Here is a 72,089-nt window from a genome sequence, read left to right on the forward strand (position 1 = left end):
GATTGTCTCCCAGATGCGTTATAATGACATGTCAAATATCAAAGCCAAAGACAGAATCTTAAAAGCAGAAAGAGAAAAGATCATAACTCCAAGGGAGCCCCAATAAAGCTATCAGCAGATTTCTCAGCAGAAATCTTACATGCCAGAGAAAACGAAGTGATATAGTCAAAGTGCTAAAAGGAAAAAAAGTGCCAACCAAGATTCCTCTACTGGGAAAAGTTGTCCTTCTGAAATGAAAGAGAAATAGACTTTCCCAGGCAGACAAAAGGTGATGGAGCTCACCACTAATAGATCTGCCTTATGGAAAAGCTGAAATGAGTTCTTCAAGATGAAACAATGTTATGTTTATTAGTAACATGAAAATATCCAATACACTGTAAAGGTAAATTTACAAATTCAGAATACCCTAAAACTGTAATGCATATGTTAATCACTTAAATCCACTGTAAAGGTTAAAGGACAAGATTACCATAAGCTATAACAACAATAATTTGTTAATGAATATATGACATAAAAAGAGGTAAATAGTAGTATCAAAACATAAAAGGCAGGGGGATAAAACGGCAGAGTTTTTGTATGCAAAGTTAAGTTGTTATTAGCATAAAATAGACTGATATATATAAGGTGATTCATATAAGCCTAGCCACAAGCAAAAACTTATAATACATTCACAGAAGATAAAAAGAAGGGAATCAAAGCATACCACTAGGCAAAATCATCAATTCATAAAGGAAGGAAGCAAGAGAGAAAGAAAGGAACAAGGAAACTACAAAACAGTGAGAAAATAGTAAGATGACATAAGTCAGTCCCTACCTATCAATAACCACTCCAAATGTAAGTGGATTGCATTCTCCATTAAAAGACATGGAGTAGCTAGATGAATTTTTTAAATATTATTTTATTGATTATAGTATTACAGTTGTCCCATTTTTTCCTTCCCTTTATTCCCCTCTGCCCTGCACCACCCCTCCCACCAGCCACCTTATTTCATGTCCATGGGTTGTACATATAAGTTCTTTGGCTTCTCCATTTCCCATACTGTTCTTAATCTCCCCCTGTCTATTTTGTATCTAGCATTTATGCTTCTTATTCCCTGTACCTTTTCCCCTAGTTTCCCCCCTCCCCCTCCCCACTGATAACCTCCATGTGATCTCCATTTCTGTGATTCTGTTCCTGTTCTAGTTGTTTGCTTAGTTTGTTTTTGTTTTTGGATCAGTTGTTGATAGTTGTGAGTTTGTTGTCATTTTACTGTTCATATTTTTGATCATCTTCTTTTTCTCAGATAAGTCCCTTTAACATTTCACATAATAAAGGCTTGGTGATGACGATGAACTCCTTTAAGTTGACCTTATCTGGGAAGCATTTTATCTGCCCTTCCATTCTAAATGATAGCTTTGCTGGATACAGTAATCTCGGATGTAGGTCCTTGACTTTCATGACTTGGAATACTTCTTTCCAGCCCCTTCTTGCCTGCAAGGTTTCTTTTGAGAAATCAGCTAATAGTCTTATAGGAACTCCTTTGTAGGTAACTCTCTCCTTTTCTCTTGCTGCTTTTAAGATTCTCTCCTTATCTTTAATCTGGGTAATGTAATTATGATGAGCCTTGGTGTGTGCTGCCTTGGGTCCCATGTCTTTGGGACTCTTGGGCTTCCTGGACTTCTTGGAAGTTTATTTCCTTTGCCAGATTGGGGAACTTCTCCTTCATTATGTTTTCAAATAGTTTCCATTTCTTGCTCTTCCTCTTCTCCTTCTGGCATCCCTATGGTTCGAATGTCAGAACGTTTGAAGTTAGTTGTCCTGGAGGTTCCTAAGCCTCTCATTTTTCTGCTTTCTTGTTTCTTCACTCTGTTCAGGCTGAATGTTTACTTCTTCCTTCTGGTCCAAATCATTGATTTGTGTCCTGGTTTCCTTCCCTTCACTGTTGGCTCCCTGTACATTTTCCTTTATTTCACTTTGCATAGCCTTCACTTCTTCCTCTATTTTGTGACCATACTCAACCATTTCTGTAAGTATCCAGATTACAGTGTTTTGAACTCTGCATATGATAGGTTGGCTATCTCCTCATCACTTAGTTCTATTTTTGAAGCTTTGATCTGTTCTTCCATTTGGGCCATAGTTTTTGTCTTGGCACACCCGTTATGTAGTAAGAAGTGGAGCCTTAGATGTTCACCAGGGTGGAGCAACCCATGTCGCTGTGTTGTGGCACTGTATGTGGTGGAGAGGTCTGAGAGGGAACAATGCTGCTTGCTCACCTCTTGGCTGCCTTTCAGTCACTTTCTCTGCTACCCACAAGCAAATTGGGCCTTTCTGGTGCTGATTCACCAGTGGGTGGTTTTGTGTATGTTCTAGGACCCTGTGGTTCTCTCCAATGGACCCTCATGTGAGACTGGGAGTTTCTCCCACCACCTCAACCCCCACAAGTTTTAACAGCCAGAGGTTTTGAGGCTTTATTTCCCTACACTAGAACCCTGGGTTGTGCCATCTGTCTCGCTCCCCAGTTGTTCCTCCTGGTTTACCCACACGCAAATGTGGGACCACCTGGTCTGACAGCCACAGCCTCCCCTGCCCCAGTCCTCCAGCTACCACCTTGATTCGAGTCCTCTCTGCCCCAGCTGCCCATCTCTACCCCTCCTACCAGTCTGGGTGAATGTTACTTCTTTACCTCCTTAGTTGTGAAACTTCCATACAGTTTGATTTTCTGGCAGTTCTGGTTACTTTTTGTTTTTAAAACTTGTTTCCTTATTTTGGTTGTGCAAGGAGGCAAAGTATATCTATCTATACCTCCATCTTGGCCAGAAGTTTGATGAATTTTTTTTTTTTTTTGACAAGCCTTATGCATGCTGTCTACAAGAGACTCACTTCAGCCTTAAGGATATACATAGGTTCAAAGGGAGGGGATCAAAGGGGGATATTCCATGCAAGTGCAAACCAAAAGAGAGCTGGGGCAACTAGCTACACTTAATACCAGAGAGAGTAGGCTTTAATTCAAACACTGTAACAAGAGACAAAGAAGGGCATTATATAATGATATAATGACAAAGGAGTTAATTCTTCAAGAATATGTAACAATTCTAAATATATATGCAACCAACACTGGAGTATCTAAATATAGTAAGCAAATACTAACAATTCTGAAGGGAGAAGCAGACAATACAATAACGGTAGAGAACTTCAAAACACTACTTTCAACATAATAGGTAGGTCTTCCAGATAGAAAATCCACAAGGTAGTGTTGGATTTGAACATACTTTGTGACCAACAGACCTAACAGACATATACAAAACATTTCACCCCACAGCACAAGAATACACACTTTTTAAAAAAGATTTTATTTATGTATTTTTAGAGGGGAAGGGAGGGAGACAGGGAAACATCAATATGTGGTTGCCTCTCTCATGCCCCCTACTGGGGACCTGGCCTGCAACCCAGGCATGTGCCCTGACTGGGAATAGAACCAGCAACCCTTTTGGTTTGCAGGCCAGCACTCAATCCACTGAGCCACACCAGCCAGGGCAGAATACTCAATCCTTTTAAAGCTCTTAGAACATTGTCCAGGATAGACCATGATAGGTCACAAAACAAATCTTAGCAGTTTAAGGAGAATGAAATTTTACCAAGTATCTTTTCAGACCACAGTAGAATGAAACTAGAATCCAACAGGAAGCTAGAAAATTCACAAAGATTTATAAATAAACAACACACTCCTAAAAAAACAAGGGTGAAATAAAACAAAAGGGCTATTTTAAAATATCTTAACATCATCAAAAATGGAATCAGTTCTAAAAGGGAATTTTATAGTGATAAACACATATATTAAGAGAATAGAAAGACTCCAAATAAACAACCTGACTTTACAGCTAAAGGAACCACAAAAAGAGGAACAAACTAAGCCCAAAGTTAATAGAAGGAAGGAAATAACAAAGATCAGACCAGAAGCCCTGACCAGTGTGGCTCAGTTGGTTGGGCATCATCCCACAAAGCAATAAAGGTTGCCAGTTTGGTTCGTGGTCAAGGCACATGCCTGGGTTACCCGTTTGGTCCCTGGCTGGGGCATGTGCAAGAGGCAACCGATCGAGGTTTCTCTCCCTCTCTGTGTCCCTCCCTTACCCTCTCTCTAAAAATAAAGTATTGACAAAAAAGAGGTCACACCAGAAAAATGAAATACAGCCCTGATTTTTTTTTAAATCAATGAAACTAAGAGCTGATTTTTAAAAAGAGATTCAAAACTGAAAAACTTTAAGCTAGACTAAGAAAAAAAGAAGACACAAATAAGAAAAATCAGATATGGAAAAGGAGCTATAACTGAAACCACAGAACTGCAAAGGACCACGAGACTACTGTTCAATTATAAACCAACAAATTGGATAACCTAGAAGAAATGGATGATCTAGAAACATAGAGCCTGAAGAAATAGAAAATTAAAACTAACCAATAGTAAGAAGATTGAATAAGTAATCAAAACTCCCCCACCAAAGAAAAGCTCAGGACCAGATGGTTTCCCTGGTGAATTCTACCAAACATTTAAAGAATTAATAGCAATCCTTCTCAAACTTCCAAAAAAACTGAAGAATATGGAACACTCTGAAACTCATTTTATGAAACTAACGTTACCCTGATACCAAAGCCAAATAAGGAAACTGTGAAAGAAAACTACAGGACAATATCCCTGATGAATATAAATGCAAAAATCCTGAACAAAATATTAGCAAACTGAATTCAACAGCACATTTTACAGATCACACACCATGATCAAGTGAGATTTATCCCTGGGATGCAAGGGTGGTTCAAATACACAAGTCAATAATTGTGATAAGCCACATTAATAGAATGAAAGATAAAACTCATGATCATCTCAACTGATGCAGAAAAAACATTTGAAAAAAATACATCCTTTTAGGATAAAGTCTATCAGCAAATTGAATATAGAAGGGACATTCCTTAACATAATAAAGGCCATACATGACAAGCCCTCAACTAACATCATACTCAACAGTGAAAGTTTGAAAGCTTTTCCTTTTAGATCAAGAATAAGACACTCCTGTTCAACACAGTAGTCCTAGCCAAATCAATCAGGCAATGAAAAAATAAAAGGGAAAGAATGGAAAGGAAGATGTAAATTATTCTTAGTTTGCAGATGATATGATCTTATACACAGAAAAACCCTAAGGACTCCACCAAAACACTGGTAGACTAATCAACAAATTCAGTAAAGTTGCAGGATATAAAATCAACATGCGGACATCAGTTGCATTTCTACACACTAATAACAAGATATCTGAAAAAGAAATAAAACAATCCCATTCACAACAGCACCTAAAACAACACAGGGGTGAGCAAAAACAGGTTTACAATTGTGAGTACAAGAAACACAGAGCTTATTCTTGTATTCTTATTTATTATTGTATTATTGTCCAAACAAACAACTACTCTTGCCCACCCCTGTCAAATACTTAAGAATAAGTTTAACCAAAGTGGTGAAAGGTCTGTGAACTAAAATCTGTAAGACTTTGAAGAGACTGGAGAAGACACAAATAAATGGAAAGCTGTCTATGGTCATGGATCAGAAGTATATTGTTAAAATGTTCATACACCCATAGCCATCTATACACATTGAGATCAATCTCTTTCAAAATTCCAATGTCGTTTTTCACAGAAACAGGAAAAAAAATCATATGGAACAACAGAAGACCCTTAATAGTCAAAGCAACCCTGAAAAAGAACAAAGCTGGACGCATCCTACTCCCTAATTTCAAACTATACTGCAAAATTATATTAGTCAACAGTATGGTATGGCATAACAATAGACATAAACCAATGGAAAAGATCAAGAGCCTATAAATGAACCTTTGCATATGTGATCAACTAAAATTTGACAAGGGAGCCAAGAGTGCTCAGGGGGGACAATATCTTCAATGAATGGTACTGGGAAAACTGGATAATCTTAAGCAGAGGAATTAAATTGGACCCTATCTTATACCACTCACAGCAATTAACTTAAAATGGATTAAAGGCTTGAAAGCATGACTTGAAACTGTTAAACTCCTAGAGATCTAAACCTAGAGAAAAACCTCCTTGACACTGTTCATGAGGAAAGGTTGGTCAAAAGGTACAAACTTCCAGTGATATGATGAGTAAGTTCTGGGGATCTAATTGTAACATGGTTACATAGTTAACAATACCATATTGTAAACTTCAAATTGCTGAGAGTAGATCTTAAATATTCTCATGACAAAGAACAAATGGTAATTAAGTGAGGTAATGAAAGTGTTAACTAACACTACAGTGGTCATAATTTCACAATACATACATGTACCAAATCAACGCATTGTACACCTTAGTTACACAATGTTGTATATAGCTTGTATCTCATTAAAGCTGCGGGGGGGGGGGGGTGAGGGGGAGATGCATACTTAGTGTTATGGCAGTACCCAATGAAGAATACTTATTTCCTCAACAGTTAAGGAAAAAGAAACAGGAAACTAGATTTTTTAATGGATTGGAGAAGAGCGCGTTTTAGGCAGAATGAACAGTCTGACTGAAGTCGGAGAATGAGAAGCACGGGGCTCTGTACTGGAAGTGGAAGAGGATGGGAGCCAACGGGAACTGCAGGAAGTTCGGTGAGGGGCAGCGAGTGGAAGATGAGTCTGGAGACGCAATCCAGGTCAAATCAGCAGAATTGTACATAATTAGTACTTTACTCTGCTGGTTGATGATTTAAACAAAAGGAACAAACTGGAAAACCCACAGGACCCTGATATATAAATCTGATTTTGGGTCCTAAAATAGAAGTCTAGGATCCAAAGGCATTAGCATCTCTCTTCTTTCTTTCCTAGACCTCTCTGCAAAACCACTGCTGAGGCTCTGGGAGCTGCTAAAAAAATTTATAGCTGATAGCCCACAAGATCAGATTCGAATTAGATGGAATACTCTGACATTTCATGGATGATGAATTTCAGGGCAGCCTGATGGTGGAGAAGAAGATAGGAGGTTGTAGTAGCACTGCATTCAAACAATGAAGAGGTAAAGGATTTCTGTTTTCAGACACACGGTCCTACTGAGAATCAAAACTGGAAGAAATAGAAAAATTGCAATTGAAACGGTATGAGATTGCTTCAGAAGCCATGAGACTCCCAGAGGTAATCTGAGTACTTCCACTTATTTATCTGCTGGAGTACAGGCTAGAGGCTGAGAATTTTGACTTAGCACAGGCAGTAGGCCATTATTGTGGTTACACAGTACTGGAGTGACAAAACTGGAGACCTACTGACTTTCAACATACAACTAGTTTTCTCCTCAAGATATGTGCCAGGGACTTAAGCTTTGTTGGTCAGGAAGCTAAAGAACAAAACTTTGCAAACATAGTATTATTTTCCTGATGTCTCATAATGTTGAGAAGACAAAGGCCTGTTTATTAGAGATAAACATTTTTTTAAAGATTGTATTTATTTTTTAGAGAGAGGGGAAAGGAGGAAGAAAGGGGGGGAGAGAGGGAGAGAAACATCGATCGATGTGCAAGACAAATGCCAATCAGGTGCCTCTTCCAAACCCCCAACCAGGGGCCTGGCTGGCAACCCAGGCATGTGCCCTGAGGGTAATCAAACCTGTGACCTTTTGGTTTGCAGAACAATGCCCAATCCACTGAGCTGCACCAGTCAGAGCACGGAAAATTTCTAAATGGGCAAGCTGGTCACTGTGCCAATAAGACATCATCATTTCACGTGTGGGTATACTGTGTGTGTGTGTGCCCAGTTTGGACCTCAAAATCTTTAAAGCAAAAATAAATTAATAAATAGACCATTTCACAATCATGAAGGAGAAATGTAAACATATCACCCTTGAATGACTGTGAGAATAAATATTGTGAACACAATAAACTAGATCTAATTGACACATATATAAACACTACACTTAATAGTAACAGATTTATATTCAAGCACAAATGAAACATTAACAAAATTTACCATATGCTAGGTCATAAAGTAGGCTTCAACAAATTTCAAACAACTGAAGTATAATTCAGATTATTTTTTTTGGCCATAGAGAAATTAAGCTAGAAATCAATAGCAAAAAATAAAATTTAAAAAATCCAATTGTCTAAGAATTAAACAATACATTTCTATTACTCAAGGGTAAATAGAAAAGTCAAAACAGGGATTAGAAAATATTTTTAACTGAATGATAAAGAAGATTTATCTCAAAACTTGTAGGACACCACTAAAGTGGTGCTTAGAGAAAAAGATGTAGTCTAAACACATAGGCTAAAATTATGTTTAATCTCAAGATGCTAAAAAATAAATGAAACACACAAAATTAAAGAAAATTGTGTATAGAAATGAATGAATTGGAAAACAAATGTGTAGTAGAAAAATCTAAAACTCAAATGTTGATCCTTTGAAAGATTAATAAAATTTACAGTCCCCTAACAATCAAGAAAAAGACATGAGAGGTATGACTATATATGAGGGTATCAACTCTACACCAACTAGATAAAATACACAAATTGCTTGAGACCCAAATCAAAATCGAGAGTAACAAATAAAAAAACGTGTCTAATTCTATATATATTACAGAGATAGAATTTGTTATTAAAATCCTCCCACAAAGAAAACTCTAGGCACGATGGCTTCAGGATATTTTTCAAAAAATTGGGAAAACAAATCTTAACACAAATTCTTCAAGAGAATAAAGAGGGAATGTAGCCCAAGTCTTTTTACGAGGCCAGCATACCCTGAGCTATCAAATGTGACAGAAATTCAAGAAAGGAAATTACTGACCGACTTCTCTCAAGAACACAGATGCAAAAATTCTCAACAAAATACTAGCAAATAGAATCGAGAGATATCCAGAAATGTAAGGATAATTTAACATTTGAACATTAGGTAATACTATGTATACTACATTTAATAATGGAGAAAGGATAAAAATCACAATAATGTCAATATATGTAGAAAAAGCATTCAATAAAATTCAAAATGTAACTCAACAACAATAAAAATGCTCAATAACCTAAAAATAGAAGGGAACTTAGTAATATGAAGCAGACATATTTGAAATCATGAAATCATACTGAAACAATGAAAGTTCTCCCTCATAAATCAGGAGAGGATGTCAGCGATCACTCTTTGTGTGCACCGACACGGGAGGTCACAGCTAATGGAAGAAGAAAAAGAAACGAGGCGTATAGATTGAAGATGAAGATATTATCACTATTTTGCAGGTAACGTAATTATAACTGCAGGAAACTTTAAAATTCTACAAAGGTTTAAAAAGAATTTAGCAAGGTTGCAGGATATAAGGTGAATATTATATACATTGTTTTTCAGTATAGTAAGCACACACAACTAGGAAACTAGATGAAAATGACTTTTATAATACGTTTAAAAAATTAGATGCCTAAGAATAAAGCCAGTGGACAACGTGCAAGACCTCTCACCACAGAAAACCACAAAACAATCAGAAATTAAAAACAACTTAAGTACAGTAAAATGTGGTGATGGTCTCAAATTCTTTTCCACGGAAAAGTGGAGATCCACGTCACCTTCCCTTGAATTTGAGAGGACTTGTGACTGCTTCAATGACACTGAAGTGCCACCGTGTTACCTCAAAGGCTAGATCCTAAAAGGTCATGCGGCTTTCTCCTCATTCTCTTGGAACATTTGCCCTCGAGATGCTCCTTCTTGGAGCTGCCCTGCTGTGAGAAGCTCAAGCCCATGCAGAAAGGCTTTTACCTCGTGCTCTACTAGCTGACAGTTGTCTAGGTGCCAACACTGGCACAAAGCAGCCTGCAAATGATTTCAGCTGCCAGCCATGTGGATCACCCCCGGCAGAGGCCCTCGGTTTCACGGAATGGACAAGCCACCCTTATGTACTCTATTCCTAACGCTTGACCCAACAGAACCCATGAACATATGAGTGTTCTTTTACACCTCTCAGTTAAAGGTGGTTTATGATTCAGCAACATATAACCAGAACAAAAGATGTCAACTGTACCAAAATTGCTCTATAGATTTAATACAATCCCCAATGGAAATCTCAGCAGAAGTGGAAAAGCTGATCCTAAAATACATTTGGAATCCCAAGAGATGTAAATAATCAAAACAATATTGTAAAAGAAGAACAAAGTTGGAGGACCCATGCTTTCCAATTTCTAAAGTTAGTACAAAGCTACAGTAATCAATAGAGTTTGGTCTAGCATGAGGCATAGAGATCAACAGACGGGAACTGAGAGCCCAGAAATCAACCTCCACAGTTAGCTGATTTCGACGGGGGTACCAAGACCATTCAAAGGGAAAGATTAGTCTTTTCAACAAATGGTGCAGACCCATCTTAGAAGGCCTTGCTTAGCCAGCTGGCCCTCAGCTGGCATCCAGGAGCTTGGCTTTTCCGACGTTCACTATGTGGTATTTTTTGTGTCTGCTGTGCTGACTAGACTTTTTAAATAATGTGATTTATGAGGAACACCTGCTTTTCTTCTGGGAGACTAGAATTTTGAAGGGCAATAGGTACCTCCGTGACTTGGCCCCCAATAAAAATCCTGCACTTTGCACTTCAAACAGACTTTCCTAGGCAAACACTGTGCCCATGTTACTGCATGTCACTGTTGCAGGGAGAGCACACTCTGTGTGGCCTCTCCAGAAAGAACACAGAAGCCTGCACACGGACTCCTACAGACCCTGCCTCACCTCTATTCCCGTCACTGATCCATCCAGCTGTGTATCTTTGCCATGTGACTATAAATCTTAGCTGTATGACCCTGTGCTTAGTCTTGTGAATTCTTCTACAGACACACTGAATGTACGGGTGGTCGTGGGACTGCCAGAACAAGTGTATCGGAAGTGATAACACAACTGGTATTATCTGTTCCCATATGTATATTTACATTTATCCACATTAAGAGTTAGCAATAAAATATATATACACAACTCACAGTGACCTTTTGCACTGAGATCTTAACACAATCAGTAAATTATTTGGGGAAAGCATAGCTCAGAACTTGTACCAGTTTAATAAAAGCATGGTCCTCCTGAAGAAAGGCACATAACTCCCTGTACAACAGCGGAACATAACAAGGGTGTTAAAATAAATTTTTAAGAAATGTAACTAAATGTGTCTTATTATACACAAATGCCCCCAAATGCTAGTCCTTTTAGGTGAATATTCCCTCTTCCTATTAGTTCAGTTCATTTCTAATTGCAAACCACACTCTTAGTATAACAGGACACCTGGAGCAGGAGTATCTGGGTGACATATACAGATAATAACCGATACAGCACTGTTAGGTTGTCACCAACACTGATGCATTACCACTCATTTCTACAACCAAAAACATCAGCTGTCACGAGCTTTCAGTTACCACCACTACCGACAAAATTCCTGGTGAAAGCTTATCCATTATACAGTTTAATAAGAGTTTGCAGCTGTCACTCAGTCCCCCCCACCCCAAAAAGGTAGAAATGACTGCACAGGATTTTTCACATGTGAAATTAGATGAATCTCTACCTGCTGCCTTGTCTGTACCATGCAGCTGTTGTCACGGTAAAAAAGATACACTATAAAAAATTAGAACTTTCACAAATAATCTGCATTACATTTTAGGGGTTTAAAATTACAATTACACTTCTTTAAAGAAAAAAAAATTTAAGAAATATTTATTTATCTATTTTTAGAGGGGAAGGGAGGGAGAAAGAGAGGGAGAGAAACATCAATGTGTGGTTGCCTCTCACGTGGCCCCCACTGGAGACCTGGCCTGCAACCCAGGCATGTGCCCTGACTGGGAATCGAACTGGTGACCCTTTGGTTTGCAGCCTGCGCTCAATTAAAGAAAAAATTTTTGAAAGTTCTAGTTTACAGTCGAAAGAGTGATAGAACTGAACTCTAACAATTCATATGTCGTTTTAGTAACAATCATTTAAAAGTTGTAAATAAACTTTTTAAAAAAGCAGTACTGTTGTATCTTAACGGACCAACCTCCACAATGAGAATACACTGAAGCTCTGTTTATGTGGCCATGGCTGAAGCATTAATCACATTTTCCATGGCTGGTCCTAATAAGAATGAGTAACAACACTGGTGATTCTACTGCAGAAATCAAACTCTAAATCACTCACTGGACTGGACTTTGAGTCCACATCAAATTGACTACCAATAAATAAACATGATATAAATAGTCTCATGACCAAGAATTTGCCCAGTGTTTCCATTTTAAAATGGTGTCAGGTAAGTACTAGATTCATTTGGGTGATCACTTCGTAAGTTATATAAATGTCTAACCACTGGGTACTACACCTGAAAATAATATAATACTGTATGTCAACTGCACTTAAAAAATTTTAAAAATTATTCAAAACATAAATAAAAATACTGAACTGTGAGAGAACAGGATCCTGTGATTGCACACAGTGCCTCCATTGTGTGCAAAGATAAGCAGACCATTGCAATAGAGTAAGAGTAATGACAAACTACACGTGGTATTGTTTCTATCAAAAAGTCACTCTTTTAAATATTAACTCTTAGGGTTGCCCTTGTGTGCTGTGTTGGTGTTTATCTCACTTAATATCTTTTGATCCTTTGAAATTGGTAAGCAGTGATTTACAAAAAAATTTTCTTAATTTTTCTTACCAAAGTTCATGGAAGGGTGGGGGGTGAGAGATGGGGGAAAATAAAGCAAAAATCAATACTGTATTATTTACGTAGGCATGTGTAAGACCTAGTTCAGGAATCCTGTACTTTTGAGACAGTTGGGGCGTGAGGGTGAGGTTGCCCTTATAACCTGTATTACTGATTGACTGTATGTGGCAATTACAAGAATCCAATTTTAGCACAGTTTCCAACTACATCTTGAAGCATCTGTGGCTTCAGTAGGGTCCTAAATCTCCAAAGACTAACCATTTCCCTCCCTCCAAGGAGGTCCTTAAATTAATGGTTAAACTATGCAGGAAGGCCCCTGGCTTGGGATGTACAGTTATAAAAGTTAACTAATGTACTCTTTGTAAGAATTAAGCAAAAACATACCCAAATGGCAATCTGACTGATCATTACGCCACCAATGAGCTCTGAAGATCTGAGGTAAGAACTTGTGCTTACTCCTCAGGAGACTGGGTGTATAATTCAGATGTAAGCAACGGCAAACAAGAGTTAGGCAAGTTTCAAAAACTTTAATGAAGAAAAAAGGACACTTCCAAAAATAAATGCCACACAAATGAAAGTTTATAAAAAAGTGAAAGATATTCATGAACCAAAACCCTTCACTATCAAAATATACTAAATGCTAAAATCTAATGTTGAGTGTTCAGATTCTGGGCGAATGTAGCTTATAATAACACAGCTAGTAAAGTAGTGTTTTTCATGATATGGCTGTTTGAAGACATCGCTTAATATAATTACTTTTTAAACCTATATTTTCATAAACATCCATTTCACAATTCATGTAATTATTTTACATTCATTTATAAAAAAACACATTTTCTAACAATTGGTTATTCTGCAATTGAATGATAATGAGCCACGGTAACATACTTCGGCGATCTAGATGCGTTGCTATGACGACACCCATCGCGGACTCTTGCACACTTGTACAACTACCGCAACGATCAGAAGAACGACAGCGCTTCTTGGAAATGGCACTCACTCAAGTCTGGTAAGCATGCTAACACTTAGAGATGTATTTTTCCAACGTTAAACATTAGAACTTTCAAGCTTTCTTTAAAATCTGTAGAGATAACCTGCTTATTTAAACTACTTTTAACTGGCAATATATAAAAACAGGAAGCATCATTTTAGAATTTTCTCTATAACTTCTATAGTAAAAAAAAAGAATGTACTTTTTCAAACTGTGATGGCATTAAAATTCTATTTTAGAAATTCTAAATTTTAAAATGTGAAGAAATACAATGTCAGCTACATCTAGACTGCTATTTTAATGAATTAACCTAATTATTCTTCAGGTCTGTAAAGACTTTTCTTCAGTATGGGTAACACTACCTCACACACACGTATCTTAGTACTTCAGTAAATAATCCATTTTAGATATGATCCAAACACCCCCCTGAACTCTAATTTTTCTTCTATAACAAGGGCCCAGTGTATATCATCCTTTAGACTGACAATGAGTAAACAGACACAAACCTAAAGCAATAAAATATATAATTAATGGTGATTAATTAGCCAATCAACAGACCTTAGTCTCACAATTTGGAATTAATTTGCATGCAAAATTTTACATAGAATTACGATCCTTACTTATTTTTTTTATCTTTTTAAGTAATCAAGACAAATAGTAGAAAAAGCATTTTATTTATATGGAAAAGCTACATTAAGATCTGTAAAAGGTGTCATGGAAATATGGCCTATACAGAAAAAAATTCAAACGTGAATAGCAACAAATAAAAGTTACATATCTTCCTACTTAGCAGTGCAATTAATTCACATTGCAATAAAGTTAAGTCAAGTATAACAAAATCAAAACGAGTGTTTCTCCATAATCAGTATAATGAGAATTACAGTGTAAAGATCATTCAGGTTTAAGAAATCTGCAACTGATCTACAGAATACCCTAAGACAAGGGAGACAGACAGTTAATTCATTTAATTATCAGCCATTCGGTTTTTTCAATACTGTTCACAGGAAAAAAAGTAATGACTTGACATACATGTAAATAGAATACATTTAGTCTATACAGTAAAAAAATACAAATTATAAAGTGAGCTAACAAAAATGAAATCTGAATAAAGATTTATAAAACTGACGACAGACAGCACATACAGTATTTCTCATGTAAAAACATCTACTTTCAGCAAAAAAATAATTTGGTTGCTTTTCAGATGCATTGTAGATCTTGTAAGATGAAGACGCAGATGTCCGAGTATCTTAAAAACCATAATAAATGTCTTTCTCAATGCATACAAAATGATAAATGCTCTCATCACAGTCTTAAGGGTATTTTTTGGAAGTTTGTTTTGTCTTGCTTCAGAAATACATTTAAAATGGATAAAAATCAAAGGACTTCATGGTACAATGAAACAGTAAACAGTGCTCAATTTACTGCTGATATTGAAAAAAACCTAGATTTTACAGTACTCTGGTATATATGAAATTTTTTTTGATTTTACATTGCATATTTCTGAGTCCATTCTCTTGCGTGTCTGTTGTATCTGTAGGCATACAAAAGGAACAGAGTAAAAACATACAAATCGAATCTTTAAGAAGATCTATCTACATAAAAAAGGATACTTTACCTTCCTATGCTTAATTGCAATTATCATGTATATGTCAATTATTGGGTCACTGTGACTTAGCCTTATGCATAAATAAAACACAAAATTTAAGTTATTTTTAAAGTGACAAGTCTCTCTATAACCTATATGAAAACATACCTAAATTATAAACAACAAAATGAAAAAAAATTCTGAATAAGTATCTATAAAAATGCAATGAGCATTATTTATAAACTGCAAATGAACCAGTGATGCCAAAATGAAGCAGCTTGAAAAGCAGGTCAGTTTGGGGGTTTAGAGATAACTTCTCTCCCTGGGAAAAGATAAGGAATATAATATCCAATACTTCCCAATTCTCAAACTTTTTCATTGACACTTACTCCCTACAACTATATATAGTTATTTCCTACCAAAACCATGACCAACTGGGTAAATGCAAAGCATGCAATACTAACAAGTAAAAAATTAAACAGCATGAGAAAAGGAATAAGATTTTTTTGTAAAAAGACTAATAGAATTTAAAAAGAAAGGTTTACTCCACTGGAAAGAAAAACAAACTTCATGTTAAGTGTAGCAAGCATAACTAAATGTACTGATTAAATATACTGGTAATACTTATATTTTGGTAGACTACAAAGAAATGTACCCAAGCAGAAATAAATAAAACACTTACTTTTCTTTGTCTGATTTATAGATTTGTGCAATATCTGGTACTAAGGGGTCATCTGGATTAGGGTCACAAAGTAGAGAACATATGGACAATAAAACTAGATTTAAAAGAGAACATCATATTAGACAATGACCTTTCTTGTTTATATGATTACATATGTGAAAATAATCATTGAATATAGGCAATAAAGTTATAAAGAAAGCAAAATGAACACATTAAATTACACTTTAGACTATAGCTGGTAGCAAGTGTTTTTAATTTTTTAAATTATAAAATTACCATACAATGCATATAATACAAAATTATTATAACATTTAAAGCTTTAAATTCTAATTGAATTTTTATTTATTTAAAAAATGTGGCCCTGGCTGGTGTGGCTCAGTGGGCTGAGCGTAGTCCTGCAGGCCAAAAGGTCACCAGTTTGGTTCCCAGTCAGGGCACAGGCCTGGGTTGTGGGCCAGGTCCCTGTTTGGGGGCATGCGAGAGGCAACTGATGGATGTTCCTCTTGCACATCTATGTTTCTCTCCTTCTCTTTCCCCCTCCCTCCCTTCTCTCTAAAAATAAATAAATAAAGTCTTTGGGGAAAAATAAAATGTGAACCTCACGCTCTGACCAGCGTGGCTCGGTTGGCTGGGCACCGTCCCTCAAAACGAAAGGTTGCTGGTTCAATTCCAGGTCACAGCACATGCCTGGGTGGTCCCATCGGGGTGTGTGCGAGAGGCGACTGATTGATGTTTCTCTCACACAATGATGTTTCCCACCTCTCTCCCTCCCTCCCCCTTTCTCTAAAAATAATTAAATAAAATCTTTCTTTAAAAAAATGTGAAACTCCACAGTAGCTATTACAACCTTTCAACTCAAGAATCCTCTACAAAATATTTTTGGTAACACATGCACACATCCCAAATGGTACATAATCAAAAATTTTTTAGAACAGCATCCTAACTTTAGATGTCTCTTAGAGATATACTTTTGTACTTTAATGAGAAAACTATCCATTTTTTATTTTACAGGGTCCAGCAGAAGTAAGGCCTACCTGAGTGTGGTTGGTAGGGTAATGATATGGGTGTAATAATTTAGTTTTAATTTGAACATTTCACCTAAAACGTCACATGATGTGCTTGAGTGTGATATTGTTATATTACAGAATTACATGCTTATGATTTTGTAATAAAAGATTTTTTAATAAAATAGGGGCATTATTTGCGCTGGACCCTGTATTTAAATGCAGAAAATTTGTGTTTTAATCAATTCAAAGTAAAGCAATCAAATTATAGTTAATAATCCAAAACATTTGGGCACTGCGTTCATGTACTTTTTTACTTTGGCTTAGTGATGTAGATTGTCTACAAAGAAGGAAGATTTGTAAGATTGTTTTCAATGGCTCTTTTATTCCATGTACGTTATGTATAGCGCATGCATGTAAAAATAATGTGAATAGTTACTATATAACTTGAATACTTTAAAATATAGACGAAAATTTTAAAAGTAATTGTTTTTTGCCACATTACGTCAAAATACTAATGCAAATAGCTACACACACACACACACAAATCCAAGTGAAAAGGAGAGAACAAGGACTCCGCTTTAATTCCTGCCCGCACTTCTGAGGGGTCTGTGGAATTTCTGGAACAACCTTCCATCTTCAGCCTCATCTACTATGCTCCTTTATCTTTTCCTATTCTCAAAGAGCCACAGGTGAATGTATAAAGCAAAGTTGATTCTTAGATGACACGGAAAGGGGATATGAAGGGCACTGATGTTCAAACTAATTCTTAATTCCTCTTCCTTATCTTCTATTGTACATTAAACCACAATTATCTGGCTCAAGTCTCCAGAAAGATTCCCAATTAAACTCACAAAAAAATCAAAATAAGGCATTTAAAAATACCTTTATTTTAGGTAGCAAGTATAAGCAACCTTACAAAATAAGAAAGAGGCAAATTTCCTCATCTCCCCAGTGCTGATGCTCAGAGACATCAGCCCCGATTTCGCCATTACACACAGTTCAACTGTTCTAAGATAAGGAAAGAGGAATGCTGACGTTCATTTGAGTGCTGCCCATGCGGCAGGTGCACTGAACCCCTATGTGGCAATACTGTTCTAACCCCCACTTTACATATGAGGAAACTGAGGCTATGCGAATCCGGTCTTAAAGGACAGTTACCAGAAGGCAACGATACCCAATGTTAAAAGATAAGAGCCCAACATCTGGCAGTCTGCCATTTCTTTTGCATGTGTAAGTACTTAGCTGCTTATGCCAAATGAATTCTATTTTGTGATGCCACTCCATGAAAAACAGATTAATTTGAATAACCCTTTGACACAGAATCTTTCCTACTTGTGCTGGGTAGCAGCTAGGAATGAATGGCCAGAGAGGAAATGAAGGCAGGGCCCTCACCGTTACAATCTAACAAAGAACTTAATACAAGAGACTAGAAACAATAGAAAGACATGTTTCATTGAGTAACTCAGCTGGTTTGAAAAGTTTATCAGGTATCCTGAGCATCACAAGCAAAAATAGCATAGGAGAAAGTGGCATCCTTGAGACTGGGCTGGGAAAGGGAACTTCTGTAACAATTTCACTAAGATCGCTAGGTGTCCTGACCATCGCAAGCAGGAATAGTACAGGAAGGCGGGGTAGTCCTTGAGAGTCTATGCTGGGAAAGGGAAGTTGTGTAACAATTTCACTAACTAAGACAAAGAGCCTTTACTAACTGAAAAAGAAAGCCTTTGTAGTTGTATAGTACTCCCAGGGACGGGGAGGAGGGGTACCCGGAAGCTAGCCAAGGTGTATAACTTCCATCCCTGGCAGTCAGGGTGCTTTGAGCAGCTAAGTACTCACTGGTATCCTCAGCTCAAGTGTATACTGTACTCACTAAACTCACTAAAAACTCACTAAACTCACTAAAATACTGACAAACTTACTAACAATTTTCTTTTCTCTATACACGGGGAATTTAGACTAGCTGGGTGCCTGCCTACAGCTTTGTGCTCGTATGTATTTCATAAATAAACTTACTGTTTCATTTCCACTAGACACGTCTGTCTCTTGCCTGAATTCGTTTCTTGTGAGCGAGACAAGACCTGAGGCAGGGGAGAGAGACTCTTAACTCAGGTCTCTCTCCCCATCCGTAACACATGTAGTGCCTAACAGTTACACTATGTGAAAGATTTTTAAAAAGACACTAGAATCTGCATGAACACTTTATGCAAACATTTTAGGTCAGAAAAACTGTCATTCACAAATAACTGACCTAAAGGGCTATTACTTACCTAACCCTTGAATTATGGCTATAGACTCTGTTTCCTATACCTTATCACTTAAAAAAAATTTATTTGTTTATTTTTAGAGAAAAGGAAAGGGAGGGAAAAAGAAGGGGAGAGAAACATTGATGTAAGAGAGAAACATCGACTGGTTGCCTCTCACACCCCAACTGGGGACGGAACCCACAACCCAGGCAGGTGCCCTGGCAGGGAATAAAACTGGTGACCTTTTGCTTTGCTGGACAATGCCCAGCCAACTGAGCCTCACCAATCAGGGTTAAACCTCATCACTTTTAACAAACTATAGAAACGATCCCTGAAAGTAGTCTTTAAACTTCATCACTTAAAAAACAAGTTATATGTACACATCGCATTTATTGAAAAAAAATTTTTTTTAAATGTCCATGGATCCCTCCCTGAAATCTTCAAGAGAAACAATTTTCTTAAATTTTTATAAAAAGGAAAAACTACCAAGTTACTTCAGGGGCAGATGCTTCTAACTCAAAACAATTTTTTCCAACTGTCAGGTTCTCTTCTGTTAGAGAAACAAGACACAAATCAGAGGGCTGGCACAGCAAATAGTTCTGGCCAAAAAAACCAAAAATGGCTTCAGATGTACACATCTGATAATTTACCAAAGAACAATGTTACAGTTTATTGGAAGTTAAGAATCCACATGGAGTACGTTTCAATCATTATGACAATACTACCGATTATTCAAAGTTTAGAGCAGCAATTTTTCAACCGATGTGCCAGCAAGAGGCACGCTGATGTGTTGCAAGAATTTTTAAAACATGCAGTACCTGACTATTCAGTTGGGAGCACCGACCTTTCCCTCAGACTGTCAAATAAAAAAATACCAAGAGCCAACACAACAATAGGCATCTGGTGTGAATGATCAAAATCATGAAAGCGGACCCCCCCCAAAAAATGCAATTTATTTGTAAAAAAAAGTGTGTCTTTATCCTTACATGTTTAAATTTCAGTCACCTTCAAAGTATTCTCCACTTGATGCAATATACCTAGTGAGACTTTTTTCCACTGCTCAAAACAGATTTTGAGCTCTTTGATTTTGGTGCCTTTTAGTGCTTCTGCTGGTTTTTGTTTCACCTCTTCCAAAATGTTTCCCTTTGAGGACTTTTTTCATCAGGAAACAAAAAAGCTGCTTGGGGCAAGACTGATTGGGTAAATAGGGAAGGTAGGCACAAAGGTCATTGCAGTTTCAGTCAAAAACTGCTCAACACTCAGCACAGTGTGGGCAGGTGTGCTCCTACATCACCCATCATGAAATGCGCAAACGCACTGAAAGAGTCTTCAAAAAATAAATTCACTGAAGCTGAACACAGCCTCTCACAACAACTCCAGCTGGTACACTGATACAGATGGGTTCCTAGAACACTCACCTAGTGGGGGAAGCCTGTACTACAAGGGGATGGCCCTCCAGAATATAATTCTCGATTTTGGGGGGTTCCCCCTTGTATACCTGTTTTTTGGGTCAGATTGGCAAAAAATATATTTTTTGGTGTGCCGCAGAATTTAGCAATTAGTTTATGTGTGTGATAATATGAAAAGGGTTGAAAATTGCTGGTTTAGAGTAATATGTTACATGTACTATATTATTCTAAAGTCTATTTCACATATAAAATGAAATATGTCTATCATTTTAAATCATTAATTTTATCAGCCTAATCTGATCTATTTCTTCCTAAATGAAGTAAAACAGATGTAAAGCTTTAATCATTATGTTAATAATTCCATTTAATAAATGGGACAACTGGCCTTAAAATCATATACAGTGGCACCTTGGTACTCGTCATTAATTCGTTCCAGAACTTGTGACAAGTGCCAAAGCCGATGAGTATTGGGCAAGTGACGAGTGATAAAGCTTTTCCTCTTGTGGGGTGGCACTGTGACTCACACAGTCCCCAGCAAGCGCAGAGAGCTGAAACATTTTTTTCTCGTCAAAATGAGATGAGTACAGGGTTTGACGAGTTCTGAAGCCGGTGAGCACGGGAGAATGACTGTATTTACTTGCCTCTTTTTCTCCCTCTTTTAAATACAAAGCCAAAACTAAATGGTAAAATGTCCAGAGGCTTATCCCCAAATTTCTAGTCTAACTCTTATTTCAGCATTTAGATTTGCCCACCAACACCCCACAACCAAGCTAACTACTAAAAGCTCCAGAGAATGCATGTCAGAGTGACGAAAGCAAAACAAAATCAAAGGAGGAAAAAACATAGCAGATTGGTTTTTTAAAACTTTGGACCTTAATATACTTCTGCCGTATTTTTCCTGTCTCACTATTATCAACTATCATATATCTGATAAATGAAATTACCTTTTGATACAGTCAGAGCTGGTGACCATTGTGACCTCAGGATATCAAGGCAAATACTTCCATTACTGTTTATGTTTGGATGGTAAATTTTTGTTGTGAAAGCAATCTAAAACGAAACGAAACAAAATAAAAATATGACAATCCATGAACGACGAACAAAGCAGAACCAATCTACTTCAGGGTGAAATGTCTTCAGTTTTACATGAGCCTGGTAGAGAAACGTATTCGAGGCACATTGAGCACCTTCTTTGTGCGCACACAGTTTTAGCGACTGGGAGTGGGAAAGCAGATGGTCCGTTCTGCCACTCCCCATCTCCCACCTGCCCCAGCAATAAGCTGAGAAATATTTTTGGAGAGTGAAATCAGTAAGTCTGTAATAGCTGGTATGACTGGCTGAGTAGCACCTGAAGTAATTAATATGGCTTTGATGATCCTTCAAAGTAATCCTTTTGTTCATTTGATTATCAGTGATACCTGGTAGTGACTCCAGGCTCTAAAAATAGGGGCCGATCCTGTCCTAGGGTAAGTTGAGGGCCTTCAGCTTATGACCTGTCCTAAGAAATCCAAAAAGAATCCTAATCGTCCACAAGAGTTGTGGTTATATTATTTCGTATATAACATCATCAAGGTGTTTTTAAATCTAAAATGATTATTTCCTGTATGCTGTCCCTCTGGGGGGCATGCCCACACCTTTGGATCCCCGCCCCCCGGCCAGTTACCTTTGCCTCTCCCTCCCTCAAGCTCCAAGGGCCCTTTTACTTCTGTAACCTGTTTCCCGAGCCTACTCAGCCCAGCTGGTTCACTTCTACTACCTCCATAACTTTCTAAATAAACTTTCTCTTATAATTTGAAGAAAATAAAAAGTAAAATAAATTAAACAATTATTTCCTCAATGGCCAAATTTGTTTGCGATTTTCTCCCTCCTGCTATCTCCATCATTTGTTTCTTCTTTATATCTAATCTACATTGAGTTGAATAAGAACATGGTTTTATATACTGCACCACGCTAATGAAGGGATTCTGTCATATTTTCTTTGTATTCCCCAATGTAACAGAACATGGTAGGTATTCAATAAATGCTTGTTGAATACAAAACTGAAAAAAAAGAATCAACTTTGGGGAGATAATCCCTTATATGGAAAAGTCATATTCTTGATCATAAAACCCAAACTACAGAAATCTAATGAAGAGGAAATGAAAGTAATGAACCTAGTTTATAGCATAACAGATACTGCCTTCTGTTTTGCAATATAATACAATATTTAAGTAAGAAAACATATCTTAGACTTAGTAGTTTTACACCACAGTTGAACATTCTAACCGGTCTTACACATCCTAAAAATATCTCTGGATATATCCCTGACATAGGAGTCACATCAATCATAAAAATAAAAATACCTTTGGTGGTTTAAAAGGATAGTCTGTCGGAAAATGTACAGTGAGAAAGAAGACTCCACCTTGATATGCGCTATCAGGCTGAAATTACAAAATAGGTGCATCAGTGTTTGATTACTACATTTATTTGGTAACCTAAAATGACCCCCCTTCCCCCCCCAAAATACAGCAGTTGGAGAAACATGCCATCATGGTGTCATAAGTTCAAATCATGTTGACATCACAGAATTTACAACAGGGAAAAAAAACAGGAAACACGCAGTGGTGTGACTTGCCCAAACAAATCTGTTTACGAGTGCTGGTTCTTAAACATCAGTATACACACGGCTGCTGTGAGAAGAGGTAACTTTCTGCAGCAGTAATCTGGATTTAAAAAGGCTGGGGCTAGTGTTTACCTTCTTCTTACTTATGAATCTTAAGTTCTGATGGTCCTTTCAGGGGAAAGAATGGAGATGAACTAAAGAGAACACATTATGAAGAGGAAAGGCTGAGGGACACTATTATGCAATTTAGACCTCAAATCTTCACTTAGTAACAGTTTATAAAATAATGTGAGAAATGCAAAAATGCCCCAAACAAAACTAATAAATTCAATATTCACAGAATTATCAAATTAGGAATCAACAAGAGGAACTTGAATGTGACCAGGTGTCTTCATGGCAACCAGAAAATATAATGTTTGCAAGGCAGGAAAAAAAGGTAATTTTTAAAATTATCTTTTAGGTAGCAAAATTACCTAAAGTTATATTTTAATTTCTTTACATTTCATTAAATTTACCATGTTATATCAACATTTTGGTTTTAATAGCAAGACTGTCATTACTTCCTTTTAATTTTCTGCATATATAGTAGGGGACTGCACCATGTAATTTTTCTTGCTATATGTATTGCTTAATTCTAGTTCACACTAGAATGTAGAAAACAAGTAAATTACAACTGACAGTCATGGTCTGTTTAGATCTTCAAACGATACTACAGAGTGACATATTTACATTATTAAAATAAAGGCGGTATGAGTAACATAATTGTAACCACTTGCTACAAGTAATTCACCTATGAGATATTTTTGAAGGGATATAATTCAAGTGGTAAGGATGGGCCTTTAAATGACAGTATTTTCAAAGTTCTTAGTAAGTAAGCATGAAAAACAAATACCTAGAATCTTATTAAACATTGCTATTTAAATAAATATGCTGCATTTTACACTTTACAAGGTTAACTTAACAATTTAGTAATTGAGATACTTGCCCAGGACTCCATCTCTGAAAATTCAGTAATTGTTTTGTTTTATAAGTGAAACACAAGGCAATATGATTACGAACTCTGTGGATTACTAGATGAAGCTCTTCTGGGATGGGGAGAGGACGATGTCTATGGAGACATTTACTATGTTTCCCAGAAAGTAGATGTGAGCTGTCAGTGCTCACCTTATACAATCGGATTTTTGCTCGTAGGAAAGAAAGCTGCATTCTAGTGGTAACTGCCTCTTGGGTGTAGAAGGAAATGATCTTAAAGATAGTAAGTGCTGAGAGAAGCCACTCATAGCAGGTAATTTTGAGTTCCGGACAATCCAACAAAACTAAAGGCAGCAAGGCCAAGAGGTTGCAAAGACAGACCCACTGAAATCTTTTACCAGCTCTCTCTCACACATAGGAAGAGATGAAACTTACTGCAAACTGGTACTTGTTACTTGCAGAAATTCCATTATTGGGTTAATTAGACTTATTTCCGACTACTAAAACTCTTGATGTGAGAATAATGGTGCTTAGTTCTGAACAACTGGCTTTTTGTGTTTAAGAAACACACAGCCTGGTCGCAAATTGTAGGTGATCCATTCCTATGAGTAATGATCAAGGGTTTGGCAAAGGACAACACATCACAATGACCCCAGCAAATATTTGCCATCAGTGGTGTAGAAAATTATCATAAACCAAAGGGTCATTGGTTTATGACCCTTTGGAATCACACTTTGCTTCCTGAGTGACTCAGATATAAGAAAACTCAACCTTAGCCACGAACATCCGATCAAAGGTGAAATGGCAAAAATGAAGTATGGCTGAGGGGTTAGTTGCATATATATGAATCATACTTACAGGCCCCATAATAGTTGCTTGCCAGTGGAACACTGAAACAAACAAAGGAGTTTGGAGTCGTTAGCAAATGTTCAAACCTACACTATTTACGGCAGCCAAATGCTAGCAGTAAAGCAAAGCTTACAGTCATCTCCCACAGGGCCAGCTGAACAGTGAGCAGGTGGGTCGCGCTGCAGATCACTTAATTCCTAAAGCAAAACAAAAATACCTAAGGTTAACTCTTTTTCCAGGGAAACAAGCACAGGAATCCACGAAGACACAAACTATCTACTTCACTCTGAAACCAGCTTAGGCAGTTCAGTTCAAAACATAAAAACGAAATGTGGTCTGCACTCCACATCCCGCCCAGTTTTTCCTCACACCCCCTGGGCTCCTGGCCGCCATTACAGAAAGAGCAATTTGGGGCTTTGTTCTTTTCTTAAGCTCCCAATTTGGCTTCATGATATAGTTCACGTGGGTTTTTATTCCTGAACCTTGGCTGAATGCTTTAGGCTTAACCTTTTGGCCTCAGAAGTATTGGCCGGTTGCAGTGCCACTGTACCGCCTCATTACTATAGGAATCGGGTGTGTAGTCTTATTCGGAGTAAACATGGTGAGTACCTCCCCACTCGACTCCATTCAAAAATCACAGCTAACCACGCTAAATATCCCCAGCAGAAGAAATACGAAGAGATGGCCATCCCAGCATTAAGAGACATTTCTATTAGTGAAGTAAACCAAACATTCTTCCTTATAGGCAAAGAATTTTACATCAAAAAATTAATTATATGTAGACTAACATCAAGCATTTATTATAATTTTTGACATAATTTTGACATAATTATCGCTCTTATTAATATTCAGTTTGAAATATTTTGAAAATTGTAAGTTTAAGTTGTCTTAGATTAAGTTCCATTAATATGGTGAATGCTCTCAAATATTAGCTTTTAATGGGCAGAATAGTGAAACACTGCACTACCATGAAAAGAAAGAAAACAAAATGCACTCCGTCGCTGACTGGAAGAAGAGCAGGGAACACAGTATTAAATTCCCCCATGAGACAGCTCCAAACCTTGAAAAAATTAAATGGGTTAAAGTATTTTTTTTCTTTAACATCTCTAAGACAAAAATAATTAATGAGCATCTACTATAGGGAAGGTAATTTATACAAGAACTAGATACATAATATATAAGAAACAGGTGTTACTTCAACGGGTTTATAATCTAATTTGGAAGACTGATAGCTCACAGAGGGATGGTTATTTAAGGAACAACCGAAAGGTTAAATGAAAAGAAAGGAGAACAGTCAGGCCCCATGTTGAAGCTTAGAACATTGATTCATATGCCCTTTTCTGCTCTCAGGGAAGCGAAGGAAGGCTCATGCAAATGACACAGCTTTAGAGTTGGCCAGAGCTGGGTTGGTGTTCTGGTTTTACCGTAACTAGCTCCATGACCTTGGATAAATTACTGGGTTGGCCAAAAAGTCTATATGGTTTTTTCCATAAAAATAAAAGACACATTTTTCATTTTTACCAGTAACTTTACTGATTTGGATATTCTGAGTATGTCGGCTATCTCCTGCTATTGGCTTCTAGTGGGTGGAGGCCAGGGGTGCTGCTCAGCATCTTCCAATGTGTAAGACAGCCTCACAGCACAGATCTTCAGTTGTGAAGAAACTGATCACCTCTGAGCATAAAAGGTATAAATTCAATATAAAGAACTATATAGTAGGACTGAAGAACCTAATTTAGTCTTGGAAGATCAGGGAATGTCTCTGAGGAAGAGGGATTTAAGCTAAAATCTGAATGCAAGTTAGTCTTGGGAGCAATGAGTGACATTGTAAGGTAGGGTGGCATGAAATGTGATCAAAAAAGTAGAGGCCAGGCAGAAAACTGAAAAAGACATATCCATGGAAGATTTGGGGGCTTTATACCAGTGCACTGGGAAGGGTTTTAAGAAGTGGCATGATGACTTAAAAGATGGCTCTACTGGTCTAAGTACTGAAGGGATTAGAGATGGGAAAGAGGAGCAACTACAAGATTAATTACTACAGGCAAAAAATTAAAAAAAAAAAATAGGGGCCTGGCCCGGAGAAGTGACAATAAGATAGAAGTAGACGTATCCGAGTTACTAGGAAAAGTCTGCCTATCACATGATGTGATGACAATTACATGTGCAGAGTGAGGGGAGAGCTCACAGATGTGTACACAGGTGTTAGTGGCAGCTAACACTTACTGGATATTTTACTGCCCTAACAATCCTCAGACATAGGTGTGATTATGCCCCGCATGTTACAGATGAAGAACAGAGATGACACGCTTCACTGTGTGCTCACAATACTAGCATGTTAAATGTGGAACTGGAATTCAAACCCTAGCAGTCAAACTTTTTTAGCTTCAAAAATGTACAAATGTAGATGTCATTTACTGAGACGAGGGTACACTAGAAGACGAGTTGATTTGGAAAGCAGACGTATAAAATCTGTGATCCCTGTAATGGCAAGGGAAGATTCAGTTGAACATACAGGGCTGTAGCTTAAGAGAGGACTGGACTAGAAATCAGAAAATCATTGTATACACCTGGTATTTAAAACTGTGGGAATGATGTAAACATTTCATACGAATGCATGTAAACAAATACTCTATCAAATCTAAGATGCCACCCACTTTAAGTCACATCCTTATTTTACGTACCAATAATTAAGGAGGGATGCTGCCAATTAATTTTAAGACACCATCAATTATAAGATGCATCTACATTATGCTAAGTGAAACAAGCCAGTCAGAGAAAAACAAATGCCACATGATTGTACTCATATATGGAATCTAATGAACAAACTGAACTAACAATCAAAATAGAGACAGACTCACGGAGAGCAGGGTAAATGTCTATTGGGAGGGTGGCGCTTAGATGATCGAGCAAAAAGGAAAAAGAACTCGAGAGCACGGACAACACTGTGGTGATTAGGAGCGGGGGAGAGGTCGGTGCAGGTAGAAGAGGGTATAAAGGGATTAATGGTAATGGAAAAAAATACAATAAAAATAAACTTTACAAAAATAAAAATAAAATAAAGTAGAAAACAATAATAATCCCTAAAAAAAGTAAAATAAAATAAAGGTGACGTCCGCCTCAGACTTCCTGCAATACAGCAATTATAGCAATGAGTTCAGTGTTCTGACAGCGATAAACAAGCCGAGGACACGGCAGGGAAATGCTGTACTGAGAAAGTGATACGAGCTGAGTAACTGAGCCAAGTGCAGACTCAGGTCTGTCTCCCTCCTCCAAGTTTTCCAGTCTACCCTGGTACTTTCATTTTGGGTTTTGTTGCTGTTTTTACCACAACTGGTGCAATGCTTCTCTTCCAGACAAGAATTAACTAACAGAGTTGGCAGCTCCTTTGGTTCAGGTATAGTTAAGCAATAAAGAGAAAGATTTCAGTCTTTGACGTAGCAAGTGGGTAAAAAGCAAGGCTTTGAGGTTCAGGTCCAGATGCCATCACACTCTTGCCACACGACCTTGGGCAAAACATGTTTTTTCTAAAAAGATTTCCTAATCTTAGTTTTCTTTCGTGTAAAGGTATTCCTACTTTCATCCATAGTTTCTATGACAAGTGAAATGATACATGTAAAGTATATAGCAGTGTCCGGCAGACAAGCAGGCATTCACATAAATGTTAGGATAACATAAAATTGGTAACAACCACCCAATTCTCTACTAACAGAGTATTTAACTACTTAACTAGTTTAAATGATCAGGGAAGGAGCAGTTCCCAAGTCACCGACAGCCCCATTTTAGAAGAACTGTGCTTTATTTAAGTCTTCTAATTTGGTTTTCAGGAGACGGCTTCTGAAAATAGTCATCATGTGGAGTTCTCTAAACATGAGTGTAAATGGGTAAATGAGTTTTGCCCTTATTTTAACTAGAAAAGTAGTTAATTAGAAAATACTGTCTACGTGGTTTAAAAAACTGTTAATAATTCATATGTACATTTATTTTACATAGGTAATGTACATGTGAATAAATCATACATACAAATACATATTTATTTTGTTTATTAACAAAAAACCCCAACTCAATTTTACTTAGCATAGCCTCACGTCATGTTCAAATTTCAAATGTCAGTTACTCAAATCCCATTAATATATTACAGAAAAGTAAAAGTTATCTTGTTCTTATATTTTTGTGCCCTGATTCTACCACCTCAGTAAAGAGAAGTCAGAGCTAAGGGCGAGTGAAAACAGCGAACCATGGGACTCCTGCAAAGGCCAGGTTCTCAAGTTGTCTACTGAGAGCTCACTTGTTATAGGAAAGAAGCAGCTGATGGTACATCAGACATCAAACATTCTTCATAGTCACACTGACCATTACTACTAATAATGAGACTAATGCTTTGTTGAGGAACTTACACATCCTAGGCTTTTTAGGAGGGTCTAAATTCCTAATGTTCTGTCCCTTTGTCAAACTATGTCTCAACATATGCCATTATATTGTTCGGAAATTAACTGAAACTACAGTGCATAGGTACAGATAGAATGACCAACCAACAACAGGCACAATATATACCCACTCTTAAAAATACTTATCTTGCCCTGCTTGGTGTGGCTCAGTGGATTGGGTGCTGCCCTGAGAATCAAAGCATCGCTGGTTCAATATCCAGGCAGGGCACATGCCTGGGTTGCGGGCCAGGTCCCCTGTAGGAGGCATGCGAGAGGCAAACACACATTGATGTTTCTCTCCCTCCCTTCCCCTCTCTAAAAATACATAAATAAGATATTTTTAAAAATACAAATCTTGATGTGAAAAAAGAAAAATGAAGAATTCTGAGATGTACTTAGAAGGTAAAAATATAAAACATAAACTATAACCAACAAGCCAAAATTCCATCTTTTTAAAAAATCTTAGTCTGCTCAGCAATGTACTTGTATTTATTTATTTTTAAGTTTTTATTTCCTTTTTTGGAGAGGAGGGAAGGGACAGAGAAAGAGAGGGAGAGAAACATCAATGGGTTGCCTCTCACATTCCCCCAACCAGGGACCTGGCCAGCAACCCAGGCATGTGCCCTGACTGGGAATTGAACCAGTGGCCACTTGGTTCACAGGCTATCACTCAACCCACTGAGCCACACCAGCCAGGGCAGCCAGTGTACTTTTAGATAAGAGAGAAGAAATCAAGGGCCACTGATACTCGTTAAATTCTCCCTTTTGATTTAGTTACTTGAAGTTCTCAGAAATCCACGTATCTGATTTATGCTTTCTCTGCTATAACTAGTATCCTCATTTATCAACTTCTAGCATCATAGGCACATATGGAGTATCAAAAATAATTTAGTGATTCTTATGTTATTCCAGAAGGAAATGGTAGGAATTAGTAATCTTTCCCTCTGCTCCTCTCTCCACTCTCTCTAAGAATTAACACTGAATTATGTAAGTTGCTCAAGTCCATAGGATCCTCATAAGAGCCAAGACTTACCTACATATTAGTCACAGCTAACGGAAGCCCCTTCTAAAGAAGAGTTTATGACACTGATGCCCACTACCCTAAACTCCAGGATGCGCACCACAGGTAGCCTCCGATAACTGTTTGACTCATCGCTCGGAGCTCTTGTCCAGGCCTTCATGGCCATGCTTTTATCCCATGCTGATTAAAAGCAAAGATCTTAAAGACAACATATTTAAAACCATTCATTTTTAATTAAGCACTCTATTGGTGTATATTTCTTATAAAAGAAAAACAGTGTTTTGTAGGGAAAAAAATTAAAAGAGCAATAAATAAGTAGGCAAACACCCACAAGACCATTACCCAAGCCAAGTTATTATTAACTTTTTAGGTTACTTCCATCCAAGCTTTGGTGGAAAACAAGCATGCCACGCACTGTTGGAAGGAGCGTAAAATGAGATACAAATTTTTGGAGGGCAATTTAATAACAACTGTGAGAGTGAAAAATGCGTATGGTCTCTGAACTAATTTCACCTCATAGCAATTGTCCAAATAACCAAACATACATAATTATGAAGAACTATGAGTAACCTAAAGGTCCATCAATAAGGGAATGGTTTCATGATATAGCCATATTATGAAGCACTGTGCAGCCACTAGTAAGAATGAGATAGATCTCTATATATTGACATTAAAGAATGTTGTGTGAGTCCTGGCTGGTGTGGCTCAGTGGTTGAGTGCCAGCCTATGAAGCAAAGGGTCTCAGGTTTGATTCCCAGTCTACGTCATATGTCTGGGTTGCGGGCCAGGTCCCCAGTAGGGGGCGCACAAGAGGCAACCACACATTGATGTTTCTCTCCTCTTTCTCCCTCTCTTCCCCTCTCTAAAAAATAAAGTCTTTAAAAAAAAGAATGTTATATGAATATAATATAGTTTTTGAGTGAAAAACGTAAGCTGCAGGAGAGTATACCCATTAGATTCCAAAATATATAAACATACATGCATAGAAAACGAATAAAAAAATACACATCAAATTATTAACAGCAGTTATCTCTCGGAGTGGGTTGTCACTTTTTATTTATGTCTTCGACATAAATGTCAATTTTGTACAATACTTTTGTAACACTTTAAAAAATAATGATTTTATTCAGGTTCTTAGGCATTTTAAGAGATAAACTGATACTGCTTTCTTTTACCACATATAAGCATCTTCTCTTTTCATTAGAGTATTTTTTTTTAAAGAAAAGACTGAGGAACTGTCACAGATGAGAGGCTACAGATGCTACAGTGACACAACAACCAAATCTAACACGGGACACCAAACTGACCCTTAAACAGGAAAAGTGTAAAAACTGGTGAAGCCTGAATTAGGTCTATACTTTATAGTACTGTACATATTATTTTCTTCATTTTGATAACTGTACTCTGGTTATACAAATTGTAAATATCAGGGGAAATTAGGTGAAGGATATATATAAACTTTGTTATTCTTGCAACTTCTTGGTAAAACTAAAACTATTTCAAAATAAAAATACAAAAACTTTTAAAATACATTAGAAAACAATTCACGATTTTCGGTCCTCAATATGCTTCTTTTCCTGTGTTCCCTGTATCTACTAATGGAATATGAATCTCCCAGTCACCAGGCTCAAAATCGTAGCATTTTTTTTTTGACTCTTCTTTCTCTGGTTCTTCATATTCACATAGAGGCAGATGAAGAGAACTACAATATATTCTACTATGATACCAATTACATTGCTTACCATAGTTACCTCAAAATTCAATTACATTTCAACGATAATTGCTTCCCAATACTCTACATTATTTGCATAGTAATCTTTTAAAAACATGACTTTGTTTCATTCTTCTGCTTAGAAAATTTCAGCGGCTCCTCCCTGCTCATTAAAGACCAAACTCAACCAATGAAGGTCTTTACACTTTCAGTTGGGTCCCCCTTCAAAAACATGCCCAGTAATTCTCCAAAGAACACCCCTGGGTTTTCTAAAACACTTTCAGGAGGTCTGTGAGGTCAAAATTAATTTCATAATAACACTACGATGCTCTCTACCTCTTTCACCCAATATATCGTGAGTATACAATGGCATTTTCCAGTTTAATGATGTGATATAGTAACATCAAGCAGATAGGAGAATTCAACTGTCATCAACTGTCATCTATAAGACTGACTCTAAGGAGATCTGAACACGTATAAAACAATGCGCCTCTACTTTTTGTTTGGAAAATACAGTTGTTTTAATAAAAATCTACTTAGATTAATATGTAATGAGTTTATCATTACTTTTAAATTATAAATATATTTAAATTTGTTTTTAGTTTTCATATGGTAAAATTTTTTAATTTTAATTTTTCTTTTTTCTTTTTTTTTATTGTTGCTCAAGTACAGTTGTCTGCCTTTTCCCCCACCCCAGCCCTTCCCACCTCCCTCCCCTGTTCCCCCCACCTTGTTATTGTCCATGTGTCCTTCATAATTGTTTCTGCAAACCCTTCACCCTTTTCCCCTATAATACTCTCCCTTCTCCCCTCTGGTCACTGTCAGCCTGTTCTCAATTTCAGTGTCTTTGGTTATATTTTGCTTGCTTATTCATTTTGTTGATTAGGTTCCTGTTAAAGGTGAGATCATATGGTATTTGTCTTTCACCGCCTGGCTTATTTCACTTAGCATAATGCTCTCCAGTTCCACCCATGCTGTCGCAAAGGGTAGGAGCTCCTTCTTTCTTTCTGCTGCATAGAATTCCATTGTGTAAATATACCATAGTTTTTGGATCCACTCATTTGCTGATGGGCACTTAGGTTGCTTCCAGTACTTGGCTATTGTAAATTGTGCTGCTATGAACATTGGGGTGCACAGGTTCTTTTGGATTGGTGTTTCAGGATTCTTACGATATAATCCTAGTAGTGGAATTGCTGGGTCAAAAGGCAGTTCCATTTTTAGTTTTCTGAGGGAATTCCGAACTGTTTTCCATAGTGCTTGCACCAGTCTGCAATCCCACCAACAGTGCACTAGGCTTCCCATAAGGTAAAAATTAATGATGTAACTCATATAAACAAAAGCTCTTTGGGACCCTCAATACTTTTAATATAAGGGGGCCCCATAGACCAAAAAGTTTGTGAAATCTAGTGTACTTGCATGTTCCTGTACATGGCTAAGTTTTCTGGCCTTTATAATTTTCCTTCTCCTAAACTAGCCTTCCTTCTATCTTCCTATGCCAAAATTTTACCCATCCTCTTTAATCATGGCCATTTTTTCCCAATGGCCATTTGAAATACATGAGTTTTAGAGTCAGACCTGTGTCAAATCTGGCTTTGCTACTGAACCTGACCAGCTGTGTGACCTTGGGCAACTTAGCCTCTTTGAGTCTCCAGTGCCTCATCTGGGGATATCACTGTAACACCGAAGAACTATATTGAGAATTAAAAAAAACATGTAAGTCAAGTAGCTAATTTAATACCTGGCATGTGTAATAGAGGCTTAATGAATACTAATTTCCTCCCTGTCTTCCTTTTCTACCAGAATATTTCTTATAAAATCAGGACTTTTACGTATTTTATTCAGGTTTTTCTCCACAACACTTAGCGCAGTGACTTTTTTATCAGGTGTTTGATATACAGTTAAGCAATAAAATTTAAGGAAAAATATAGCTATCTCATATTTCTATCTTTCAGAAATGCAAATTATTAGATTTGTCAATAGAATGAGAATTACTTCCAATGTATATATGCAGACTGCATAGAATATATGATAATAAAAAGAATATCATAACAGATATTAAGAGAGAATAATGCAGGTCACTTAAAAACACTGGTGGTCTTTTAAGTGACAACTAATAATACCTAAAAATGAATCTCAAAAGAATATTAAACATTAAGGTATTAAAAATACATGCTACCACAACTATTTTTGATTTATACAGAATATATGAGATTCTAGCAAAGAATCCAAAACCACACAAAATTTCTGTTAGATATTTCTGTTTTGGCTTTTCCAGTGTAGAAGACCTCAAAACTCTAAATATTCCATCTTTATTGCTTATTTAGATACTGCTGAACTATTTTCAGGACACGGCTTTGGGTTGCTTTTCTAGGAGCCGGGGGTTTGTGCTGAGCTGACCCAGTCTTAAAGTCAGTGATCTTCCAAGCGCTGGCGAACCCTGCTTCAGAGCCGCCTGCAGATGGAGCTGCAGTTTCTGTGGCGCAGTTTGTTGTCACTGTTCCATGCTCAGCTGAACCAGCTGGACTGATTATAGCAGAGGCTTAGTAAGCACTTCCGGATCCCTTCTTACAGGGGGCAGGATTCTGATTTTATACTGTCATCCCAACTATACACTCCCATATATTTTAAAGGTTTAATTTGACTGTATCAGATTATGGTGATAATAAAAATCCTCCCAAGTCACTGGTCAGGCACATTTGTTGATGATTAAACTGGGACATGAAATTCAAGAACTGATTTGTAAGAAAATCCATAAGATGTGATTTAAAAGGTATGGGAAAGAGGCCCTCTGGATTCTTAGAAGCTTAAAAGTAATTGTATCTCCAAGAAAATACATATACGAGTAGCTATAAGCCTCAACAGTCATCTTCTGAATGTGTTCATTAAAGTTTATAACACTCTAGGGAATCCAGGAAAGTTTCTCCTAGGGTAGAAACATGATATAGTAGGAAAGTGGTATAAAATACTCTCACTGCCACTAACTACCTTCTAAATAAAAAATAAACACATATGTGAAACGTTAAAAAGTAAAGTTATAAGATCTGGAAAATTCTGAAAAGCACATGAGTTGCCTCAGAATTTATTTCCTACTCTACCTCATTAAACTTGTGGCATGCTACAATAGTGCACTTAAATAAACACAACCCTTATTGGTTACAAAGTAGATTGCTGGAGCACAGTAAAAGTTAATAATTTTGTATTTGTCAATTATTACAAAGAGCATTCTGGGCTGCTGCGTTTTGTCACCCAGGCTGTGTGTGCAGACTCCAGGGGACGCCATTCTCACCAACTGCAATGTTAGCGGGGCCGTCTGGGGCTCCACAGAGCTTCATCACAGAGGGCTGCACAAAAAAGAAATGGCGACATATCCTCTAAACCTAACCTAGGACATTACCACCTGTGAATAAACAAATACTACTTCTGATGTAGAAGCAAAAGTAATAGTGTTTGACATCTGAGTGAGGCATAAGCACTTATTTTAACTATTTCATCAATGTGTTGAAAATGGAAAGAAAATAATGGCAAACTTGGAATTCAAAAATTAAAAGTAAAGACAAGGACATTCTAGCAAAGGGAGATGGAAAATTTTTTTCAGTACGTAGTGCTAGGTCAATTAGGTATCCATACAGAAAAATAAATGAACTTTGACCTTCCTCACCTCAAATCATACACACAATTCAATTCCAAATAGATTATAGATTTAATATAAATGGCAGCACCCCAATGGGTGTGGCTCAGTTAGCTGGGCATCAACCCACCAAGTAAAAGGTCACTGGTTTGATTCCCAGTCAGGGAACATGCCTCCGTATGGTCCCCAGTTGGAGGCGTGTAACAGGCTACCTATTGATGTTTCTCTCAAACACTGATGTTTTTCTCACTCTCCTTCCCCTCCCCTCTCTCAAAAAATAAATAATAATGAAAGAAACAAAGAATATATATGTACATATAAGAGATAAAATAATAATGCCTTTAAAAGAAAACAGAAAATATCTTCATGACCTTGGGGGAGGCAGAGATTTCTGGAACAGGACACAAAGAACACTAATCATGAGAGAAAAAAATGGAAAATTAGGACTTGATTAAAATTCAGAACATCTGTTCATCAAAAGACACATTAAACGTGTGAAAAGGCAAGCCACCAAATTAAGATATATCCGACAAAAGACTCACATCCAGAATGTTAAAAAAAATTAAATTCCTACAGATCAATTTTTCAAAGGCAGACTTGAATAGGCACTTTACGAAAGAGGCTATCCAAATGGCCAACATACAAGGTTAGGCAAAAGTGAGTTTACGGTTGTTAATATAAATATATCATTAATAGCCCTGGCCGGTGTGGCTCAGTGGATTGAGCACTGGCCTGCGAACCACGGGTTTGCTGTTTGGATTCTGGGTCATGGCACATGCCTGGGTTGCAGGCCAGGTCCCAAGTTGGGAGTGCGAGGCAGATGATCAATGTTTCTCTCCCTCATTTTCTCCCTCTTCCCCTCTCTCTAAAAATAAATAAATAAAATCTTTTTAAAAATCATTAATATATATAATTAATGAATAATAATACAAGAATAAACCGTTCCTCAAACTCATAACTGTAACCCTACTTTTGCCCCACCCTGTACATATTAGAGTGGCTCAGATTCATTAGCCATCCAAGAAATGCAAATTAAAACCAAAATGCTATGCCTCCACAAATCTAACAGAATCATTAAAATGAGAAAAACTGAAGATTTTGCACATAAAAGGAATCATCAATAAAAAGAAAACTTACTTAATTGCAGAACATATTTGCCAATGAGACATCTGATAAGGGGTTAATATCCAAAATTTATAAAGGCCTTATAAAACTAAACACCAGAAAAACAAGCAAGCCAATCAAAAAATGGGCAAAGAATCTGAACAGACACTTGTCCAAAGAGGACATACACATGGCCAATAGACATATGAAAAAATGCTCAATCTCACTAAATCATCAGAGAAATGCAAATTTAAACTACAATGAGCTATCATCTCACACCTGTCAGAATGGCTGTCATCAGTAAGTCAACAAACAAGTGTTGGCAAGGATGTAGAGAAAGGGGAACTTTGCACAGTTGGTGGGAATGCAGACTGGTATAGCCACTGTGGAAAACAGTGTAGAGTTTCCTCAAAAAATTAAAAATGTAACTGCCTACGATCAGTAATTCCACTTATGGAAATATATCTGGAGAAATCTGAAACACTAATTTGAAAGAATATATGCACCCCTATGTTCACTGCAACATTACTTACGGTATCGAAGATGTGGAAGAAGCCCAAGTGCCCATCAGTAGATGAATGGATAAAAATGCTGTGGTATGTTTACACAATGGAATACTACTTGGCCACAATAAAAATCTTACCTTTTGCAACAGCATAGAGAGTATTATACTAAGTGAAATTTAATGAACAAAACAGAAACGGACTCACAGATAAGAAAACAGACAGTTGTCAGAGGGGAAGGGTCTTGGAGGGCTGGGTGAAAAGGTGAAGGGATTAAGCAACACCAAACAAGCAAACAAACAAAACTCTTAGGCCAGATGACATGGGAATTACCAGAGGGAAAGGGGTGCAGGAGGAGGTAGAAGAGGGTAAAGAAGGGATACATGGTAACAGAAGGGAACCTGACTCTGGATAGTGAACACACAATACATTACACAGTTGATGTATTACAGAATTGTACATTTGAAACCTATATAATTTTATTAACCAATGTCCCCCCTATAAATTCAATACAAATTTTTTTTTAAAGAAAATCACAGAAGAAAGTACAAATGTTGGCAAAGATGTGAAGCAACTGGAACTCTCACACACTGCTGGTAGAAAAGGAAAAGTTTCACAGTAAACACTGAAAGTCAACATGGGAATACTCAACGACCCAGAATTCTACTGTGAGGTACCGTCTAAGAAAAATATATAGAAATCATATAATGTATAAGATGGCTATCGAATAATGAAACTAGTTATAAATCCATATATGAAAAGAACTTGTTATAGTAAACACATTGTGTATATATACATATTTTGTGTATGTGTGTATCTTTGTTTCATTTCTAGTGACTTTTAAATCTAAAATTGACATATGTGGTTGATCCAATTGCCTTCTTCTCCTTTGAGAGAGTAAACTTAAAACAAACCAACCAAAAGCCACACAACTGTAATTGAATAACAATAAAAAATTAAAATAAAAAAAAAACAAAAAAACCCAAAAAACCCACAAACCAACCTTACACCTAAACAGAGATGAAGCAGTAGTTATCATCAAGGCAGAGAAAGTATACCCCGGACAAAAGCAATCTGCATCAATGAAACACTTTTCTATTCCAATGTGATTAATACTCAAATAAAAAAAACTACTGTATTTTGCCATGTATAACATGCACCCATGGTTTTGGCCCAAACTTTCAGGAAAAAAAAATCTTTTGTTTTAATTTTTTAATTCAATTATTTATTTATTTATTTATATTTAGAAACAAAATTGTCTATCGTATTCTAGGGTATTATTTTGTATACAGATATTGTTATTGCTTTCTAAGGTTATACTTTTAACTCAGAAGCATAAATAAAAAATTAAAAACACTTATATGGATACGGAATTGTTACTACCCACGTATAATGTGCATCCTTATTTTCTAGTGCATCTGAACTAGAATAGTCCATTAAGTACACATTTCCGTGGGCAAAAAAAAGTGTGCATTGTACACAGCAAAATATGGTATTTAGGGTATCTAAATTTAAAAAATATATATATGATATAGTAAGCAAAGGTAGATTATAAGGTATTATCCCTATATTAGAACTGAGACTGTAAGCGCTGTCAGCCCACGGAAATGTGTACTTAATGGACTATTCTAGTTCAGATTTCTATAAGCAACTAGACACAAAGAGAAGTACTGAAAGGTCTGAAGCTGAATTTTAAGTTGGCACAGATGGCATGTTTATAACACCCCCACAATATGCTGAGTGTTCTCCATAAAACCAACCTAGACACAGTTCCTGCCTCTAGGGGCCTTAAAATCTAAAAGTAGATGAGGCAGTCTAATTCAAAGAAAGTAAACAAATAAAAGGAAACAAAGAAGGGAATGTAAGAGAAGAGAGGCCTGCATTAATCTCTCAGCTCCCAGAAGGGAAACAGTCCAATATGAACAGCGAGAATGAAAGCTAACAAGTCAGAGCTGCCTCATTTACCATCAGACTTACCATGACAGTATCCAGTAAATACTCCCTAAAAAATTACGCTGACCAGACTGAAAATGCTTTGTTCTCTAGCTTCCACATTTAGAAGGTCTAAACTCTGCAACAGATAGAATACATACCCTGCTGCGTGTGTGTAAAGGACATTAACCAGTCCATGCGTAGCGAATGATTTACAGTCCAAAATCTAGATTACTGAATCCGAAGCATATGAGAGCATTACTTCAAAAATGCTGGATCAACAGGCAATTAATTAATGTGACACAATCATCTTTGTCTCAAAACTCCTAAAACAAGACAGCGATTTGCACTGGACTGCATTTTTGATGTTGGCTCTAAAGGGGTGTATGAGCTATATTTGGTTTGCCTGTAAATAAACATTTCATGGGCCCACAGTTCAGCCCCTGATCCCTTATCCAGTTGACTACAGCTATTTCAACAGAAAGATGCCAAACGATTGTCTGAAATGTCTCCAAATACAGACCCTCTTTTAAGGCCTTAAATTAAAGAACATCTTGATTTTAAATCATGTAGATTCTTCCTGGAAGACTTCAAGATGCTGATGACATCCAAGTAGTTAAGTTATAGGAACCAAGTTCACTTCACCAAACTGGTCCTGGCTGCTTCCCTGCCTCTTCGGATCAAGCATCTCTGGCAAAGATTATTTATTAAAAGGAATAATAACAATGCAGCCAGATTCCACACTAAAGAGGATGAGAAAGCAATGATGCTATTGACTCTGCAGCGTCCAAGTGACATCTACTGACTCTGAACCACAAAGAGCACAATTAAGAAGCCATGTCTGAGGTCAGGGTCAGGGGCATTACGCTCCCCGTGCTGCAGATCTGCAACCACGCCCCCCCCTTAGGGCTCTCCACAGCTGCTGTAATGACTCCCAATCTCCCCAACTGCTACCTTGCCTCCAGTTTAAAACAGCTTCTTTTTAAAGATACGACTCTCGATCACCAACCTTTACATGTAACATTTCAGTCATAGGAATTACATAAATAAAAATATTGCTTATACAAATCTAGGATATTTCAATAAAAACTATATCTGAGTGTACTTTATTATAGTAAAAATGCACTTATTCCACTGCCCCAAACTCTAAACTCTGGAATCACCCTCTGATTCAGTCTCCCCTCCAGGTGCCGTTCTACCCTCCCACCCCCTCAACATTAGTCAGTGCCAAGTTGTTCGGTTTCTCCTTTGACCCAGATCCCTCACACTGAAAGGGTCTCAGGAGTAAGTAAGCCCATCACATAGAAAAACCAAAGTCCAAAAGGCATAAGAGTTTGAGAAAAGCCAGAGGAGGCACATTTTAGCCTAAGAAGACAAGAACAAGGGAGACACTACTGAAGTGTCTGGGACAGACTGGGTAGTAGGAGGAAGAGATCGCTTAGACCACCACGCCCAGACTTGACCTGAGTTGGGGGCTGTGTGGGTGCGGCCAACTCAAAAATGTTAAATGGCAAACACCCTATTATTTTTCTCACATGCCCCTCTTTCCAAATGTCCTCAGCCCCCACCCTAGCTCACACCTCCTTAAATCTCACTTGAACAAACACAGTAACATCCTCACTGACCCTTTGTCCTCCTATTTCTCTACCAACACCGCAGTCAAAAATCATCTTAAAGTACCATGTCAAACCCTTCCAACGCTTTTCCTTAGCCTTAATACAAGATTTATAAATCCTTAATCAAAATGGCTCAGTAGACCTTCCAGGGTCTGACTCCTCTGTAGCCTCGAATCTGCATATTTTCCTCCAATGTTCTCTGCACCAGCCATAACGACTTTCAATTCCCCCAAATGCTATCTTGCCTCTAGTTTGAAATATTGTTTCCCTTTAAACAGAAAATTCCATATCATCCACACCACACACACTCATTCACTTTACCTACTTTAGTTTTACCTTCTTGTCTCATCCTACGCATCATTTCCTTAAGCAGGTTTGCCTTGACCCCTTTTTTATAGGGTGCCTGGTATATTCCCAGAGTACTACCCTATCCAACCCTTTTCATGACACTTATCAAATTTGTAATTACAAATGGTAAACAATCTTGTGTTCTATGAGGGCAAGAATGCATACCTACACCGTGATTAACAATGTTACTTCCTTATTCAAAAACCTTTGCCGGCTTCCCCAAACTTCTGCATTAAGTTCACATTCCTCAGCATGGATCTTCAAGGCCTTCCTTCCATGGTATGAATTTTTATGGCCTACTATTCCCTAAATGCTTCCCCAAAGCAGGATTATCTGTTCCTTCCCATATAAACCACACACTATCTAGTGCAGGGGGTGTCAAACTCATTTTCACCGGGGGCAAAATCAGCCCCGCGGTTGCTGTCAAAGGGCCAAATGTAATTTTAGGACTGTATAAATGAATTATAGCAGAAGTTTATTAAGCACTTTCAGATCTCTTCTTACAGGGGTCAGGATTCTGATTTTATCAAGGGCTCCTTAACAGTTAAGCAAGAGCTCAGCACTGCTGCCAGGTAGAAACAAGGTCCTGGGCCGGATAAAACAAGGTGGAGGGCCAGATTCCGCCCGCGGGCCTTATGCTTGCCACCTGTGCTCTAGTGCCTTCATTTCAATAGCTTCCTCTATGAACCTGGCTGTCCTGTCTTTAAAATTGCTACCCTTTGAGCCCTGACAGATGTGGCTCAGTTGGTTGGGTGTCATCCCGCAGGGTGAAGGGTCACCTCCTGGATTTCCGGTCTGGGCACAGGACTGCATCGCAAGTTTGGTCCCACCTCAGGGCATATACATGAAGCAACTGATCGATGTTTCTCTCCCTCTCTTTCTCTCTACGTTGCCCTCTCTCTGAAAATAAATGGATGAGATCTTCAAAAAAAAAAAAAAAAAAAAAAAAAAGAAGCTACCGGTCTTCCAAACCCACAACCAATTCCATCTTCTCCCTAGAATTTTCCCTTCTTTACCCCAAATAAATTTGGTCTCCCTCACCTTTGACTTCCTTCCTGCTCAAATATGTTGTATTTTCTTTATGGCACTTTCCTAGAGCTACACTGTCGTTATGATACACATCTTACCCTTACTTGTTTTAAATATCTTAGGTAATGCCGGTTACTTTTCTACATATCTCCTTATTCCATTCTGTATATGCCTTAACTACAGAAAGTCCTCCATAAATGCATGAACTTGTAAGGCAGTTGCCTAAATATACGGAGAAAACAATCTTTCAAGTACAAAAGACACCTGTGAAACCGAGGGAAGCTAAATGGAATTAGAAAAGCACGCTACGCTACCAGTACGAAACCAGAAATGCACCTTATTTGCATCACAAATAATTGCTCTTTATTCAAAGAGTAGTATGTCTTTACACACTCATTAATATTATATTATACATGAAGATGTTAACATTTAGTTCAATTCTAACATCTCAAAGCAAACAGAATTTTAACTCAGCAGAGTATAGTGACACTGCTCGGTATTTATTTCTGTGACCATTTTTGCTGTTTTTTGAACAAAAACAAACAGGAAATAACATTATTTAGGTGTGCCTAAAATTATAACCATACAAATTATCTAATTCAACCCATTACATTTCTAGAGAAAGAAAATAAAGACAATGAGTTTCTTGGCCAGGGTCACCAAGCTAAAGCTGGGACAAGGGCTCAGAGCCACCTGACTTTCATTCCACCTCCGCACTGTCCCTCCCCAAAACAGGACTCATCTCAAGGCTGTTCTAACCGGAGCCCATTATTTTCAACCAGCATTAGAGCCACCAATACACCATGCTGAATTAAGCCATTTGCACATTTTCAGCCACGCTTGAGAGAAACAAAAGTGTGACGAGTGAAGGGATGAAAAGGAATTCTTTTTATCTTTTCCCAGGCGCCTTGTAACCTTTATAAAGGTTAGAAATGAGCACGACTTCATACGTTTCTAAGGAGAGTGTGTTCAAAGATCTCTGAGAGGCAAGAAAAACATGAAAGGAAAGTACATATAACTTTTCAAATATATAATAGAATTCTGACACAAATGGAACATGCAACACAAGAGTGTTCTGAATGAAACATTATCAAAGGTTACTATTTACTTCATAGTAACCAAGAAAGGTGGTGCTTCAGGGAAAAAAGAAAAAAATGAAAGAAAAAAAGCCAGGAAGGTATTTCTTAAAACCTACTTAAAACACAAACATACCTGCCAATATTTACCAAATATCTGTTATTAAGCATCACTTCTTATAGCTCTATCCCTTTTACCTGGTACGCCAATAGACACTTCCTAAGTATATGCATAATAAATTAATCTCTTCTAGTATCACCCAGTACTATTCTCGAGTATGCGTGGTTGTACGTTAGTGACTATAAACTGCTTCTACAGCCCTGGTGGCTCAGTTGGTTGGAGCATCATCCCATTACACAAGGCTGCAGGTTCGACTTCTGGTCAGGGTGCGTATGGGAAGCAACCAATCGATGTTTCTCTCACTCCCTTCCTCTCTCTCTAAAATAAAAAAATATATATATCATTGAGTAAGGATTTAAAAAAAAAATCCATGGGCACATACTATTTAGTCCACAGATTTAAACTGCTGCTACTTGTAGTAAAAAGGAATTAGAAATGACAGTTTGTATGAAATAAAATTGTTTCCAAGGCTAGAACATTTTACATCATTTGTATATACCTATATAAGTGTATGTGTATATGCATTTGTATGTGTATAGTTCCTTTGCTCTCTCTATATATACATAATGTATACATATGTGAAATGTATTTTTGACAATATTGATTATACCTAAGAATCTTATACTATGGAACAGTGATACAGTGATTTTTTTTTCAAACCTTCCTTATAGCAACTCATAATAATAGCAACCTCATACACATACCACATACAAGGGGGGACCTCTTGTCCCCCACCCTCACCACAGCCAAAGCATTAATTTTCCATTCCATTTTAAAATGCTGTCTGTGATCCATTAAACTGATTTTGTCATCCTCTTCTGCAAGCTCATAAAAGTGCAAAAAGGCAGTGGGAAGGTATAAATCTGAGTTTGGCATTCAGTCCTTGGGAATGACCGAGGTTCTATAGACAAAACATGAATTTATTTATAAAAAATTGTGTATTTATTCTCACATGTTTAAACTTTGGTCACCTTCGAAAACACTCTCCATGTGATGCAATATACCTATCGAGATTTTTTTTTTCAGTTTTTGAACTCGTTGATTTTGATGCCTTTTAGTGCTTCTGCCATTTTTTGTTTCACCTCTTCCACATTGGCAAAACATTCCACCTTTGAGAACTTTTTTCATCCGGGAGGAAAAAACCCCCTGGAGATCAGGTGAATAGTGAGGGAGGTGGGGCACAGAGTGCTGTTTTGGGACGAAAACGGCTGAACACTCAGCACAGTGTGGGCAGGTGCACTCGTAAATCACCCATCATGAAATGCGCAAACACGCTGAAAGAGTCTTCAAAAAGAAATTCACTGAAGCTGAACACAGCCTCTCACAACACCACCAGCTGGTACACTGATACAGATGGGTTTCTAGAACACTCACCTAGTGGGGGAAGCCTGCACTACAAGGGGCCTACCCTCCAGAGGATAATTCCAGTTTTGGGGGGAGTTCCCTCTCGTACACACACAGGAACATGCATACTTAATACGAAAGTTTCATGAAACAACACCACCCTCACCACAGCCAAAGCATTAACATTTTCCATTCCATTTTTAAAATGCTGTCTGTGATCCATTAAACTGATTTTGTCATCCTCTTCTGCAAGCTCATAAAAGTGCAAAAAGGCAGTGGGAAGGTATAAATCTGAGTTTGGCATTCAGTCCTTGGGAATGACCGAGGTTCTATAGACAGCAATCAGACACAGCCAAAATGAGGTCTAAAAATTACTTAGTATTGTTCATTCAAAAGTTATGTTGACCACCTGAAGGGCATTATTAAGTAAGTAAAAAATGCAGACCATATTCTGGGCCATAAAACAAGTTTCAAAAATTTAAAAGGAGTCAATAACACATCTTCTCTGATAACAATGGAATTAAATTAGAAATCAATAACAGAATGTTATCTATAAAAGCCCATATATTTGGAAAACAAATAATATACTTCTAAACAACTCAAGGGCTGAACAAGAAGTCAAAAGTGAAAGAGAAAATATTTTTAACTAAATGAAAATGAAAATACAATGCATTAAAATTTGAGGGAAGCAAAAACAGGACAGAGTTTTACTGGTTTAGATAAGAAAAAGCCCAGCTATCAGGTCCGCTAGGTCCCCTCTAGAACCACCCAAACTGTTCACATAAGGAGGGCGGCCACTTGGAGTGAAAACCACAGATTCTTTTTACTATTACGGAAGCTTAAGATGGAAGAACCAATCCCTCACCTCACCCCTGTTGGAAAGGCTTTCCTAAGTCTGAAAGGAGAGTAGGACTCTAATAAGCAATCTGGTCACTGAAGGAGAAAACCCATACAGACAGGATAATCTGAATAGAGAGCAGCAGTGGAAACATCTGGAGAGAGGCAAGACAGGAAGCCACAGAGTGCGGTGGGGATCTGATGGGCAGCACCAGACTGCAGGCGTCAGGTCGGTAGCTCCCCCCACATACTAAGGACAACTCCTGGAACACAGAGCCTCTTACTCTTACTATTGCCTAATGTGTGGCTGGAGCCTCACAGATTCATCCCAGCACCAAAATAAACGCAGCAAAACCTCAGCTTCTCAGAGGCCATCTAAACTCAGGCAGGCCAGAAATAAAACCTGTTTTGCCCTCGGGCAGATGTTCTGAGGTGGCCTGAGGACCCCGCCAACCCCTGAACCTCTAATGAGTTACATTATATCTTAGTACCTTTTATTCCAGCATCACATGGTTAAGAGAGAGGACAGTATCTCAATATCTGTTCTTAACTAAATAAAATAAAAATTCATCCACTGTTAAAAAGGAGGGGGATAAGAGGAGCTAATACATTGTAAACAACCACTAACTCAGTTTGATGGAAAGTATTAGGCTTATCATTCTGATTAATAAAACATTCATTAAATGTTTTCTCTGTTTTTCAGGGAACTAAAGCAAGTAAGGATGCTACTCTGCTTTTCTGGAGGCAAACCCACATCCTGCTAGGTTTGGTTTTTCTAATATGTGCTTGGCCTCCTAAAATAAGCATAAACAGCCTTATTTAGATCTATGCTATTTATTTCCACAGAGAAGGAACTTCAGAACTCCTGGACTATTAATAGGCTACCTCATCTCTTTACACCTTTTAGTGATGAGGGAAGAAAACTACATGGTACCAGAGGCAAAAGGAAGACTGAGCTTAATTACAAAGATTCAGAAAAATTCACATGGTGGCTTTTTAGAAAAAGAAAACTTCCTTCCTCTTATCTCAAAGCAAACCACTTATTTACCAAGAAGCATAAATACTGTTTTATTTTATTCCTTTAAAATTTTTTTGAAGTTATATGCTTCTTATTGAAAGAACCTGGAGACTGAGATTTAATCTTGTAATCTGAAAATCCTAACATATATGTGCAATCTGAACAGCTGACTACTATTCAAAACACCCAGAGGAACTAAATAGCTACATCAATTCATACAATTGATGTAGCTACATTGAACTAAACAGTACAATGAAATGATACATTTGACAGGGCAACTCTTCTAAATCCTTAAGTGACGGAACAAAGTTACATTATTGATTCACCACGTTAAAAGATCCAGCGTACATAACTTCAAAGCAGAGATTTATTTACAATGTATAATCAACACAGAATGATGCAACAGTGAAAATGATTAAATATGCCAAGGTCTTAATCATAATACCACTTCACATTTGACTAGAACAGTTTACAAAGCACTTACATCCATAAACTTGTTTGACTCTATATGTCCTTCAATTTAAGTACAATAGATATAAGATATGAGTCCATCTGGATAAGAGAAGCTACATACTAAAATGGTTAAGAGCAGGGAATCTCGAGCCAGCTGTCTGGTTTGGACCCCTAGCACTGCCGCTTACTACGTATGTGATTCTGAGTACGTTACTTGACATCTCTGTGCCTCAGTTTCAGCATCTATAAAATGGGGACAATGATCACTTCTGCCTCTTTGGCCCACCAAGGATTAAATTACTTAATATATGTCGAGCACTTAAAATAGTCTCTAGCACAAAGTAACCACTATATATTATACACTCTAACTGTACTTAGCGGCAGCAGCATCTGGGAAACAAGGACAGGGAAACAAGCTAGTAACTCACAGAGCCAGGCATAGAAACCAGATCTTCTTCTCCCATTTGAAGCTCCATCCACAGAAAACTGGGTTTGGTGTTATTATTTTTAAGTGTCCTAAGGTTTTCTAGACTAATATAAACAGTTTAATGTGGAACTATACAAATTAAAAAATGCAGCAGCTCAAAACAATGATAAAGTTGTACTGTAATCTATGTGTATATATTTAATTATTAAAAAATAAATTTTCCACTTTGGGGACAGAACTATACATTAAGGAACAGTTATGTGTGTTGCTATTATCTGCAAAACAAAACTTCTGTTTAACTTTTCAAAATATAGATCAAAAAGGCAACAAGCCTATCATATCATATTGTTAATTGCTTCAACTTCTTTATCAGATAAAAAAACAATCTAGAAGAAATAGAGTTAACCCTTGAACAATGCGGGGGGCGGGGGGGGGGGCGGGGGTTAGGGGCACCAAAACCTCACACATTTGAAAACCAAATCCACATATAACTTTTCACTTCCTCAAAACTTGAGCTGTCCCATAACCACGAAGGACTGATTCTAGAATCCCCCACAATACCCAAATCCACTGATGCTCAAGACCAGGATATAAAATGGCATACAGTCATTGTATGGCCCCGCACACCCACAAACTCCCAAATATGGACCAAAAACAGTACAGGTATTTACTGGGAAAAAAAAATCCTACATATAAGGATACCCGTACAGTTCAAACATGTTGTTCAAGGGTCCACTATATACTGGGATGATCATAATGTCTGTACTCTGGTTTCCTTTCTTTTTCCCTTCTGGTTTTCAAAACGTTCAGTATTATGATATAAAGTTATTTTTAAAATGATTTCCAATCAAGTTTAACAAGATTTGAAAATTCTGATAGAAAAAAAACACTTAGAAATTAATTCTAGGCAGTAACAGATGCCCAGCAGAACACTGCCCTCTTTTTTCAGACATGTTTTAGGTATCTTTCCTCAGATTTTGTTTCAACTTTTCCCCTTTAGTGATTTAGGTGACTGATAACATCTCCCACTGAATCTATAAATAGGGCATGGTTGTGTAAATTTATGAGCTGACATGCAAAACTGGCACTACATGCCTACATTAGAGTACTAGATCATTTAACATACTCTAGTATAAAAATGTTTTAAGCATTTATACCCACATGCTTTGTATACACTGTATATACAATTTTAATTCAAGCATATTAAGTATCTCCAAATGAAGTGAAAAATATAGTCATAAACTTTTTAACATTCCCAAATATGTCATATTACTTCTTAACAAATTAACTTGGACAAAGTACTCCTCTGCTCCAGGCCGTTGAACAACATGGAGGGAATATCGCTGGTTCTCAACCTTTCCACCCCAGCCCATCTGAGGGACTCAGCGTCTCTCCATTCACTGCAGTGGGGACAGTCCAAAAGTATCCCACAAGGGGCTCTGATACACCACCCCAGAAGCTGTGCCCCTGCCCTCCGCTCTGCTCCCCTCCACTGCTGACTTCAGAGTTCTCTGAGGTTACACACAGCTCTCAAGTCTGCTGCCACTTTACATACAGAAAAATCACAACCCCATGAGCTTCAAAGGTACCTGACAGTGTTAATTAATTTATTTTTATTGAATTTTAGAGAGAGAGGAAGGGAGGGAGGAAAGGAGAGAAAGAAAAAAAGAAAGACTGAGAGATCAACAACGATTTGCTGTTCCACTCCTCCATGCATTCATCGGGAGATTCCCGAATGTGCCCTAACTGGGGATCAAGCTGATGTCCAACCAACCAAGCCACCTGGCAAGGAACAACAGTGTTCCTTTAAAAGGCTTAAAAAGAAGGGCTAAATGTTAGTGCACATCTACTTCAGTGGGAACATGCAAGATTCAAATAAGAACTGTCTACTGATGCTACAGAGGACAGCTTCATAGCTGTACATACGGCAAATAGGACATCGTACCTGGGATTGGCTTCCAATCAAAAGGAGGTGGCTAAAAGACGATGAAAAGTGGGAAATCAAACAAAATGATACCCCCTAAAGTTTGAGGGAATGGTTTGAACATGTGACTAATGGAAAGGCAATTTGTGCAAGTGAAGTCTTCTGATAATAGAGAAGGAAAGCCGGAGACTGACACGTAGAGATGTGGTTATAAGATCCCCAATTTCTTCTCCCAAATATCAATTTTTGCAGGTCTGACATCAATTCCAAGTGATTTTTTATCAGTCAACTCTACTGTAAACTAAAAATAACTGCAACTGTAAAAATATGGTTTGCGCATAGGTTACATTATAAACATAAGTCAAATGCATTAGCTCAGCAAGGCAAATGACAATTGCCCAGTATGGTATTTACAGAGAGTGTCCATTTTTTCTTTGAAGTCCTACTTACTGTGGATAAATTGTACACTATTTAAAAGCCGTCATATATGCAAAGTCTCATGGAAAATGCTCATAGCTGGGGAAGAAGGAAATGGAATTTTACAACATTCTTGGAAAAGGTGTATTATTTAAGTGTCAGCCAATATTACATCATCATTAATAAGTACATAAGGTATGGCAAAGTTTCTGGCTGGGGCTTAAAAATTACGGTTGCCTGTATGTAAAAAAAATGTGTGACTGTGTTATCTCCAAACCAGAAAGCATATTAATAAATGCTGATTATTAGATATGTTTTATAATAAGAGGACCCTTAAAGGCACAAAAATAACAGTGACCCATAGATTCGAGACAAACAAACAAAAAAAAATGTGTTGGTCTGAAAGCTGCTGTCCTCTGTACCAGAAGATGTCACCAGTGGTGACTGAGAATATCATGGATATACATCTCCATCATCGCTCCCTTGATAAAACATTGATAAAAATTTTCAGTAGGCACCGATTTCTCCTGAAATCACTTACAAAACACGCTGTCCATTCTTGGCTTAACTTGCTGAACACACTCCCGATTTAAACAACAAATTCTCAATGCTCTCCACATAAATGTGAACTACAACTGTAAAACCTAAACCCTGTGTTAGTGAACATAACTCAACAACAAGTAAAACTGAACAGAAAGAAAATGCCCCAACCCAATTTAGTAAGATGTTCCCATCTGATAAGGTAGCAATAAATATTATGCACGAGAAGACAATTCCTTACAGTTGGGGTAGATAAATATTTCTTGAGTGAATATATACATTTCTTCCTCATTCTATACCCATGTGTCAAAGCATCAAACAATTTAATTGTGACAGTTTCTGTTGTGTCTCAAACTTTATATGTAAGTTTATCATGAAAGGGAGAAAAAAAACCCTGTTTGGCTGCCTCACCGTGAATCACAGCCAGGAGGTCATCTTGTGTACCCGCAACTATGTTTTCACTACAGCTATGTGACCTAAAGTGGCAGCAAGAGAGGCACCAAAATAGAAGGAGCAGGAGGCTTCTCCTGGCTTCTGGGCCCCAAATCGGCTTTTCCAGCCCATTCGGGTATCCGAGCAAGAGCCAACCGCAAAGGAGAGCAAGAGCAAACCCAACAGCTCCGAGGAAAAGGGCTACAGGCCCACCACACCTTCCTTCCCCTCGCCGGGAGCCCGGGGAAGGAAAAACATAGGAGAGAATGGGATTAAGAAACAGCAAAAAGAAAGCACAGCATGACAGAGGCCAAAACTAGCCCGGTGTAGGGCACAAATCCAGGAGTGACTGTGAAGCCCCGATTTCGGGAAGATCTGGAGACAGAGCAGGATGGTCTCCCGACGGGGGCTCAGGGCACAGGTCCAGCGCGAGCAGCCGGGGCCCCCTGCCTCCAAGCCCCTCCAGCCACCCGGGACCGGCCCCTGCTCCCTCATCACCTGTCCGGAGCCCACTGGCCCGGCCCGCGTCTCCGGCCGCGGGTACCCGCCCCTGCTCCCCCTCCCATCCTGTGCCCTCCCGGTGGGTCGCTCGGGAACGCCGCCCGGGTCCGTGCGGGCAGGGACCGCAGCCCGCCCCGGCGCCCCAGGCCTGCCCCCCGCACTCACTTTCTGAATCCGCTTCAGCGCCATGGGTCAGGGAGGACGGCGGGGACACCGGCCGGCGGGGGACGGCTGCGGGGCTCGGGGGCGCGGGGTCGTCGCGGGCGCGGCTCGCTGGCTCTTCGGCTGCCTCAGCCCGGTGGGTCCCCGGCTCGCCGCTCGCTGGCTCGCTCCGGGAGCCTGTGCCCGTTCCGTGTGCGCCCGAGCGCGAGAGTGCGCGAATGTGCGGGCGGGGACGCCGGCGAGACTCTTTTGTTTCCGCGTTTACTTCTGGGAAGGAGCCTGCGCTCTCCCCGCCCGCGCCCCGCCCCTCCGGGCACGCTGGGAAGTGTAGTTCCAGCCCGGCCCGGGCGGCCCGCCGGGGCGGGGCCCGGGGACGCGCCGCCGACCTCGGCCGCAGCCTGGGCTCGGAACCGCCGGGGGCTCGGGTCTCCGCAGTGTGATCGGGATCCCGTTGCTGAACCTGGCGTTCCCAACCTGTCAAGTGGGGCTAATGAATTAGTTTGTAAAGTGCTTACAGGAATTTCTAATGTGCTCTAGCTGATCTTGTTATTTTTACAGATTTCACTCTCTTCTCAAATACATCAATTTCTCACCCTCCACGCACGCACAGACTCAGACCTACCTAGTTCCTATTGCAAAAGGCGCCTCCTTTAGCCAATGCTAATCTCGCCTGACTGCTCCGCTTAGAATTCTGAATTCTGAGCTTCGTCTTCACCGTGGGCTCCTTCCCTTCCGCTGACAGTACGAGCTCAGTGGAGTCAACTCCCACTCCTAAATCCCTTAATTCTTGTGAACTTGTGTGCTCATTAAAACTTGGCTTCTGCTCTCAGCACAAGCAGAATCGGTTTTCAGCAACGTCACGCTTCAGCTTTCCTGATTACCGAATCCAATTCGCTACTTATCCTCCGTGATGTTTTTGAACTATTTGATTGTGGGCCACCTGTATACTTTTCCTAATACTCACCACCTCTGGCTTCCATGGGACCATGGTAGCTGGGTCTTCTACCTCCCTGACTTTCCCTTTCCTGTCACTACCTCCTCTTTTCAAGAGTTGGAGTGCCCCAGAATTCCAAGCTTTGGTCTCATCCTCCGCGTCTTCCTAAAAGATAGACCTCGCGCCCTGCTATAAACTGGGAGGCCGGCCTCCCAGGGCAGTCGGAGGAGCATGGGTTTTGTAGACTGTGCACTTCCCTGAGACGGGATCCGAGCTCTGAACACCCACCGGCTGGCTTTCGCTAAGCCACTTAAACTCTCTAAGCCTCAATTTCATCATCTGTCAGTAGAGATAATAATCTGTAGATATATTATTGTAAAAATTAACTGACATTAATGTATATAATGCACCAAACACAGTACCTAATATTTTGAAAGTGCTCTATAAAAATCATTTCCTTTTTTGTTTTTATCTATGTGATGATGACTTTAAAATCTCTTTTCAGGCAAAACTCTCACCTCTGTTTCAGCCTTATATTCCCAAAAGCCTACTGGACACGTTCACCTGTCTTCTAGGAATGCGAGTCCATTACTACAAGATGAGGGTGAAGGAAAGCTTTCCAGGAAACTCAAAACAATAGCTACCACTGTAAAGGCTTACAAAGAGCAAGAAACAAAAAATCCACACAAGTAAGTTAAAAAGAAATGTACAGGGGAATTGGATAGCGAAAAAAACTGATAGAAATAATCAATGAGATCTGAAACTTAATTTGGAAGTCTTACCTTCCCTCCGCCAAATAATAATAATAATAATAATAATAATAATAATAATAATAATAGGAAGAAGAAAGAAGAGAAGATGACTTTGACAAGTCTGGAACCTGGGTACTTTCTTACTTTCCTTTTGCAGGGTCTCACTTCTCTGTGCACATTGGCTTGGCATCCTTTTTCCGGCGCCCCCTTGGCTTCTCGTACACATGGCTTGAGCTTGCACCATCCTCACTCCACGTTTTGACAATCTCCCAGCAACTGCTTCTGCTGCTGAAATGGCCAAGCTTTTCGGTACCCCCATTTCATCTCCCTAAAAGGAAGAATATCACTGAAGCAACTCATCGTTTTACTCTGAGGTATAAATTGTCAGCTAATGAACAAAGTATAGATAGATGACCCTTGGGTTAAGGTGGCCACCCATGGTCCAATCAGCTTTAGGAAGTTGGAAGTACTTTAGGGTGAAGAGGCTTCTGAAACACCCCAGCAAGGCCTTATCCTATAGAGAGGCTAGCTTTATGCACTGACTTTGTGCTCTAGAAAGTGGGATCCAACCCCCACATTGTCCTTCTTTTTATGGGGAAAGCATAAGAGTGTCCTTGTAAATAGAAGAGAAATAGTCTGGGCTTGGGCACCAGCTGCTTTGGGGAGTTGCCTTCCCAAGCTGATAGTGTTTGGATATCATGTCAGAAGTGAGGTCCTGGTCAGAGAATGCCTTTATGGGGAAGCACTAGCTGCGGGTAGCTCATTGCCAGTAAGCCCAGGAAAAAACCTCCCTGGAGTATCTAACCTTGGTGTATCGGGATAATGCTCTAACTGACTGAACTACCGGCTAGGACTACATGAATTCATTTGTGTAATTTTTTAAAAAGATTTTATTTATTTATTTTTAGACAGAGGGGAAGGGAGGAAGAAAGAGAAGGAGAGAAACATCAATGTGTGTTGCCTCTTGTATGCCCCGCACCAGGGAACCCAGCCTGCAACCTAGGCATGTGCCCTGACTGGGAATTGAACCAACGGCCCTTTGGTTCACAGGCCGGCACTCATTCCACTGAACCACACCAACTAGGGCTCATTTGTATTTAAGCTTTTTATTTATTTACTTTTAGAGAGAGTGAAATTGAGAGAGACAGAGAGGGAGAGAAACTACAATGTATGAGAGAAACATCAATTGGTTGCCCCTCACACGCCTCTAACTGGGGGCCTGGCCCACAACCGAGGCATATGCCCTAACTGGGAATTGAACCAGCAACCTTTTGGTTCACAGGCTGGCACTCAATCCACTGAGCCACACCAGCCAGGGCTATATAATTTTTTTAAAGAAGCAACAGAGCCCCGCCTTCTCCCACCTCCCAAATTTCTTCTCTAAAATTAAAAATGTTTCCATGGGAAAATGTCCGGAATCAACTCAATTCAAACTTTTATTGTGAAAAAGATTAAGGCAGTGATAGTCCTAAAGCAGAAAGCTGTATGTAGAGAGAATTTTATTGCCTAATTAGATGTGTTCTCCTTTGCAGAGTTCTTCCTTCTCAGGTAGCTACCTCTCACTCTCTCTTTTTCTTAATTCCATTTAACAGTTTTCTCTGATGCTGGGGAATCTCTTTCCTCTCCATAAGTATTTTCGGAATTTTGTCCTTTCATCCTGTGATATGAATTTTCATATTAGGCTATGATATAAATATTCTGGGTGAAGCCTTTAAACTTCACCCCCACACTTTATTGCTCTGAGAATTTTTGCTCTATTTACAACACTTGCAATTCTGCAACTGTTGTAAAATATTGGGTGGGCCAAAAAGTTCATTTGTATTTTTCCATAAGGTGGCTCTTGTAGTGCTTACTTGTCTTTAACTTCATTCGAAACAATTTTGTTAGATTATATTGTGACAGCTGTCATATCAGTGTGCATTTTTTTAAAACTTATAAAAATTGGTAAGTTTTTGTGTAGCCATTTCAATATTGAAGATGGAAAAAGATAGGCAACATTGGGGTGTATTATGCTTTATTATTTCAAAAAAGGTGAATATGCAACTGAAACACACACACACAAAGATTTGTGCAGTGTATGGAGAAGGTGCTGTGAGTGATGGAACATGTCAAAAGTGGTTTGCGGAGTACTATTGACATTTTGGCCAAATAATTTTTTGCTGTGGGGCTATCTTATGCATTGGAAGATGTTTAGCAGCACCCCAGCCTCAACTCACTAGAAGCCAATAGTGGGAGATAGCCAACATACTCAAATATCCGAATCAATAAAATTATAGGTGAAAATGAAAAATGAGTCTTTTATTTTATGAAAACATCTAAACGGACTTTTTGGTCAACCCAACAGATATTGCCATGTTGTAATAATGACTATTCTTAAAGGCAATAAATGAGTACAGCACTCTGTTAATTATCTAAGTAATCCAGGACAATATATGATAATTGAACAAGAGAGAGAGATGTGTGTAACTTTACCCCGAGGTTTAAACAATATTAAGCATGTTAATGCTATAAAAGGTGTTGAGCACGTCCACTTGATATAGCCCTTTAACCAACTTATTTCACGTGCCCTGAATATGGCTGGGTGTGCTTTCCTGCAAAGCCCAACAGTATCTAATCACAGCTGGTGAATGAAGAACCGACTATGTAATCATTTAAGAATGCCAAGGACTCCAAAACCCAATCTGCCAGGAGGACCCATATGTGTATGTATATATACATACGGACCTATATAAACACCTGTGTATACACATAGACCTATATGTGTGTATGTGTGTGTGTATACATACCTTGCAAAAAGGCAAGCAGTTACTTCTGACAGCCAAAGGGCAAATAAGATAAAGTGTTTATTCCTAATTCCTTACCTGTATGTCTTTCTCCTTTTCAAAACCTTTCCACTTCAATATTCTTCTCCAATTTTCTTTCCTCTTCCTTTTTTCTTTTTCTTTCCCTCCCCTGTACCCAAGACTGCAAGGGGGACTTTCTTTAACTCTAAGGATGATAAACACAGCATTCCTTAGGCTGTAAAAACCCATGCCTTCAATTTTTTGTTACACTGTACTAGGACAGAATGGACCGCCTCATTAGCTTCTGGGGCTAATATATTTCTAACACCACAATTACCTTAGCAAACCTGTATGTCCTCAATCTTAAAAAAGAGGGAAATTCAGATATGTGCTACAAGATGCACGAATCTCGAGGACATTATGCGAAATGAAGTAAGCCAGTCACAAAAAGACAAATACTGTATGGTTCCACTTATCTGAGGTAACTAGGGTAGTCAAAGTCATAGAAACTGAAAGTAGAATGGTGGTTTCTAGGGGCTGGGGGAGGGGAGGACACGGGATTGTTTAATGCAGATAGAGTTTCAGTTTTGCAAGACGAGAGCGTTCTGGAGACAGATTGCGCAATGTCAATACACTCAACACTGCTGAACTGCACGCTTAAGGATAGTTAAGATGGTAAATTTTACGTGGGTTTTTTTGACACGACAATTTTAAAAACACATGGCTTGTTAAAGACAAGTGTGGGAGAGGATGTGGACAAACCACAGCCTTATACACGGCTGGTGAGAATGTAAAATGGTATAGCGGCTTTGGAAAAATATTTTGATGGTTCCTTAACAAAAACATAGACTTCACCATATGATGCAGCAATTATTCATAATGGTTAAAAACTGGACACAACCGAAATGTCTATGTATGGTGAATAAACTGAATGTGGTATGCCCATACAACAAAACGTTAAAGCAATACAAAGGAACAAACTACTCACACACGCTGCGATGTGGCTGAACTTCAAAAACATGTTAAGTGAAAAGAGCTAGATGCAAAAGATGCATATTGTATTATTCCATTTATATAAATGGTCAAACAAAGGTAAATGCATACAGACCAAAATATAGCAGCTCAGTGGTTGCTCAATCTTGGGAACACAACTAAGGATTAATTGTAAGCAAGCACAAATGAACTTTTGGGGAGTGATGAAAAGGTTCTAAAACTGGATGGTGGTGATGGTTGTACTTGATAAATTCATGAAAAATGCTTGAAATGCACATTTTAATTGGTGGATTTTGTGGGAGGTGAGTTATACGTCAGTAAAATACACACTAAAAACAACGCTATGCCCCACATACGTGAGCCATTCTGGCAGCAGATTCCACTGCCAACGCCCACCCTACTCACATTGTCAGGGCATAGGCCTCTTAAGAGCAGGGGCAGTTATGGCAGCTGAGCTCTGCAAGTAAAAGAAATCCACACACATACACAAACCCATCTCCAACCAAAACAAAAATAGTATCTCATGTTCCCACAGAGTCTAACAGCTCCTCTATCTTCTCGAGAGAAAAGGTCTATCAGGAAAGAATTCCCACCAGTGAAGTGCACTTTACACAGGATCACCTTTCATCCTCGTAACCCTCCTCGGAGGCAGGTACCAGTATGCATGTGATGTAAAACTGCACAAGTTGTTAAATACCCTAAATTCAAAAACATTAAAATACAAAAATGTCTGCCTTTCAATTAAGGAAATACTCTGGCTGGTGTAGCTCAGTGGATTGAGCACCAGACTCTGAACCAAAGGGTCACCTGTGTGATTCCCAGTCAGGGCACATGCCTGGGTTGTGGGCCAGGTCCCCAGCAGGGGGCGCTAGAGAGACCACCACACATTGATATTTCTCTCCCCCCTCCCTTCCCCTCTCTCTAAAAATAAATAAATAAAATCTTTTAAAAAAACAAACAAAAAAAAGGAAAAGGAAGTACAGTTGACCTTGAGCTGTCAACTCTGAGCCAGTCCCTTTGCACACCTGTCTCTCTGGCTTTTATTTGTCAAAGAACTCCATCCATTGTGTCCTGGGGGAAAGGGACACACTTTTAGATGACCGGGAAATACAACAAGTGAGAAGAGAGGGAAAATGAGGGGGTCAATCCACTTTGTAAAATTTGAAAGTAAAATGAGTGCAGCTGCCTGGGAAACTACGAAGAGAAAGTATGTTTTCGACCAGGAAAAAAAGCATGAGACTTTGGGCAGAGGCCTTTTGCTAGGTGATAACTGTGCTGTTGGGAAATGGGGAGAAGGCAAGTGGATAGAAAAGATAGAGAAAGCCACGGTTTCTAGGTTTTGACAAAAACATCCCATAAAGGGTGTACTTACGTAAGTGGCTGATATGTTGTGAAATCCTTAAGTCTCTCCAGCCCAGCACCCTGGTGGCAATGGGAAACAACTGAGTCACATCTTAACATCAACATCCCACAAACCTCAAAACAAAGCAAATTTGGGTGTCTGGATAGAAGTTTCTCTTGCCTTAGCAGGAAAACAAGATGGAATTAGTGTGAGTGTAGGTGTTGTAGCTACGCAGCTGCTGTATACTTTATACCTTAAAAAAGAAAACTCACCTTATTCTGCTAGTGTTTAAAAAAGTCTCAGGCAACTGGCAGATTTAAGAACATTAAGCCTCTTGGAATAATTTGCAGATATTTCTAACACAGAATGCTGGGGAGGGGAATGGGAGAGAGAGAGCAGGAAATATAACACAGAAAATTCAGTATCAGAGACAGGGAAACTGTAAAGTTACCACCCCTGAAAATGTCATCTAATGCTAGATTCCACAATTGCCTGGATTACTGTGTGGTTTAGCATTCAGGCAGCCATAATGTAGCTGCCCCTGAGTTTAGAGCCTAAAGGGGTAAAACTTAATAACAATTACATTATATAGAATTATGGACACACAAACTGATCCAGTGGTGAGCCAAGGATGCTGTTTGCCCTGGTTACAAACTATATGTGGCTCACTGGAAAGAATTAAGAATAATATAAAACTGCCAGTAATTTCTAAACAATGTCAGTGATAAAATACTCCTACCCCAAAATTGTTCATAGATTTAAGTTCTAAGTTATCTCTGCAGGTACGTACTCTTGAGGTTCTTTTTTTACGCCTTTATTGTGATATAATTCACCTACTATAAAATTAACTCATTTACAGTATACAATTCTTTGGATTTTCGTATATTTACAGTGTTGCACACTCATTACCATAATCTAAATTTAGAACATTTCCATCACCTGTTGGGTTTTAGTAATACATATATTCGCTTCTAATTAGCATGTTTTCATTACTAATCCTTTAATAGCTTTGCATACTACGTGGAAGTGAATTTGGAGAATTTCCACTTATACTGTTGGCCTCTGTCCCATTGGAATTAAGCAAGCTACATGCATTTGTTTTGAAAGTAACTTTATAATGATCTAGAACTGTTTTAGATCATTAGGCAGTTTTTGCTTCCAACCCTCGTAATTTACATATTCCTATCTTTAAACAATAGATTCAAAATAAACAGTGATAGATGTAAGCAAATTTTTATTTCAGTTACCTTTACTCCTTATATGAAATTTTTAGATGAGGTTAATTCGATGCAAAAATATTTACAGATAGCTAGAATCAGACTTGAATAATATCTGGTAAAACACCAACGTTTAAAATTGTTCCCTGAGGATCTATATATAGAAATTGAGAAGGTTGTACAATAACAAAATGTAAGGAAATGGGACATTTACATTAAAAAAGAACAATAAAAGTTCAAAGGTCAATGCCCAGATAAACAATGAAAGATGCAGACCTTAAGTGGCTAGAAGAAATCAAGAGTCAATTTCTGAATTTCAAACACTGGACACCTATTTTAAAGCAAGGATCAAAAAAATGCCAATATTTACTACTGTTCAGTAATTTTCTTAAATTTTTTTTGTAAAATAAAAACTTTGGAAGATTTTATTAAATTACAGAAAATGTAATTGCTGTTGAGGAAAACATCTTAATGTTTTTTTTTTTTTTTTTTTTTTTTTTTATTGTGGAGACATTTGAAAGTCTAGAATTAGCCCTGGCTGGTGTGACTCAATGGATTGAGTGCTGGCCTGTGAACCAAAGGGTCACAGGTTCAATTCCCAGGCTAGAGCACAGGCCTGGGTTGCCGGCCAGGTGCCCAGTAGGGGGTGCACAAGAGGCAACCACACATTAATGTTTCCCTTTCTTTCTCCTCCCTTCCCCTCTGTCTAAAAATAAATAAATAAAATCTTTTTAAAAAAGGAAAGTCTAGAATTAATCCTGAAGGCAGATATGACAAGTATTGTCATTTCTGAAATTTCTTATAAAAATCCGATTTTTATGACTTTGCCAAATTTATCCTCATGTTTAAAATACTTTTCCTAACTCTTTATGTGTCTATTGCTTTGTGTGAAAGAAACTTTTCCAAGTTAAAATTATTAAAACATATTGCTGCTCAGAAGATACAGCAACAAATCTGGCTGCGCAATCTATTCAGTATGAGGATACAAAGAAAGTCAAATTTGATGAAGTCATTGACACATTTTCCTAAGTTAACACAAAAACAGAAAGTGAAATGTTATTCATTTCTATCACAGAACAACATGTAGGTATTTTCCCCTTCTTTCAAAAAATACATTGATGTATTTGCAAAGCACTGATGCTTTCCTTTTTTCTTTATTTTACGGAAATATTTAAATTTTTATTTTTCTTTTTATCAGCATGTTTATATATAGGAAGTGAAATAAAAGAAAATTTTCTCCATCTGCATTTCTTTCCTGGCCATAATTATTATTCATTCATTTTTATGACTATTACTGAAACCAACTTTGTCACATTGAATGGGAGGGAGTGTTCAAAAACAACTGCAAAAGTATCTGCTCTGGATGTCAGATATGCAAGATATTGACCACTACATTGATCATCTTTGAAAATTACTTTTATGTTTCATTTTTTTTAACCTTATGTTATCACAATAAAGATATACTAATGACTTCCTGCCAGTTACTCCGTGAGAACCTAGGAGGCGACCTGACTCACACGTATCTGGTGCTCACATGTGTCAGATACCAGGACAGGCAGTTTCTCATGTGGCGCTTGATTCAATCACCACAACGACCACATGTGGTAGGCTTTATTATATTCATTTTCCGTATGAGGGTCAGCAAAGTGTCAGGACTGGGGAACCTTTCCCCTTACTCTTTCAGTTTTTCTGGTTGGTCAAATAAGTCCAATGACATACAGCAGATTAATAGAAAAACAAATTTTAATACGTGCACAAGGGAAAATCACATAAGCATGTAAACTGCAAAGGCAGTGAGGCAAACGCAGGTCTGTATGCCATTCTGGACTAAGGAAGGGGAGGCAGGCAATTAATTCATAGGTAGATGAGAAAAAGCAAACATCCAGTAAACGATTCTTGCAGGCCCACCCAGAAACAATGTGACACAAAGGGGCATCTAGTGAACACATTTTTTTCTTGGATCCCTTCTGTCTGCCACACTTAATTCATATGTGCTATGGTAAATATGTTAAGTTTCCCTTTCTCAAGCAGGTTTTCTGTCTAAATTTCTTTAGGCAGGAAAGAAGGAGATTAAAAAAAAAACAAAAAACTAAAAACAATGACAAACCTAAAAGAAACTTCTTCCGGAGTTTGTTGGGCTTTGTTTTCAGCTCAAAATAATCTACATGCCAGGATGGCATGTTCCAGGGAGACCCTCCTGACGCCCATGGTTTCCCCCACTATAAGTTCTCTAGAAATTTTGCATATCAAAATATGAGCTGGTGGCTGTGGAGAGAAGAAACGAGTTAGTAACTGAGTGGTAAGTGATTGCAAAGAGAGAAAATAACATAGCTTAGCAGGGGCATAAACAAGACTACTCTATCCAGCAAAGCTATCATTTATAATAGAAGAGCAGATAAAGTGCTTCCTAGATAAGGCCAAGTTAAAGGAGTTCATCATCACCCAGCCCTTATTATATGAAATGTTAAAGGAACTTATCTAAGAAAAAGAAGATCAAAAATATGAACAGTAAAATGATAACAAACTCACAGCTATTAACAACCAAATTCCACCCCCCAGAAAACAAAAACGAGCTAAGCAAACAACTAGAACAGGTACAGAATCACAGAAGTGGAGATCACATGGAGGGTTATCAGTGGGGAAGGGGTGAGGGGAGAGGGGGAAAAGGTACAGGGAATAAGTAACATAAATGGTAGGTAGAAAATAGGGGGATGTTAAGAACAGTATAGGAAATATAGAAGCCAAAGAACTTATATGTACGACCCATGGACATGAACTAAAGGGAATGCAGGTGGGAGGGGGTGTGCAGGGTGGAGGGGAATAAAGGGGAAGGAAATGGGACAACTGTAATAGCATAATCAATAAAATATATATATATATATTTTTTAATATATTTATTGATTATGCTATTACAGTTGTCCCATTTCCCCCCCCACTCCACTCCATCCTGCCCACCCCCCGCCCTCCCACATTCCCCCCCCATAGTTCATGTCCATGGGTCATACTTATAAGTTCTTTGGCTTCTACATTTCCTACACTATTTTTACCCTCCCCCTGTCTATTTTCCACCTATCATCTATGCTACTTATTCTCTGTACCTTTACCCCCCTCTCCCCCTCCCACTCCCTTATTGACAACCCTCATGTTCTAGTTGTTTGCCTAGTTTGCTCTCGTTTTTGTTTTATGTGTGGTCGTTAATAACTGTGAGTTTGGTGTCATTTTTACTGTTCCTATTTTTGATCTTTTTCTTAGGTAACTCCCTTTAACATTTCATATAATAAGGGCTTGGTGATGATGAGCCTCTTCAACTTGACCTTATCTGAGAAGCACTTTATCCTCCCTTCCATTCTAAATGATAGCTTTGCTGGATATAGTAATCTTGGACGTAGGTCCTTGCGTTTAATCTTGGGTAATGTAATTATGATGTGTCTTGTTGTGTTCCTCCTTGGGTCCAGCTTCTTTGGGACTCTCTGAGCTTCCTGGACTTCCCGGAAGTCTATTTCCTTTGCCAGATCGGGGAAGTTCTCCATTATTTGTTCAAATAAGTTTTCAATTTTTTGTTCTTCCTCTTCTCCTTCTGGCACCCCTATAATTCGGATGTTGGAACGTTTCAAGGTGTCCTGGCGGTTCCTAAGCCTCTCCTCATTTTTCCAAGTTCTTGTTTCTTCATTCTTTTCTGGTTGAATGTTTGTTTCTTCCTTCTGGTCCACACCATTGATTTGAGTCCCATTTTCCTTCTCATCACTATTGGTTCCCTGTACATTTTCCTTTGTTTCTCTTAGCATAGGCTTCATTTTTTCATCTGTTTTTCGAATAGATTCAACCAAGTCTGTGAGCATATTGATAACCAGTGCTTTGAACTGTGCATCCGATAGGTTGGCTATCTCTTCGTCGCTTAGTTGTATTTTTTCTGGAGCTTTGAAGTGTTCTGTCATTTGGGCCATTTTTTTTGTTTGTTTGTCTTGGCGCGTCTGTTACTTTAAGGGGCGGAGCCTTAGGTGTTCACCGGGGCGGGGTAACGCTGCTGCGCTGTGATGCTGTACGTGGGGGCGGGGTCGAGAGGGAGCAATGGCGCCCGCTTCACTCTCCTCCGGATTTCAGTCTTTCACTCCGCTACCCACAATCAAACTGGGCCCCTCTGGTGCTGGTTCCCGAGTAAGTGGGCCTGTGCACACTCTAGGCCCCTGTGGGTCTCTCCAACAACCTCTCCTGTGAGGCTGGGAGTCTCTCCTGCCGCCCCAACCCCCAGGGGCGCTTTCAATCAGAGGTTTGAGGCTTTATTTCCCCGAGCTGGAGCCCTGGGTTGCGCAGCGGTCTGCTTCTCTGCCCGCCTCTCTGCCCGCCGTTCGTCCGGTTTATCAGTCTGGATGAATGATTATTTTCTGTTTCCTTGGTGTTGGTCCCCCTTGCTGTTCGATTCTCTGTCAGTTCTGGTTGTGCGAGGAGGCGCAGTGTGTCTACCTACGCCGCCATCTTGGTTCCTCATCAATAAAATATATTTTAAAAAACCAAACAAAAAAGAACAAATCAGAGCATATTTCCACAACCCATTTAAACCAGTCTCCCATTCCTGGGAATAAGTCAGTCCAATAAAATGCCTTTGCTTCATTTACCTGATGTAAAACATTAATCCTTTCTTTTAAAAAAATTTTTTATTGTATTTTTTCCATTACCATTTAGTACCATTATACACCCCTCACCTCCTACGCCACCACCACACTGATGTCCATGTTCGTGAATCCTTTTTCCTTTTTCGTTCAATCCCTCCACCCTCTACCGTCCTCCCAGCCTTTGCTGTCATCCTGCTCTCTGTCTATGAGTCTGTCCTTATTTCGCTTGTTAGTTCAGTTTGTTCATGATTCCACATATGAGTGAAGTCATACAGTGTTTGTCTTTCCGAAGGAAACCAAAACACTAATTCAAAAGAACATAAGCACCCTTATGTTCATTGCAGCGTTATTTACAATTGCCAAGATATGGAAGCAGCCCAAGTGTCCATCAGTAGATGAGCAAACAAAACAACTATGGGACATTTACAAAATGGGATACTACTCAGGCGTAAAAAAGAAAATTTTACCCTTTGCGACAGTATGGATGGACTTGGAGAACATAATGTTAAGTGAAATAAGCCAGTCAGAGAAAAACAATCCTTTCTCTTAACAGATTTAGGTTAGACAGCACTTATCCTGCAGGGTTTACGTAGAAGTGACACGTGAGCCGTAAGTGCACAAGCTCCTCTTGGTTGGGCAGTCGTTGTATCTGGGACACAATGATTTTGGAGAACCACAGAGGCTAAGCTGTTAACTTCTGACTCGAATATCTTCGAAGTTTACAGAGTGGTATTGAACTCTTGTTCCATTACCATGGAGACATTTAAACTTGCTTTTTTTTTTTTTTTTTTTAATTTGTAATCTTCAAAGCTTGGGAATAAGATCCCTAACGCTGGAGAACTTGGAGTTGTGATACATAAGCAGTCTTTACAACAGTAAAGACTTTGCTTTGAATGTTTATGCAGCTTTGCATGTTTATGCAGCACAGCTTTGTGAACAAAGAAGCCCACATTTGTGGTGTGGCTGGCATTTAGGATGGAGTGTTTGGTGGCAGAAGGAGCAAGGTATCCAAGTCCACACCGTCCTAACTATTTAGGTGGGAAGTTTTGTATACCTTATCATCACATATGATGAAAAGACCAGTGTGGTTTACAGACAAGGTGAAAGTAGAATCTGTAATTCCCAGGCTGTGGAGTATTCCCCGGCCTTTGCTACTAGTACTGTTAGCATTCACGCACCTCATTTTCCACGTGCTCCCGTCAATCTGTGAGCGCAGAACAGATTGTGAAATAGCTGGTACAGGCGGCTTGTAGTCTGGTTTTGGCAGTTGTAAAGCTTGGTTCTGTCACCTAACCAAGTAAGTCCAGGCTTTTTGTCCACCCACGTATAGTCTGTGGTATTGGGCAATTTAACCCTGGTGGTGGGAGGGTGGGCAGGGCATCTGCAATACCCCAAGTTGTACAACGTGGCTTGTGAGCCATTCAGAACATTTTTGGGCAGATGTTTGTGCCAAGAAAAAAAACTAATGCTGGAGTCACTTACAATCTCCTTGAGAGGTTTAAAAATACCTTTTGGGGAATCAAACCACAGAGTTTGATTGCAGTATTGTCTTGATAGGTCAAATGTCCTGTCTGTTTTTGATGCAAAGGACTCAGGAAGGTCAAATGTCCTGTCTGTTTTTGATGCAAAGGACTGTCACTTGTCTTTATTGGGCAAAGGATAGTCCTTGCGCTTCTATAGAGGATTTCTGAGGCCTGAAGGACTCACTGGGAGAAGCAGGCTGATGTTTGTCTTGTTGTGGATGCCATACTCTGTTGCTCATCCGTCCTCCGTGCTCAGTCCACCAGGTGTTTACAACGACCAGAACAAAGACCACTTCAGGCTCTTTCTCACTATCTACATGTTGGTATAACCAACAGCCAGACTGATTAACCAACGTATAACCAACGTAGCCAGAGTTTGGCAAACTGGCATAGAGGGGTGTTTGGTCTGTGCCCAACCTGTTGTGAAAGAGAGAGTTAGTAAGAGCAAGATACAGGTTGAAACGGAACCCTTCGTGGAAGTTTAGAGAGGGAGACAGAAAGTGGATAGGGATGAACCCTCTCCAGTTAGCTTTATAAAAAAAGATTAGTAAATTGTGGGAGGGGGGAATGTTCATTCATAAGAGGATGTGTGAGTGGGTTTGTTTTTATGTCTTCATGTAGGGGGTCTTAAAAGCAGGGGCTGAGTTGGAGAGAAGTAGGTGATTCACAGTGCTGTCTGCTACCGGGGCCTGAGCACTGGCCCTGGAAACCCTTAGTGTAAGGTCACCTGGAGGCACTGCCTCCCAGTTGTCTCGAGAGCTATGATATGGGTCTATTTTGACATGGCTTGCATGAGTCCAGGAGGATTTTAAAAAAAATGTTGCTGGCAGCGTAGGTGGCTAGAAGTGCCTCATCAGGTCGGTCCTGTCGAGGGGACAGCACATGTTTTCTCCTACAGACCTTATTGTGCACCCAGTCTCCTGGACAAAAGAATGGCAAGCCTTGTCCGTTGATGGAGGCCATGCCTCTTTTGCCTGTTGGTGATATGATTCAAGCATACTAGTTAGTTCTTGTATATAGCTAGTCATTGCATCAAATTGTTCACTTAAATTTTCATAATGTTTGCTTAATAGAAATTTTAGAGAGGCTAGTAAGCATTGGGCATCCAAATACCATTTCAAAAGGAGTTAATCCACCCTGGCTGAGTAGCCCAGTTGGTTGGGGCATTGCCCTGGGTGGCAGGTTTGACCCCTGGTCAGGGCACATACAAAAATCAACCAATGAATGCATAACTAAATAGAACAACAAATCAACCTCTCTCATCCTCTCTCTCTCAAATCAATAAATAAAAAAAAATTATTAAAGAGTTATCCCAATACCTCCTATTTGGAGGATTCTGGATCTTTACAAGGGCCAAGAGCAAAGCTTCTGGTCATTTAAGTCTGGTTTCTTGACATTTTTTCTAAAGTCATTCTTACGTCCAGATTTTTACATTCCTGATGATTGAGAATGGTATGGGGTAGGACATTTTGAGGAGTATCCCAGAATTTTTGCGAGCAGGTGATCTGTCTCTGCCATAAAAAGACTGCCTTGGTCTGAGTCAGTCCATAAAGGAATGTGGAAATGGGGAATAATTTTGGTTATTGGTTTCTTTACCACAGCTGTGGCATCCTCGTCTCTAGTTGGATAGCATTCCATACACGAACTAAACATGCAGACAGTAACCAGAGAGAATAGCCTAGCTGAGGGTAAGTGTCAAAAATCCATTTGGAGTGCCCCACGGGCAGTGTGGGCCTCGGAGAACTTCCTGAAGTACACTGATTTCTTCTAGAAAGTGCCATACCTCTTCCTCTATGTTCAGTTACCCCAATTCCTGAATCTCTGTAGAATTCATTTTTTCTTCTTAATACTTTTATTATGAGATTTTAAAATAAATGTTTTATTAATATGGAAGAGTTGACAAATAGTGTCCTACATGTCTGTGATACTTGCAAATACCGCTCCACCCCCAGTTTCTTATTTATCTTTTGATATTATTTAATGGGTGTTTGTCTCGCAGAAGTTTTAAATTTTTTACAATAAAGTCAAAAGTGGCTTCTGTGTTTGTGTTATAAAAATCTTTCCCACTTCAAGAGTTAAAAGATATTGTTCTAGCTTTTCTTCCCAAACTTTACAGCCTCTCAGTGTCGTTACACTTCTGGGGAGGATGATCAGTCATTGCCAGGTTTTAAGTAGGGTTAGGTATTCAACATTCTTCTTTCTAGTTGGCTATTTAGTTGTTTCAGCACAATATTTCAAATTATTTATCCTCTTTTTGTGATTAGAAATGCCACTTTTATTTTAAGTTATTAATATTAAGGTCCTTCCTAAGCTTCTATTCTTTTTCATATATTTTTTGGTGTAAATTCACGCTCCATTATCACATCATTTCAATTATTATTGTAGTGTAATAATAGGTTCAGCTATCTGAGGTTGCTAATTTGGGGTTTAATAACAGGTTTTGCTCTCCTCCTGCAGCAATCTGGAGAACATCTCAGTAAATGCTTAGGTCAAAAGCCTTGCAGTAATTCTCTTCCTTTCACATCCTACATCCAACACATCAGCAAATCCAATGCACTCTACCTTCAAAACAGTCTGAATCTGAACGATTTTCTATCACTTTATCCTGGAGGAAGCTGCCATAATTTCTCTCATCTGGATTATTGCGTAGCCTCTCACAGCTTCCTTGCTTCTGTGCTTAGTGTCTCTACAGTTAGTCTTCAGATGGAGGCCTGGGTTCTATGTAAATCAGATATCAGTCTCCTACTCAAAACCCTCCAGCAGCTTTAGATCTTAGAGTAAAAGACAAATACACAGCCTCAATGACTTCCCTGACCTCACCAGCTTCCACTCGCTCCAGCCCCAGGTGCCTCCTTGCTATTTAAAAAAATTGTTTTTCTTTTCTTTTTTCTATTATTATTATTATTATTATTATTCCTTGCCTGAGGACATGCTTATTGATTTTAGAGAGAAGGGAAGGGAGGGAGACAGAGAGGAGAGAAACATCAATGAGAGAAAGAAACGTCAATCAGTCGACTCTTGTCCATGCTCCTACTGGGGACCGAACCTGCAAGCTAGGTATGTGCCCTGACTGGGAATTGAACCCACAACCTTTTGGTTTATAGGATGACACTCCAACCAACTGAGCCATACTGGCCAAGTCTGTTTTTCTTCCTTCCTTCCTTCCTTTCTTTCTTTCTTTCTTTCTTTCTTTCTTTCTTTCTTTCTTTCTTTCTTTCTTTCTTTCTTTCTTTCTTTCTTTTTAAGAGAGAGGGAAGGGAGGGAGGGAAAGAGAGAGATACATTTGTTGTCCCACTTATTTATGCATTCATTGGTTGCTTCTTGTATGTGCCCTGACCCAGGATCAAACCCGCAGCCTTGGTGTACTAGGATGACACTCTAACCACTGAGATACCCAGCCAGGGCACCTCCTTAAATTCTTGAAACAAACACATAAACCAAAAACTTAGCATAATTTACCCCAGGTCTTTACACTTGCTGTTCTGCCACCTGCACTCTGATATCTATTTAGGTTGATGGCAGAAAGGGAAGAAAGAAGTGCAAATATGCTGTTGTCATAATTTCTGAATATGAATATTTCTGAATATGAAATATTTCTGTAGTAACTAGACACTATTTAGACAAATAGAAGGTAGATTATATTTCATAATAACGATCACAATACAAAAACACAAACTTCTTAAACTGTCAGAAGAAACACATGTAGCAACCCAAGTATAGATCATACAGTGAACATCTATTTATATAATCCTTACCCAAGGACATTTTTTACTGCTTTTAGAGAGAGAGAAAGAGAAAGAAGACAGGAGAGAGAGAAACATCAGTCAGAGAGAGAAGTGTTGTTTGGTTGCCTCCTGCACGTGTGTGGACTGGAGATCACATTCACCCTGACCAGGATGGAACCCAAACCTTTCAGTTATGGGGTGACGTTCCAGCCAACTTAGGCACACTGGCCAGGGCTGAAAACTTATTTTTAAAAAGCTAAACATAAGAGATAACTTAAAAATGATAGAATTAAGACTCATCTAACTATTATATCCACAGATGTAAATATACTAAAATCTATTTCAAAAAAGGATTCTGCTCACAGACTAGAGAGATGGTTGCCAAAAGGGAGGGCGGTTGGGATACTGGATGAAAAAGATGAAAGGGAGTAAGAAGTACAAGTTGGTGGTTACGAAATAGTCACAGGGATGTAAAGTCCCGCTTAGGGAATATGTCCAATAATTTTGTAATAACTGTGTATAGTGCTGGGTGGGCACTGGAAATGTTGGGGGGACACGTTGTGTAAAGTGTGTGATTGTCTAACCACTATGCTGTACACTTGAAACTAATACAAAATAACATTTAATGTAAACTGTAATTGAAAAATAAAATTAAAAAAAAGAAATAATAAAGAAATAAATGAATGATTATGGTTGAATTATAAAACAAAGAACATTCTACATTGTACATTCCATACTTAAAAGGAACACTAAATTGAAATGATCCAAAACAAAAGGATAAATAAATACATTCTGGGAAAATACAAATAAAAGAAAGTAGGACTTGTGATATTAATATCAAATGAGATTAAACTCCGGAAAATAACTACGAAGATAACATTTTATAAAGTATTCAGTATACCATGAAGATCTTAGCGCTTCGCCTAACATATGCACAATTTGACAAAGATTGCTGGAAGGTGCAGGTGAGGATGGGGGTGGGCAGTGGTAGCGAAACTGGAAGCCCCTGTGTTGTTTTCGATGGCCTTGATCCATTGCATAGGTACCACCTTCACTTTTTAGGCCATGTCCAAGTACTGTCTGTACAGTTATTTACTGTGCTTTTTCTTCAAAGTGCCTCATTTTTTAATTGAAATAAGTTTATTTACTATAAAAATCGGTAAATGCAAAAAAGTGCCCTATCTGAAAAACGCAGCTGTTCCTCACTTCTGAGAAAACAATTCCATGTTACCAGATTTGTCAAATGAAGCCAGAAGTCCACCCTATTATATAAAATCTCCTGATTTCTTGATGTTAGCTTGTAGGGACAAACAGAACTTGTGTGTGGCTTTTTTGGCCAGGGGTCTCCCGGTTTTCCATCTTTGTGCTGCTAGGTGCTGGGAACACAAAAAAAGAATCTGTTTCCTTGTCACCTCCCTCTAGTCGAGCCAGTAGCTCCTACAACTCAGTGTCTCCTTTTTCTCCCTCTGTCATTGGTCACTGTTACATCATTATGACTTAGCTGGACTACAAACCCTCTAAAAGCAAGGATTGTGTTTTATCTCACTCCCTCTTTCCCAGCCTACCAGAGGTTCTGGTACTTAATAGGTGTCTGTTCATCCATTCATTCACTCAACAAATATTAGATAGCAGGGAACCAGGAAAGACTTCATAGCTTAAATGAAAAGACTTGTAATATGTGCAATAAGGACTCAGATAAAAAGTATACAGAGTTCTGTGGACTGCAAAGAAGGGGCACCTAATTCTAACAGAGGGAGTAGGAACAGCTTCCCAGAGGAGGCAACATTGAATTGATGCCTTGATTCTTGAGGAAGTTGGATTTTTCCAGGAAAAAAAAAGGTTTGGAGAAGTATTCTAAGAAGAGAGAGAGTGCTTAGTATGGGATTTAAGTTAGACTGGACTGGCCTGTTTCTGGAATATTGGTTGGGAATGGTGAATGATGGTGCCGGTAGATGGTCAGGCTTGGCCATGAAGGACAGCACGGAATAACTTTATGCAACACTAGCACACTGCACACCCTAATGCCTCTTCACTTTTTCCCCTGTGCCCCCCGCCTAGTGTTTTGAAAGTGCAAAAGCAACAAGAACTTGTCAGTGACTTCTTGGAGGACATAGCATGTGAGATGAATGTTGAGAATATTAAGTAAAATTAGACAGAAAAAACACTGAGGGAGGGCATGTCAGGCAGACAGAACAGGAAGAGCAAGGATGCAAGTTCTTACGAAGTCACTTGGGTTAAAATGATTGCCCAAGTGATTAGTGGGGATACTAAAACTTTGATGGCATTCACATGGGAGGAAGGTTGTCGTGAAGTTCCACTTTCCACTGGTCTCTTCTTCCGCTGCTTTGACCTGGGTTCGAACATTTTGGAGAGGGTGAGGCTATTTGTTTATTTGTGCCAGCTAGTGCCGTTCAGCAGACAACTGTGACAGGTGTCTTTCCGTATTGTGTGTATTTTAAGACCCAGTCCATGAAGTCTTTACCAACTCCTGAAACCCAAAGGGCTTTTCTTTTTCCTGAATCCTTCTCGACTTTCTGCTGGTACATCTTCCAACACAAACTATAATCTCCAAAGACATGTTTACTCCTTTTGTAGTTGAATACTTTATACTTCGATTTGTTTGTAAAGTGACTTTTTGGTTTGCTGTTGATACTTGTAAGACATCATAAATATAT

At 38.7% G+C, this 72,089-nt stretch overlaps 1 protein-coding gene and 1 pseudogene across 3 annotated transcripts; both read right to left on the reverse strand.

The window, feature by feature from the left end:
- Positions 1–13,139: 13,139 nt before the first annotated feature.
- On the reverse strand, positions 13,140–51,795 carry UBE2D1 (ubiquitin conjugating enzyme E2 D1). 3 transcript variants are annotated; one of them, XM_053922861.2, is made up of 7 exons: positions 51,539–51,789; positions 25,101–25,164; positions 24,977–25,008; positions 22,887–22,964; positions 21,489–21,594; positions 15,886–15,979; positions 13,140–15,149 (listed from the first exon to the last, which is right to left on the reverse strand). In XM_053922861.2, exons 1-7 carry the CDS (start codon positions 51,560–51,562, stop codon positions 15,104–15,106), a joined length of 444 nt encoding a protein of 147 aa, XP_053778836.1. In that variant the 5' UTR covers positions 51,563–51,789; the 3' UTR covers positions 13,140–15,103. The 3 variants fall into 3 exon arrangements, with proteins under 3 accessions (XP_053778836.1, XP_053778837.1, XP_053778838.1); XM_053922862.2 differs by lacking the exon at positions 22,887–22,964 and having other exon boundaries at positions 51,539–51,795; XM_053922863.2 differs by lacking the exon at positions 24,977–25,008 and having other exon boundaries at positions 51,539–51,790.
- A 4,476-nt stretch (positions 51,796–56,271) lies between these two features.
- On the reverse strand, positions 56,272–56,365 carry LOC112305705 (small nucleolar RNA SNORA66; annotated as a pseudogene).
- Positions 56,366–72,089: the final 15,724 nt, after the last annotated feature.

The sequence above is a fragment of the Desmodus rotundus genome, chromosome 4, assembly GCF_022682495.2.
Source record: "Desmodus rotundus isolate HL8 chromosome 4, HLdesRot8A.1, whole genome shotgun sequence".
Lineage (NCBI taxonomy): Eukaryota > Metazoa > Chordata > Mammalia > Chiroptera > Phyllostomidae > Desmodus > Desmodus rotundus.

Bases quoted from the DNA above. Each gene is read 5' to 3' on its own strand.
- UBE2D1 (XM_053922861.2), bottom strand. From the start codon at position 51,562: ATGGCGCTGAAGCGGATTCAGAAA. The intron at 22,965-24,976 runs GTAAGTATGATT...TTGTAATTTCAG, and splicing joins AAGCAACTATTATGGGGCCT to CCTGATAGCGCATATCAAGG. The intron at 15,150-15,885 runs GTAAGTGTTTTA...GTATGCCTACAG, and splicing joins TATAAATCAGACAAAGAAAA to ATACAACAGACACGCAAGAG.